The sequence below is a fragment of the Semicossyphus pulcher genome, unplaced genomic scaffold (genome assembly GCF_022749685.1).
Source record: "Semicossyphus pulcher isolate SPU_LCO1_2020_fin unplaced genomic scaffold, fSemPul1.0.p SCAF_8, whole genome shotgun sequence".
In the NCBI taxonomy this organism is placed as follows: domain Eukaryota; kingdom Metazoa; phylum Chordata; class Actinopteri; order Labriformes; family Labridae; genus Semicossyphus; species Semicossyphus pulcher.
Window position 1 is genome coordinate 2,565,593 of NW_027211759.1, and position 59,303 is coordinate 2,624,895.

At 42.8% G+C, this 59,303-nt stretch overlaps 4 protein-coding genes across 9 annotated transcripts; all 4 read right to left on the bottom strand.

Annotated features, from left to right (window-relative positions):
- Positions 1-5,551: 5,551 nt before the first annotated feature.
- Positions 5,552-15,770, bottom strand: syt8 (synaptotagmin VIII). Of its 5 annotated transcripts, XM_069686161.1 has the most exons (10): positions 13,253-13,289; positions 11,910-11,983; positions 11,434-11,621; positions 11,094-11,266; positions 9,784-9,879; positions 8,972-9,139; positions 8,683-8,850; positions 7,500-7,617; positions 6,508-6,641; positions 5,552-6,063 (listed from the first exon to the last, which is right to left on the bottom strand). In XM_069686161.1, exons 3-10 carry the CDS (start codon positions 11,594-11,596, stop codon positions 5,827-5,829), a joined length of 1,257 nt encoding a protein of 418 aa, XP_069542262.1. In that variant the 5' UTR covers positions 11,597-11,621; positions 11,910-11,983; positions 13,253-13,289; the 3' UTR covers positions 5,552-5,826. The 5 variants fall into 5 exon arrangements, with proteins under 5 accessions (XP_069542262.1, XP_069542264.1, XP_069542259.1 ...); XM_069686163.1 differs by lacking the exons at positions 11,910-11,983; positions 13,253-13,289 and adding an exon at positions 15,647-15,770 and having other exon boundaries at positions 11,094-11,186; XM_069686158.1 differs by lacking the exons at positions 11,910-11,983; positions 13,253-13,289 and adding an exon at positions 15,647-15,770.
- Positions 15,771-19,520: 3,750 nt separating this feature from the next.
- dldh (dihydrolipoamide dehydrogenase) lies at positions 19,521-34,673 on the bottom strand. 2 transcript variants are annotated; one of them, XM_069685761.1, is made up of 14 exons: positions 34,582-34,673; positions 31,547-31,622; positions 29,276-29,355; positions 28,784-28,852; positions 28,402-28,471; positions 27,447-27,547; positions 27,216-27,359; positions 25,367-25,468; positions 25,027-25,217; positions 24,766-24,936; positions 23,151-23,340; positions 22,165-22,302; positions 21,422-21,511; positions 19,521-21,203 (listed from the first exon to the last, which is right to left on the bottom strand). In XM_069685761.1, exons 1-14 carry the CDS (start codon positions 34,618-34,620, stop codon positions 21,138-21,140), a joined length of 1,527 nt encoding a protein of 508 aa, XP_069541862.1. In that variant the 5' UTR covers positions 34,621-34,673; the 3' UTR covers positions 19,521-21,137. The 2 variants fall into 2 exon arrangements, with proteins under 2 accessions (XP_069541862.1, XP_069541863.1); XM_069685762.1 differs by lacking the exons at positions 31,547-31,622; positions 34,582-34,673 and adding an exon at positions 30,956-30,973.
- Positions 34,674-35,427: 754 nt separating this feature from the next.
- LOC138612483 (E3 ubiquitin-protein ligase TRIM21-like) lies at positions 35,428-40,874 on the bottom strand. Its single transcript, XM_069685760.1, has 2 exons — positions 40,753-40,874; positions 35,428-37,878 (listed from the first exon to the last, which is right to left on the bottom strand). The coding sequence occupies exon 2, from the start codon at positions 37,867-37,869 to the stop codon at positions 36,226-36,228; it is 1,644 nt and encodes a 547-aa protein (XP_069541861.1). The 5' UTR covers positions 37,870-37,878; positions 40,753-40,874; the 3' UTR covers positions 35,428-36,225.
- A 3,821-nt stretch (positions 40,875-44,695) lies between these two features.
- LOC138613224 (E3 ubiquitin-protein ligase TRIM21-like) lies at positions 44,696-51,331 on the bottom strand. Its single transcript, XM_069686845.1, has 2 exons — positions 51,210-51,331; positions 44,696-46,719 (listed from the first exon to the last, which is right to left on the bottom strand). Exon 2 carries the CDS (start codon positions 46,708-46,710, stop codon positions 45,076-45,078), a length of 1,635 nt encoding a protein of 544 aa, XP_069542946.1. The 5' UTR covers positions 46,711-46,719; positions 51,210-51,331; the 3' UTR covers positions 44,696-45,075.
- Positions 51,332-59,303: the final 7,972 nt, after the last annotated feature.

Genomic DNA, 59,303 nt, shown 5'->3' on the forward strand with positions numbered 1-59,303 from the left:
CTTCCATTGTGCTTGCAGAGCACCTTTTTATCCAGCAGTCTGTGTGCACTCAGGTCTTTGTTCCACTCTTCCTCGGCCTCCATGATCCGCCTCCTGCTGACAGAGGCACACAAACCGGCTCAGGCGAAGCGTCATCTTTGGCAAGCCGAGAAACACTTTAGCTCCATCGGATAGACATCACTTCAGCAGCGCGCGGCGTGGGCTGACACTGCAGCTAGCAACTACGTTAGCTGCTAACGGCAGGCTAACTTAGCCAGCTCACTGTGTGTGACTCATGCTTAACCGTCGGTTATTTCTGCCTCGAGGGAGATATTTAGGCAGCAGGGCACTAAATCGTCCACCCTGTAAGTCGGAGCAAACATGACGACTGAAGTGGTTAACGTTATCGGTTAAAATGCTGGGACGTTAGCATGCTAATGGCTGGTAGTTAGCATATATACCCGCTGCCCACTGCTTCTCTGTGGGTCCGGCAGCTCAACACGGATAAACACCAACTACTGTCGCATCTCGTGCTCGTCAGCAAGCTAACGTTCGTGACAAACACAACACGATATCATAATTGCGGAGCTCCAGTGACTAGCTAGCTAGCTGGCTGGCTGGCTACCGAACAGCTTCACCAGCCCAGCAGCATCATCACAACCGCGAGCGCGAGCCCGCCCCCCTGCCGTGCAGACCCAAATGCAGTTTGAGTCAAGATGAGTTATTTTTCCCTGAAGTTAAGCTTCCAGGCTGTTTTAAACACTCATTACAGTCTATATCAATCAAAATGTTAGAGATATACGTTTTTGAAATCAGTTGTGACTTGGACAGAGGATAGGGTGTGTGGTTTAGGTTAAGGAGAGTCGGATTTTTACACATCGTGAGAGAAAAACGCGCATGTGCCAAAAACTGCAGGTCCTCGAATGGCCACTTGTGGCTGGTTACAAAAGCAAGTCCATCCCATAGACTGTATAAAAAGATATACTGTATATATCTATATATATCTATATATACAGTCATTGGTCCATCCCTACAGAGCCCCGTATGAAAATGTCCAACTTTACAGCAGAATTAAACATGTTTCTAGCATTTATGGTGATGTGCTAGCATCCTCGTTGCTTGAAGAGGTTTAACCATGCACTCTCATTAAGTGAGCTTGCCGTTGTACTTTAGCGCTTTTCTACAGAGCATACGAATGGACAGACTTGAACTTTTAGATGTGACGCATTGGAAATTGCTTTGGCTGTTTTTTGACATGTTTTCTCCTTGCCACTTAAAGCTAACGTAACTCGCCTGAAAGGTAAAAGGTCAGTGTCAGTTATTAAGTTAAGCTCATAATCATGCTGGACTTGTACCTAAGTGTGATGATTATTTTTGAGACCAACCGATTAGTCGTTTAGTCTATAAAATATCAGAACATTGAGGGAAAAAAATGCACCTTAAAATTTCCCAGAGCCTAATGTGATACCTTAATATTGCTTCTATTGTGAAAACAACAGTTCAAAACACTTAATTAACAAAATGACTTAAAGCAGCAAATCCTGACATTTAGGAAGCTGGAACCAACAATTGTTGGACATTTTTGCTTAAAAAATCACCAAAACGACTTAGCGACTATCAAAAATATTTGTCGATTCATTTTCTTTCCATTGTTTTATAGCTTAATCACTGCAACTGTCAAAATACTCAAAACGGTGACATGAAATCCTCTCATGTGTCTGACTTTTACTTAAAGTTTTAACGTTATTTAATTAATTGACAAATCTGGACAGGTCATAAGTTAAAATAAGCAACCTTCAGAGAGAGGTAGTGTCATAATAAATAGAGTGTTTACAAACATATGTGCTTAAATCTGAAAAAATACCAACTAGAGAGTTAGATAAAGAAAAGCTCTATAAGCGTTTCTGGAAGTGTATTCACACCTTCATGTTAAGACAGCTCAAAACTAAAATCATAATATGCAAAATAAATATAAGCTGATGAAATCCTCACATCCTCAGATACTCACGCTGTGTGTTTAAGTGTGTGAAGCTGGTCGTTGTCGTTGCTCTGTTTCTCAGTGTGTCCGCAGACTGAAGCAGCAGCAGCAGCTCCCTCTGAACACAATCGTGGTCTGCAGCCTGTGTTTTTCTTCTTCTTGTGTTTAATTGGATGGCTGCGCCTCTCTCCAGGTTCCCTGGTAACCCACCGACCTGCTGATGTCATTGCTCTCCATAATGAAGTGTGAGTGTATCTGGCTGCCTTTGTCAATAACCAGGCAGGGAAATTCACAGGAGATAAGACCGACACTGAAGAGCGGCCACGTCTGCCATAGTGTGATTTAAGGTGATCACAACACACAAAGAGCTTCTCTGGTTCTTTAACGGTTATTATCACAGAATATATGATTATTACATCTTTTATCTGCATTATACTTAAAAAAATGCAAATGAAAGGTTATGAAACAGACTCAGTTTAATTCTATTGCCCACGTATGACCTATAAAAGCAAACCAGTCAGAAAGATTATTTAAGTAATTTTTAATGTCTCACTGCTGCCACCAGGTCTGCTTCTGAACCCATCGGCTCAGTCTAACAATGATATATCCTCTGGGAGCAACGGCGACTTCCAGACTGACTTCTCCGTGCGCTGCATTGTTTACAGTTCAGTAACAGGTTGAGAAGCGACCGTGTGTTCAGGTCAAAGTGAAGTGAAATTCTCCCCTCCAGATATTACAGCAAAGCAAACGGCCTCATTTCTTGGTTCATAACATCCCCCAAAGGAGCTTCCACCTGCTCATATTACATTTAAATCAACCCAGCACTCCATGGCTTATGGGATGTAACATTATAAAACAAAAACAACAACCTTAATTCGATGTAAAAGCTTAAAGCTAATATACAAACCTATAAATTCCTAAACGAGGATCCCTTAGAACAGTGGTTCCCAACCTGGGGTCCGGGGCCCCCTTAGGAGCGCACCAAAGATCACTGGGGGCGGGCGAGGCTTTGTCTGCACTGAGATTGTCAAGATTAGATTTGCACATGTTAAATAAAATCATTAAAAAAAGCTCTTACTTGATAAATAAAAGTTCTTTCAACTATTAAAAAATATATTCTTTGGGTCCTCATTCAAATGTAGTAGCTACTTTGTAGGCCACACTTCTGCGAACTATTGGCTAATTGGTGTTTTTGCTAATAAAGATTTGGAATTAATCACTTTATTGTTTTGGTGGGTGGGCTCGGCCTTTATTAAGCCCTTTTTACACTGCGGTTTCGCCTCAGTGCCAGCGTAAAGCTGCCCCAGTGTGTGTTTTTAAACAGCGTTCAGGCGTTGCGGAAGCACAACGTGCGCGAGGTGTAAACAAACAGCGCGTGCTTCAAATACACACACGGCGCTGTTCTGCCTTGCCGCCTCTGCAGTTTACACAGACGCCATTTTGCCTCCGTTACGCCTCTGTTACTACCTCCAATGCCAGCTCAGAGGCGTAGGACTTCGCCCCACCATTCCACCTCTGTGCGTTCTACTCAAAAGATGTAACGTAACAGAGACGTAATAATCCCGCCTTGAACTGGCAGTGAAAAAATCCCTTTAGATACAAGCAGGGGGGCTCCAAGTAGAAAAGGCTGGGAACCACTGCATTAGAATATCCTTTGTGCACTTGAAACCGTTGACTTGAAGTCAAGTTAACTTGAAGTTAACTGAAATATAAACCTCATTACATAGTACATTATGTGTAAATTAAGGGATGAATTAAAGGGATTGAAGACAAAACTCCAGTGAGTCAGATGAGATCCCTAAACTGCAGCAGTCAGCGCTGTGTGATGTACAGGAGAGAGAGGGGAAGCCTTAAGAAACAGCAGAGCTGAGTGTGTGCAGAGCTGTATGGGTGGGTGTGATATTTGCATTTCAAAGAGCCTCCTCTCTATCTAAGCTCGTCGACTCATCACTGATGGATCTGTTGGACCCAATGACTGTGTATAAACATGGACGACGCGTCTCCACCTCCTCTCGTTGTACAAAAGTGAAGCCTAACCCCCCGGAGCGGGCGCTGCCATCTTGCTCATCTGTATCCAGAGTGTGTGCAGTAGAGGTCGGCTGGTGGAGCCGCAGTATTGACGTCCTGCCCCTTCCTCCACCCAAAACACACCTTTACCTTGTGTCCTTGCCGTGTTGGAGCCCTCAGGTGTCCTTGGAGTGTCGGAGCCCTCAGGTGGGCTCAGTCTGCAGCAGAGCAGCTTCTTGTGTCGGTCTGAAGCAGATATTCACGCTTATGGAAAGTTCACTGACTGTAGTGTTAGTGTTAGTTATGTCTCCTCTTGCCGTTCCTCCTCTACTCTGCTACTCAGGAACAGAACGCTGCAGGGTTTGGCTTCACTTTTAGGGAGCTGTCATGTCGGCCATCTTTTTATACAGTCCATAATTGGACCTGGGGTGATCTTGGAATAGCAGTCCAATAGTTCCCGGTGAATATCAAATAGTATTTTCGCTTGAAATGCCCGTCCCTAATATAAATAAAGTTAAGTTGAAGTTTCTTGCAGTAGGAGTACCTGCTGTTCACGTTCCTATTTATTATTCTATTTATGTTTACTGTAATGCACAAAAACATCAAGACAAATCCCTCACAACTTACATGACAACAAACCCTGACTCTGATCTGATTCTGCTGCAACAAAAACATCGACAGCAACAACTGAACCGCTGACAGCTTTCTGGATTTGATTACATTTCTGGGCGTGTTTCCTGTTAACATAATTATTTCCTCCTCCAGGTAAAAGGAAATCACAGTTCAGCATCATCACAGCCCTCAGTTCCCTCCTGCTTTGTTTGAGTGCAGCGCTCAGGGACGGTTTAATGAAGCCTGATCTCAGGAGGCCTGAAGCAGCAGGTAGACACACCTGCTGCTGATCTCAGCTTGATTGATCTGGAGTCATATTTTAAACCATCATCTATCAGGGACAGGATGAATGTTCTCTCAGCTTCTAACTCAGAAACTCAGTTAACCGGAAACCGCCGTTACATCGCTTTCATCGACGGCACCAGACTCCATTGACAAAAACAGTGATTTTACCTCACAGAACACAGGAGCTGCTGCTCTACCTACTGCTGCCTCAGTCCATGGGAAGATGCAGGACGTGTTCAGGAAGACGAGTGTTTCACATTTACCTTTTACACCCCCATACTTCGGACTGCATTTTATTTGTTCGTCCTGCAGCAGTGAAACAGGCTGTAATGGCTGTAACATAATCCTTGATGGGTCAAAGGTCGTCCACTAAGAGTTCTTGTTGTTTCCACTGACAGGCTCAGATTGTTATTCTAAGTGTGTGACAACATGACAGAAAGGATCCCTACAGAGATAGACCTTTTTGTTACAGAGGAAGATGATTGTTTTAACCACACACAGACGTTACATCGCTCTCTGCACACACACCAGACTCCATTCATAAAAACAGTGATTTAACCTTGCGTAAAACATGAGATGCTGGTCGACTGCTGCCTCCATCGGTAAGATAAAATATGATAAAATATATATTTTAAAGAAGGCCAATGGATGCATAAGGAGCCTAAAGTGTTGATTAAAAAACAACTGTGATTACGTGAGATAAAATATGTTTAATGTACTTAATATAACAGGTAACCAAGAGTTCTATTACGCATTTTATACAGGAAGACGGTCGTGCTCAAGTTTAAAATAAATGTGATTTATAATTGAATCTTAAATGTGAAATACAAAATAATCGGATATAATTTCCTTACCAGAGAAGCATCTGAGAAATGATATTTAAAAGTACTTAAATCTCGTCGTTCAGATGTTTTTGAAATGTTTCTGTGTGTGTGTGTGTGTGTGTGTGTGTGTGTGCGTTTCCATCAGAAGGGCAGTTTACTGGAGAGGGGAATCTTCTTTTTCAGGACCAGGGTGGAGTTAACCTGCTGGGCCGACAGCAGGTTGTGCCACTGAGCGACCGGCCGCCGCGGGTTGGACAGCATGTCGGCCCAGTGTCTCAGCTGGTTCCCCGAGGCGTCGCAGCCCAGGAAGATCTTCCCCATGGCGTCGTTTCGGGTCATGGCGTCGTGGTCCCACACCGAGATCACCAGGTTCACCCTCTGTGGACCGAAGCATAAGTCTTATTTCAATTAACTATTTCTAAAACACAAATATGGTCAAATTTGTTGTTTTAATTTGAAATATGGCCAGGTGTTGAATCAAGATTGGTCTGCTTCCCTGCATTTTGCAAACCTGGAACAGAGCAGTAGGCCATTAAAAAAACCTTTGAGCTTCCCAACCTGAGCGTGACATCAGAGGAAAATGGCCGCCATGTAAATATGGTGAATTAATAAGTAGAGTAAAATGTCACTTTCAGTGTAGTTTGGAGCCTCTAGTCTGTACGACTAAGCAATTTAAAGAGAGATTTCATCATATTTACAGTTATAGCAGCTGATATTCTTTGAAATATTAATGATCTGTGGTTAAAACACATTCATATATCTGAATCAGTTAAAAACATCCTGTGTCAGTCATGCTCTGTTTTTGTACCTGGTGACACTCACCTGGATTTGTTCAAACGTCACGTCAAAGGTGAAGGACTCGTTGTAATAGGGGCTCAGCGTCTTCCTCTTAACAGACGTCTTCCTTTTCTTCCACTTCCTCTTGTCCAGGGCCAACTGCACCTTCACGTAAGGATCTGCAAACACCATATAAAATAAAAGAAGTGTGAATGATCAGAAGTTTAAGAAATGTTTCCTAAAGTTTTTTTCAATAGACACCAACAACTAACAACTCATTGTTCAGCCGACTACCTTTTGAAGCCTCTAGTTTGGCATGGCAGTGGGTGACGACCAAAGGAAGAGCAAATGCTAAGCCATTGGCTAAAGCTAGCGCTAGCTTGTGTGCAACATTAATTCTGGTACCTGTCATTTTATATGGATGCTAATATTGGCTAGTGAAAACCGGGCATCAATCTCAGGTAGCCTCGCTCTAATTTCCTGGCCTGCTTTCTGGTCTCTGTGACTCTAAATGGAGCATCAGTGACTAAATGAACATCATGCTGTGTTGAAGAAGACTTGAAACGAGATTGAGACCATAAACTCATTAGGAACATGTTTACTGAGGGAATACATCAAGAGAGGAGGACCATTTTCTCATAGACTTCTATAAAATTGGCCTTGTGTTTTTTCACCATTTAGTCCACAGTGACTGCCTGTAAGAAGCGGATGTAGGCTTTTGGTTTCAAACGGGAAGCCAATACAGAAGTGCCCTCAACCTGCATTCTTTCTAAGGCCAACAGGGGGCGACTCCACTCGCTGCAAAGGTTCGCCCTGGCATTGATAACAGAAATATTACCTCATTTAGAAATATTCTAAGTGGTATTAGGTCAGTGGTTAAAATGATCTGCCCAGCCAATCATCTGCTGAATCGAGCTTCATAGCTTGTGTAGCGCCCTCTCCTAACGAGCATCTACTGATGGTAACTTTAAAATAAACCTTTGGCAAATCTTTTGAGATCTGAACAATTTATTTAATGGCTCTCGTCTCTGTTGGACCTGAACTTCCTCCGATGTCCATGCTCATCAGGTTTTTGGCCTCCAGGATCACAACGGTCAGTTTCCCGGCAGTGGGAACGTATCGCAGAGAGAAGCAGATCTCGCCCAGGTTTACATCCTGCGGAAAAGATGTGACATTCAAAACTGAGATCTTTACAAAATATAAAATAAGGAAGTCTTTATAAATGGTTCTATTTTGGTGTTAGACTAGAAAATTGATATACTTATCACTTACTAATATGTTCATATTTCCACAGCACACAGAAAGTGTTTGGTTAGATGTATTTACTGTTAAATTTGTTTTAAATATTTGTATCTAAAAGATTTACAGTTTGGGTCATAACTTTGTCATCTACCTTGAAGAAGTGCAGGCTGTTTGAACTTGTTGGTGCAACTCTTAGGCTGACTTCATCCTTCACTCAGTCCACCACTTTAATCCAGACTAAAAGATCTCAACAGCTATTTGATGTTTTTGCATGAGATTTGGTGAAGCCATTTGTGTTCCCCTCTGGATGATTCCTACGGACTTTGCTGAACCTTTGATTTTAACTGTAGCGCCACCACAGGTCAAAGTTTGTACTCTTTCTGTGTAATTTTCAATATGTAATTGGTAGTTTGGGAACAAATTCTTTCATGAGGCTCTGGTAAGAATTCTGGTTCAGACGTAGTGGGCCTTTCTGTGTGGCGTCTGCATGTTCTCCCCGTGCATGCGGTTCCATCGGGGTACTCCGGCTTCCTCCCACAATCCAAAGACATGCTCGTAAGGTTCATTAGGGACTCTAAATTGCCCGTAGGTGTGAATGGTATTGGTGCCTTCGACTTTTAACCTCTACATTTAAACACAAACATCTGTACTTCCTACTCATTGCATGTTTCTTTAGCTTTAATTAATTTGAAGGGCTTTTTTTCACCTTTATTTTGACGAGTAATCTCATGGAGACACAAAGTCTCATCCTTAAGAGAGACCTGGTCAAGACAACATCAGCAAACCACCACACAGATGTAGATATAACAGGACACACGTGGTACATGGTTGTAATTGCGCAGGATCTTCCCAACATCGACCCAATTTCATCTTAAATCAATTTCTGAGTATTTGATAGGCAGGATGGTTCCTTCTAGCTGCTGTTTTTTCCGATCGTAAAATGAATGAACTCAGTGTAAAGAAGACAACAAAGAAAACCTCAAACTTGGCGGGCTCTCCGAGGTCCTCCCACTCCTCGATGACGTGGTTCCAGTCGACGTTGCAGAGCTGCACCCGGAGCTCACCGATGATGTTGTGTTTGGAGAATCTGTTGAAGTCAAACACCTGCATCACCACCGTCGACTTCAGGAGGGAAGACTTGGTTATCTGGGAAAAGATCAATCGGCTGAGAAGAAAGTCTGATTCCCAAAGAACTATTTTTTGTTTTGAATCCAATGCTGATTCGGCCCTCTCGAGACATGCCCTCCTTAACTCAACCCCCTCGTACCTGGAAGTTGAATTGTTCGTTGAAGACGGGGTTCAGCGTGTTTCTGAACACTTTGGTCTCGCAGGTTTTGGATTTGTCAGGGAGGACGTAGACTTTGACGTACGGGTCCGAGCTTCCCCCCAGGTCCATGGCCTTCAGGCTGTTGGCTTGTTTGATGCCCACAGTGAGCTGCAGAGAACGACAAGAAAAACGACTTTTAGTAACTCTGTGAGATAAACGGGAACTTAAACACATTTTCTACTTCAGAGTACGTTTCCAGTAAATGTCCTCAAGTGATGTCACTTAAGTCAGCGTCTGACGGGGCTGAAGACTACAAGTTTGAAAAAAAAATCTGTTGTGGAGTTAGAAAGCCTGCAGTTCATCTCTGCTGCAGGCTAGCAGCATCAGGCTACACTAGCCGATATTAGCATAACACACCAAAATATCCAACCTAACTGTTGGTAGTTGAGTTGCATTGTGGGTACAGTAGGCCCGTGGTTTTGGCCCCAAAATGTGTGGGATAAAAAAGGCTATATTTTTGGAATCTGATGCATTGATGTCAGATTTTTGTTTTCTTTTTTTTGTACAAAGTAGACGATAATTTAAAAGTCGGAGGAAGGATATTACACGGTATTGACAGTAATTTATAATAAAACCAAAAATCTATGTTTGCTGTGAAAACCTCCGCTGTGGGGTTAAGATCAGGTGAAACTTTAGGCTAACTTGTAGGGCCAACAGATGTCTACTTTTTGGACTGCTTTTGTTGGTTAATTAAACAGTTAATTGTTGAATAAAGTTAATGTGAACTCATGTTGTGATGTGGCTTGAATCACCTCAGACTGAGCGGCGTTGTAGTCCAGAGAGTAGAGCAGCTTTCCCCTCGCCTGTCTGCTGGAGCCGTAGTCCACATCATTCACGTCAGGCTGAACCTAAACACACATCAGGTCATTGGTAACGATCAACTGCAGCTCAATTCAATCAACTCAATTTAGTGAGAGTGTTTTGTTTAGGGTTGTGTTTGTGGCCACCTGATGACTCTAACGCTCTCTTTGGGCTCTGTTTTTGGTCTCCACCACCTCCTGAAGGTAATATTTGTCTCTTTAGCTGCTCAATGCTCCACTATGTTCAACAGCTGCTTTAAAAAATGTGCCATGCACAGTTACTGTACTCATCCGACTCACGTCGTGACCATATTTGGACAAGAGGGTGGAGCCTGAGAGGCGCCGGGGTTAGCAAACAATGAGTTATCTGCTTAGACTAGCGTTAGCCTGGTCAGCAAGGTTGTTGACCACTTACTTTCTTTAGGGAAACTTATTCAGGTTCTCTGTCATTGTTTTATGAACTTTGACCTGTTTTGAGTTTAGTTATTGTTTCTGTTTAATTCTACAGACGTTAGAAGTTCTTATTTTCCACTTTGTGTGCGTTTTTGTTCATTATTCTTTTGTTTTTGGAGACCATGGCGTGTTTTGTGCTTCTAGTTCTTCCAGTAATGTTTGTTTATTTCAGTTAGCCCCTTTTCTGTGAATAAACATTCATTACAGTAATACTTTGAGTGTTTCAGCAGCCATTTCTAGTTTTTTAGGGATTATTTTACTTCTTGTGTTCACTTGAAACAAACAAACAAAATCTTTTATAACTATTTTGTAAATTGCGATGCGAATTTTGGCGAGCCAAAACTTTTAATGTCTTGAAACAAAAGTAATTCCAAGAAAATTACTAGCCGACTTCTCAGTCAGTTGTTTAATACAACGTTCTTCAGGTCTGCGTGGTAGCGACTTGTCAATCAAAGGTAGCCACGCCCTAAAGTATTCCCTGCTTTGTGGTCTGTGTAACTCTAAATGGGAGCATCAGTGACTAAATGAACATCATGCTGTGTTGAAGAAGACTTGAATCTAGAGACTGAGACCATAAACTCATTAGGAACATGTTTACTGAGGGAATACATCAAGAGAGAAGGAAGAGCATTTCTCATAGACTTCTTGCAACCAGTGGATTCGCCCCCTGCTGGCTGTTAGAAACACTGCAGGTTTAACGAGCTTCAACATGGGCGTCATTTGTCAAACCAGAGGCTACTACAGTATTTGTAGCAGACGAGTATTATAAGAGAGAATCAAATTGACCTCCAGAGGGCGCTGTCACTCACCAGGGCCGTGGTGGTTTTCCCGTTCACTCCATTCAGATTGACCTTCTCATCCTTCTTCTTCTGCTGCTTCTTCTTCTTCCCTTTGCAGCAGCACTTGATGCAGATACACAGACAGCAGAGCAGAATCAGCAGAGAACCGACCACAAAGATGGCGTAAGTCACCCATCGAGGCACTGCGGGAAACATACATGTTATTTAAATGACATTCACAACATGTGTCCAGCTTACAATGGTTGTAATGGTTCTTTTATGTTTGTACTTTTACTTTATTTTGAATGCCGGTATCGGTGTATCAGAGCACTTGAGGAGGAGGAGGTTTCTGTGGATTAAGGTGACTTACGGGGGATGTCGTCCAGCAGGCCGTGGATGAAACCGGCGGCTGGGTTGAGGGTGGTGTTGGTGTGAGAGGAGGTGGTGGAGATGATGTTGATGGGCGGAGCAAGCGAAGGCGGTGCATGAGGGATTGGATGAGAGGGTTTTGGTGTTTGACGGAGGGGAGGCATGATGAGGAGGATGAAGAGAGGAGCTCTGGATGCAAGAGGAGAGAGAAGAAAGTCAATGTGACGCTCTGAACGTCGAGTCACGTTGAGTGAGTTTAAGCTCAGTTTTAATCTCTCTGTTCGCTTTTAAATACGTTAATTCTGACTCGGTGAGCTACGAAGCAAGTTCAACACAGCTGGGCCTTTTGGCGTTAGCTTCGCAAGAAATTTTAGCTAACGTGAACGGTTCGTCCAACTTCCTCGCTGTCAGAGGAATGTTCTGCTGTTTCCGTATTTATCCTGAAAAGTAAGTAAGTAAAAGTAAAACGCACGTTACCTTAAATGTGACTTATAGATTCCTCTGGGTTTGAAGACAGAAACATTTTAATGTGTAATTTTCAAATATTTCACCTGGAAGAAGAAAAAAAAAAACATTCCCTGTCATGTTTGTGCAGTGACACTCCTGCGCTCGGAGTTGCCTGGGTGCTTCCTAACAACAACAGTGAGGTATGAAATCAAACAAACAGCAGAGCAGTCAAACTCTGCTGGAAACTCCACCATGAACAAACAGTCTGATTCACACTCTGATAACATCTCTGCTCACAATGCTTCGACACTGTTTCTGTGTGCACCGCCTGGAGTATCTGTGTAAGTCAACAGAGGTGGAAGAAATACACACACACATAATTGTTGCTCTTCCTCGTCACTGACAGATATGCAAACAAAATGTTTTTCTTTCTGAATGTTTGAATTAAATCCTGACTAAGAGATAAAAACTGTAACTATCTCCAGACGCTGCCGCAGGCCAGAATAACTTATTCTAAACGCTTCGCTAAAGTCAGAAACCACTGTGCTGATAAATGGAGCCAAGGCAGAAGTGCCTGTTTACATTATATTAAGGGGGCGGGGCCACCTGAATGACAGGTGGATACTGAAAGGTGTCTGCGACCTCACTGAACTTAACCTCTCCATGTTTGTGCTTTTGGAGAGTAAGCAGCAGGTAAAGTGCTATTATGTATTCGTCCGCTGGTACATAGGGGTCAGGATAGTTGTTGGCTTTTCCCTGCAGAGATTGCAGCGGACCGTAGTGATGAGGAGACGGGTTACCTTAAGTTACCCGGTACGTGCGAGCGCTACTTCTGTAGTCTGATAGATAAACACCTGCAGTCAGTCACCAGCACAAAAAGAATCTCCTCTGCGGGAAATCTCGGGATCCAAATCTGGTCACTTCTCCAAAAAAACACCAACATGGCGTCGAACTCGGTTTGTTTACGCAGTCGAGAAACCAGTGGGTGACGTCACGGTGGCTACGTCCATTATTTTAGCCAACAGCTGATTTTTTTTATCTCTTTTTGCTTTATGAGTCTCAAACTGTTTCTAAAGTTGTAAGTCACCAACGGGCGGCCATCTTTGTTTCACTGTGTAAACTGAAGCATGTCTTAACGTCCGTCTTTGTTTACAAAAATGTTACAAACATTTGATCAACCTGATCATTCCCTTTGCGAGTGCACGAGAGGCACAAACTGCTGCTAAAAGGACAAATCATGTGATAACCCATCAAAACAAAACAATCACACCTGCAGCAACATCAATGCTTCCCCCCAAAGCCCAAAGTCTTTAACACTTCATGCACTAACTAGTCCTGTCGTCTCCTCAAGAGAAGTGAAAGATTTTACTCACTAATGACGACTTTTACAGAAATATCGACATCCCTGCTCGCTCCGACCAGAGGAGACTGAAGCGCACTGAACAAAAGGGAGTCGGTCGTGTTGGAGAAGGAGCGAGAGGAAGGAGGTGACGTCGAGCAGAGAGGCCAGGTCCGGACTTTTCCTAAAAACAACCCTCAAACTGTTTGATCAGAAAGAGGAAACGTCTCCTCCCTCCATCTTTGTTCACATTAATGAGCAGGAAAAACACATCATCAGCAGTCCATCTGAGGCAGCAGGAGTCTGGGCGCTTTCTCTTAACGTCTCTATTCAAAGAAAATAAGTTCACTTCCTGTTCCAGAGCAGAAAGAGTCAAACTCGGAATTTACTGAAAAATGTGAACAAAGTGGAGCCCTGAACACCAGATACAAACCAGGACAGAAGCTGCCCGCATGTACACGTGCTTGTTCAATTAGCATAGTTACCACATGTCATGCATGCTAGTTCTGTTCTGTAAGTAGCTCATGGTGGATCAATCTGAGATCGGCTACCACCTGAGGACGATATATCCTCTGGGAGCAACAGCGTACACGTCAGACGTGTCCGGTGTAGCCAGCGTTCAGTGACAAACAACTTCCAGCCCAGACGTCCTCCTCCGTGCGTTGCATGTTTACAGTCCAGTCAGCAGCTCGAGAAGCGACCGTGTGTTCAGATCAAAGGTAAATTCTCCCTCCAGATGTGTCTGCTAAATAAACGCTGCCATCTCTTCGTCCCATCCCCCGGAGGAGCGCCCGTTCATCTGTCTGTGCTGAGTCTCAGTCTCACTGTAAACAGGAAGTTACACAGAGGCTGCACTCTGGCTGACTGCAGCGGGATGAAGCCCAAACAGAAACAGATTTTCTTGTGATCGACTTTAATTAACGGCTCTTCAGTTTGCTGAAAGAACAACATCATGATGCAGATTAGGAACAACATGAAGCTTTGTCAGGTCCGTCCTCAAGAGGAGAAGAACACTACTGTAACATGAGACGGAGGGCGGAGCCATCATTTGTGATGCATTTAAGGAAGTCGGGAAATCTAAACGTGGATCGGTTTTTGCTACACAGCATCAATAATATCAATAATGTTTTTTTATTTTATCATATCACATGTTCAGCATGAAATCACCGTTAAAAAAAAAAAGTTGCTCTACTGAAACAATTTGCTATGAATTGTGTAATGCTCTTTTTTCAGCCGTGTTAAAACCGGAGCTCACACCTCACGCATGAGCAGTGCGTGTCTGTAGTAACGTCTTTATTTTATAACGGGGCGGCTGTGGCTCAGTGGTAGAGTTGGTCGTCTTTCAATCAGAAGGTCGGAGGTTCGATCCCCAGCTCCCTCAGGCTACATGTTGAAGTGTCCTTGGGCAAGACACTGAACCCCAAATTGCTCCCAACGGGTATGAATGTGATGACTTCACGTAGCAGCCTTTGAGTGCTCGCAAAGACTAGAAAAGCGCTAAATAAGTACAGTGACTTTACAGTGAGCCTGCGCTGTGCTGCTCACTGCGCTGTTGGAACTGCTGACTGACGTTTGTGTTGCACGTACGAAAATAAACCTCCACCATGTACACACATGTAACTATTTTTACATGCTTTGCTGAGATTATGTCACCAAACACGTCGAACACACGACAGGAGTTTTCTGTTTCAAAACAAAAAGTTTCTAAAATGTAAATGTGGCTGAAAAACAAGTTTGCAAAACAGGAAGTCCACAAACAGCCCGAAGCTGTTGACACATTTAAACTAAAGACGCAGACAGAACTGGGTTTTTTTGACTGTTTCCTGAACATTAAAAACATCTTATTTGTAGTTTTATGGAAGTTTATACTTAAATAAGGGAAAGGTGCACATAATGTGTACAGTTTATTCTCCTTATACCACTTCTGCCTTTTTGAGCTGCTGTAACACGTGAATTTCACCCAGTGGGGGATCAAAGAAGTTTATTTGATTTTATCTTATATCAGTGGGGGCCAAATGTTGTGTATGTTCATTTAATCAAAGGTTTAATCAACATATCAAAGTTATGCAACACGGGGCGAGAAAGAGACGGTAAACTAGATCATTACGAGCTGAAAACTGGAGGAAAAAGTTTAATACATGAAAGAAATAAAGGGAAGTTAAAGAGGAGAAACAGTCAAATGGAGGACAAACAGGAGGAGGAGAAAGAAAAAGGGTGAGAGACGAAAGGAAGAGAAGAAAGATGGGAAGAAACAAGTTAGAGAAGAATGATGAAAAGAGGTGAAAAAGAGAAAGCAAAGACAAACAGACGAGTGAATGCAGCTTCTGACACAGTGAAAGTGTCCGTCACAAACAAAACAACCAGAGGCCGGTCTCACATCAGCAGACGCTCAAATCAACGAGGAAATGACTGAAAACAGAAACAGTACCTGTGAAACGAGGAGACTTTCTGCCCGCCGTCCTTCTTATTTAAGTCTCATGTCCTCTGCGGTTGTTCAGTCGGGTGTTGGATCTGTTGTTCCTGCCCTGCTGAACTTCAGTCGGCCATCTTAAACTCTTAAAGTCCGTCTGCTTCAGCCTGCAGGAGCCACCACACCTGCTGAACACACACACTAACACACGCGCTCACAGTTTCCTCTGTAGTCAGTGTTCAAACAGAGGTGGAGTCGTCGCTGCTTAAATACCAGTTATTCAAATATGTGTCATGTTAGAGAACAAGCCGCTGATACAAGAATCAGGCCTGTTAGTCTTTTACAGACATTAAACACAACAGAGGAGCATTTCAATCAGAATCAATGAACCTATCAAACATGTAACATCTCTTTACTTCTTTCTGTTTCTGTCTGATTTCTGTCTCCTGCCCGTTTATGGGCTGTAAGGGGCATTTACACGTGCTTATTAGAGACAACATCGGGTTCAATTAAGCAGCCACAACTGCTGTACATGGAGGACCAGACTTTGGTACAAGTCCTGGTTTAAATTTAGTACATTTGCTGTCCGAGTAATAACCAATCACGTATCAGCAGGCTGCGGCGTATGCAGGATAAACAGTCCGTGTGGAGAGCAACAGCAGGCGGAAAGTAATCCTCCGTGATGACGTCCCGGCTCCTGACAGCCGTCAATCTTCTTATTAATCTCTATAAACAAACAACAAGCAGCAAGTTCAGCAACAATCTGTTCTCGATCCAAACTTCAACTTGACACAAGTCTGCTTGTCACTGTTGCTGTGTTCGAAATGCCGAACTATACCACCAGTACGTCCTGATGTGGCCTAAATGTAGTCTGCAGTATGCAAACAAAAGCAAAGTGTGCAGGATGCCAAAAACACCCAGATGTCGTACTGATTCGGAGAAAATCTCCAGTACGCATCGGACCAGGCTGCCTCGCCTACTGTATCCCACAATGCAAAGCGCTGGAACGTCACAGCGGCAGTTGAAGTGACGGACAGCAGCAGCATTCCAGCAGAAGGGGGCACTATAGCTAAAGAAGCGGCGGTTATTGTTTTACTTCCGCCTGGCGTAGCAAACTGCAAAATGAAAAGCTCCTCCATACTACAACGCAGTGTGCAGTATATAGCATGAAGTCTGTAATCTGCATCATGATGTTGTTCTTTCAGCAAACTGAAGAGCCGTTAATTAAAGTCGATCACAAGAAAATCTGTTTCTGTTTGGGCTTCATCCCGCTGCAGTAAGCCAGAGTGCAGCCTCTGGGCCTTTCTCATTTCTCTATTTCGTGCCTCTCTTCGTCTCCTCGCTCCTCGTCTCCTCGCTCCTCGCTCCTCGCTCCTCGCTCCTCCTGCCTGTGACCCGGAAATCGATCTCAGCACGCCATCTTGAAGGATGTCCCAATTCATAAAATGCATCTCGAGGAGAGAGGAGAGAGGATCGAGGAGGCTTGCCGGAGGAGCTATGAGCGAGGATACACCGGTGTATCCTTTGCGGAAGTCTTTTCGGCACCGTGACGTAAAAAGAGGCGTGAAACACAGCTGGAGTATACAAACCGCGGCGGGAGCCTAAGGTTGCATATCTCTGCTCCTGGGACACCTGTTCCGTCTGAGCAGGTATTCTCCGCGACGTGTCTCACATTTACCAGAGTGCGCACCAGACTAACCCACAGCATGTCCACATGTTGCTCTTTCTTCATCAAAACCAGAAGACAAATGGTCTCCTCCAAAATGAGGACTGGTGTAGGCCTGGACTTTTTCTTGTAAGCTTCCACAGCCTGATGTTCAGGTATCGACTGTTTTTGAGCAGAAACAAAACATAACATTTTGGCGCTAGGCGCAGCAGGTAACTCATTCATTATTTACATCTGCAGACACGCTGTCAGGCCCGGACAGGATCTCATGTTTATTAAAGTTCTGTGTGCTGACTGTCAGAGAAAGGTCGGCTGTAAATGTTTATTTACTTATTGTTGCTGCTGGATCACACGGCTGTGTGCTCACGTGCGTGCATAAAACACTGGACAGTTAATATCTGTGATTGTTGGTGCCACGTAGTTATGCTTGAGGATTATAATAAATGTACCTCTTATTTGTGTGAGTGTGTTAAATTAAAAAATAAAACTTGTATGACATCCGTACATTCGAGTCACATTGCCACGTTGTGAAGTGAATTAAAGGTAACTTGTCATAAACACTGTTCTGCTGACAGAGATCATAAAAACAGCCGGCTGTAACAGACGATGCAGCTGTGCCAAACATCATACTTAATGGACGTCGCTTTTAAATGACGCCTCTGAAGCAGGGATGTCTCATGTTGTTAAATGTCTGTAGACTCGCCTCCTCTATCCTCGTATCTCTTCCTCGCCTCCTCCGCTCGCATCTCCGGTGGGAGGGACTAAGACGCGAGGAGAGGAGTCGAGGAAAGGACTCGAGGAGGTACAAACTAAGAAATGAGAAGAGCCTTCTGTGTAACTTATTGTTAAAACTGAGACTCAGCACAGACAGATGAACGGGCGCTCCTCCGGGGGATGGGACGAACCGAGAGATGACAGCGTTTATTTAGCAGACACATCTGGAGGGAGAATTTACCTTTGATCTGAACACACGGTCGCTTCTCGAGCTGCTGACTGGACTGTAAACAATGCAGCGCACGGAGAAGGAAGTTGTTTATCTCTAACCGCTGGCTACACTGGAAGTTGGCATCAGACAACAACTGATGGGGTTTGAGATTGAGATACAGATAGCTTCCTTTACTTTTTTGAACAATTTTAATCCATTAAGTGAAACGAAAGCCGGCCAGAAACAGCTGTATGAAAGAGGAATTGGGTATAACTCAGTGAGAATGCACACAGGTAACTCTATAGTGCAAAAAGATGCAGATCAATAGAATATTATATTCTGCTAATAAACTTCATATTAAGTGACAACCTCCTTTACCAGAGAGCTGCAGTTCCTCTGGTGTCCACTTGAGGCTGTCTCCAGCAGTGAGTCAGTCCCCATAGAGCCCCATGTTAAACTTTACAGCAGAAATAAACATGTTTACAGCCTGGTACAAAAAACAGTTTGGGTCTCTATAGCTCATTTCTCTCTTCATGACAACTGACTCCACTAGACCTCTGAAGGTGTGCTGAGGTATCTGGCACCGAGACGTGAGCAGCAGATCCTTTCAGTCCTGTAAGCCATTAGGGAATACTGTTTCCATGAAGGGGGTGTACTTGGTCTGCAACAACGTTTAGGTAGGTGGTACGTGTCAAAGTAACATCCACATGAACGGCAGGACCCAAGGTTTCCCAGCAGAACATTGCCCAAAGCATCACACTGCCTCCGCCGGCTCGCCTTCTTCCCATAATGCATCCAAGAGACGCACACGCAACCGGCCATCCACATGATGTGAAAGATGATTCATCAGACCAGGCCGCCTCCTTCCATCGCTCCGTGGTCCACTTCTGATGCTCACGTGCTCATTGTAGGCGCTCTCAGTGGACAGGTGTCAGCATGGGCTCCCTGAGCGGTCTGCAGCTCCATACACAACAAACTGTGATGCTCTGTGTGTTCTGACACCTTTCTATCAGAACCAGCATCAACTGTTTCAGCAGCTACAACAGCTCTTCTGTTGGATTGGAGCACACGGGCCAGCCTTCACTCCCCACGAGCATCATTGAGCCTTGGTCGCTCATGACCCTTTTCCTTCCTTGGACCACTTTTGGTAGTTACTGACCTCTGCACACCGGGAACACTCCACAAGAGCTGCAGGTTTGGAGATGCTCTGACAGTCTTAATGTTATGGCTGATCGGTGTGATCCCTTTAGCCACAATCATTTTGACGAGTAAATATAATTTAAATCTAGTTTTTTATTAATTACTGTATAATTACTTGTACCATGGTCGTCAGTAATGAGGTTACACACTGTGTTCTTAGTCAACTGATACGGCATTTATTGGTTGAAATGATGAGATAAAGAAGAGCAGAGCCAATCACAGTGAAGTAATCAGAGCAGGAAACTGTCTCCCAGCAGCGATCAACAGTCTCTATAGCTGGGTTGACATCAGCATTTAAAGGGTTAAAGCAACACAGGAGTTAGCTGAAAAGCTGCTGCTGCTCTGAGGGAACAAACACGGTTTGCACACGCACGTCACAGTGGGTGTTTACCTTAAAGGTGCCCTGTAGTGTTTTACTGCAGACAATGACATTCAGCCTTAGTCTACAGGACAGAATACACTTGTGTCCTTCCTTAGTAACATTTCCTGTCTACATAAAAATTATCATCTCAGCTGCATTTGTTTGCTAGTTGTTACATTGTTCGGCGTGAAAGCATCGGCAGGAGTGTATTTTATATGAACAACGTGTGTGCGTTTGAGGTGTAAAACTCCACAGGACAAGTTTACGGCACAAACAGTAAATATTTTGTTTGATAAATAAGTCAGAAGTCTTAATTCTAAAAATAAGTATAAACTTTGGAATCTCTGGTGCAAGAGGGGAGGTCAGGGACAGGACGACCGACACATATGTCTGTATTAATGTAAATGTTTCCAATATGCGCCGACATAAACGTTTTTTTGATAAGTAACTGTTTGGGTTGATTTAGAAAGGGTGTCACGATGCAGTTTGTCCAGCAGAGGGAGCTCCAACTCCATATCATCTCCACACTCTCTGCAGCACATGAAGCAGAGCTGTAAACCTTAAATCATCCTTTAATAAATTAGCCTTCTGGGCACGTAAGCAAAGCCGTGCCAGTGACACATCCGTGTACGACACACCAACGAAAGGTTTTGTTCACGCAAGTTAAAAAGTGCACAATATCAGCCGCCATGTTGGAGAAATTCTCCTTCTAAAATCTGCCGCGCTGTCGTCACTGACTCCACTACAGGATGATTTTTTTACTTTCATTTTCAAGACTTACAGTGTTTGAAGGCTGCAGAAACAGCTGGGAAGTAGACCTAGAGAAGTGTATAGTTTTGTCTCTACTTTTTAAGACTCACCGTGTGTTTTCTGAGCAGATTTAAGAGTCGTTTTTACCTTTGAAACTCTGAAACCGATTAATTTTGAGCCTTTACGGTTCCCTGCTCTGATTACACATCATACGCGTCGTGTTTAATCCTTTTACACTGTAAAAAACAGGAAAACAAAAACACCCCCTTTTCCTTTACAAGAGAAGCCGCAGCCATAATAATATTTATATCTCTATTTACTGTAAATATGTGGAATTATTTGCATTCTGGGATCTTTTAAACTACGTGTTTGTAAAGCAAAAAGACTGATCTGCAGTCGGGTCAGTGTTTGTTTATCGCCCAGACGCCCTTTAACCTTTTATTCAGAACAGTTAAATAACATAAGAACTAAATGTGGTACAGGATGTACACAGAGGATCCCGGTGAAGGTGAATGAATGTTTGGACGCAGACGCAGACACACACACACACACACACTCCTGTTTCTCCTCTGTTATGTACACTGAAGGTGCGACAGCGGCCGTTGGATCAGAAGTTGATGGCTTTGCCGAAAGAGGCGGCGAGGTTTGCTTCTCTGAAGGCCTCGGACACCGTCTGCAGGAGGATGAGGATGAAAGGAAGAAGCAGCAGGAGATTAGTTTGTTGTTTTTTTACAGTTAAAATAAACTGATTTTATGCTGCATGATGATTTTTATGATGGCACATTTGGTGTGCCACATGACAGCTCCCTGAAAGTGAAGCCAAAGGAGTACCAAAGAAGAAGTCTGACAGCAAGGTGAAGAGTTAAAACATCCTTTAGACTCAGGACTTACAGGATGGGCGTGGCAGACTCTGGCTACGTCCTCGCAGGAAGCACCGTACTCCATGGCCAAAGCAGCTTCATTGATCATCTCTCCCGCCCCCTGCAGGCCAACACACACACAGCAGCTTTTAGCGTACAGGTCTGAAATTCCACTTTGAATAAACACATGATATTTTGAGCCTGTTAGCTTTGTGTGACAGCCTAATATTTTTAATCATAGTCAAACATGTCAGAAAGTATTAAAAAGGAGTTAGCTTGTACTGCTAACATGCTGAATGGTCACATCGTGTAACAGTACTAATTTTGCACCTATGCTAACTATAGGCTTATTTATATAGTTGCTCTGCTAGCTGTGAGCATGCTAACTTGTTAACATTCCCACAGTAGCACATGAAAACAACTGAACATGCATGTTAAAGGAACTTAAAAGCACTGAAGACAAGTTGATATCTGTGAATTATAGTTATCGGAAACACATCGTCACATTATTGACTTCAAAGAGCTGTGAGAAGAACTTCCAAATGTGGGCGGGGATATTAAATCATATCATATCTTTAATGCAATAAAAACATGTTTTTCATAATCCAATATTTCCTTATTTTTTCAGTTTAATATCTTAAATTTAACACCACAGAACACGAAGTGCCCGAGCCCAGAACAGGCAATGTCTGTGATTAAAGTGTCTGTAGATGGAAGATTGAATTAGACTTTAGTGTTTGTAATGTTCTGCATAAATGATGTGTCCGCTCTTACTGATCCGACGATGTGAGCGCCCAGCATCCTGTCCGTCTCCTTGTGGCTGAGGATCTTCACCATGCCGTCAGTGTCGGCGTTGGTCTTGGCTCGGCTGTTGGCTGCGAACGGGAACTTGCCGATTTTGTACGGGACGCCCTGAGGAGGAGAGGAGCGGAGTGAGGACTGTGAAACACTGACGGACGATCAGCGTCAGTAAACACAGAGAAGAATAGATAATCTGTGAAAAGCATCATGTTCCTCTGGCTCCTCCTGCAGCTCCTAATGGCATTTGTAAGAATTAAACGCTTCCGAAACACAACAACCAATCAGAGCCGAGCAGTCTCTCAGGCAGCTGTCAATCACACGATCAAGCTCCATTTCTTCATGACAGCCTCCTCTGCAGGGAGGGCTTTGGAGGCATGACAGCGCCGCGGAGAGAGAGGGGGAGGGACCTGGAGGTTGTGATCTTTCAAATTTTGAAGCAATGTCTGCTCTCTTCTCCGTCTCACCTACTGCAGCTTTAATTTTGTTCCTTTTCATGAACAACCATAAATCAGTTTACACTCTAAATATGGCTGGTTATGTCTTTTAAACATTGAATTAGTTAACTTAAACAATCATTAAAGCTTTATGGAATGTATCGTGCATAAAGCAATATTCCTCTTGAAGTATCAAGAATAATTTGAATGTTTTTTGTGCCTTAACTTTTCCAGAAGTGGCAAAAAAATCTGCAAAACCACATTGACGACCTCCATTTCTGACGTCTCATCCAAAGGTACTCTGGGACTGATATTCTGCCCCCTGGTGGATTATCGGTGCACTGCAGGCTTTTCAGTTTCATCTTTTAAATCTCTTCTAAAAACAAGCTTTTATGTAAATGATCTTTCAGTTTCCTTTACTTTTGTCTTTTGTAATATTTAAGCGAACACCTGTTTTTATCTTTACCGTTTTATAAAAAGAACTTTGTGACTGTAATTTGTCTTTACAAATCCTCCTCCTCTCACCTCCTCTTTGAGCTGCTCCTCTGTCTTGCCCACCCAGGCCACCTCGGGGTGTGTGTAGATGACGGAGGGTACACAGTTGTAGTCGATGTGCACGGCGCCGCCGGCAATGCCCTCCACACAGATGATGCCCTCGTCCTCCGCCTTGTGGGCCAACATCGGCCCGGCGACCACGTCACCGATGGCATAAATGCTGCAGGGGGAGAGGCCGAAGGTTAAGGTGCTGGTGCTCAGAAGTTGTTGACGTTTCTGCAGCTTTTATGTTGTTAGTTATTAATAACTTTATAGTCTCAATAAAGAATGAATGGTAAAAGTATCACTAAATAAAGTTTCTGTATTTCCAGGTTCTTTCTGCATCTTGATGTTAAAATTCTCCATAACTTTGAATGACCTTTAATCGTTACCTGAGCGATCCATGTAGCAACAGATGATGTGTGTTGAATTATACCAGATATTTTATAAATGGCTACATTTGTGACTTTAACCCTTAAAACTCTGCAGTAGAACTGGTTCACCAGAGCCCACATTGGTACTTTCTGAGTTTTCTTCAAACTTTCTGTCTCCGAAGGATAAAATTTTCTATTAAATGAAAAAAAAAATGTTTTATGCCTTCATTGACAGCAAAGCTGGAGAGAGAGAAAACAAGCAAATAGCTGATTGTTGGAGTTGAACCCGGGCCCGGTGCTGCGATGCTCCAACCACTGAGCTAAGCCGATGCATCCTGACATTGTTTTTAGATTATTTTTATGGCGTATTGGACGAGACAGCTGACGACTGACAGGAAATAGGGAAAAGAGAGAGGGGGGGGTGACATGCACTAAAGGGCTGTGAGTCGGAGTCGAACCCACAGCCGATGCGTGGAGGACTTACACGTACACGGAGCACCTGTTGAAACGCCTGAGCTGAAGAGACGTATCCCGACATTAGTTTTAATAAAACGCATTAAATAAAACATGTTGATCCAAAACAAACACTTTCCTCATCTCCGTAACTTTCAAAGAGCTCTGTGCATTTTTTGGTTTTATAGATTAGCTAATATTTTTGAGCAGAGAGCAGATGTGTTTTAGTTTTTGTTTGACCTTTTCAAGCATCTTTAAACGCTTCATTTCCTTAAAATCTTAATCAAATGTCCTTAAAATCAAATGTATAAAAAGGTTATTTAGGTTACGTCTAACCGTTAGTGTGTGTATTTTAATAAATTCAAACTGAATTATGCAAACAAGGTTCTGTTTTCATCGAGTTTTCTTTTCTCAACATTTTGCTTTCTTTAGTTTTTGTGTTGTTATTAATAAAACGTAAATTTCTATTTAAAGGAACTGTCGTCTTTTTGGACTGTGGACAGAGTCGAACAAACCCGGGCACGCTGCTGCACATATCTGAATGTATTTCTGTCAGAACTATTTCATCTACACACTGAACGGACACTTAGAAAGATGTTGAAAATAAGGATTATTTTAACTTTGAAATCTGGTAAATACCTAAATAACAATTCTGTGTTTTTAATAAGATACTCACTACACTGTGAAAGTGTTTTAACATTTAGTTTCATGCTTAAAGGTCACGCTGTCTCTCTCAGACTTCTGCAAGGTCACATGACTCAGCCTGAGCTCGATGGTACCTGGGTACTTTGGTCTGGAAGCGGTTGTTGACCGGGACGCGGCCCCTGTTGTCCAGCTCGATGCCCACAGAGTCCAGACCCAGGTTCTGGGTGAAAGGCCGTCTGCCGATACAGACCAGCAGCACGTCGCACGTCAGAGTCTCGCTCTTCCCTCCGGCCGCCGCCTCCACCCTGACACACAAACACGTCAACACACAGCGTTACAAAGACCAATGCATACAACAGAAACAGGATGTGAACACTCAGGAGGAGTTCACTCACGCCACGTCGATCTTGCCGTCGGGCCTCTTGGTGGCTCCCATCACTTTGGTGCCAAGCTTGAACTTGAAGCCCTGCTTCTGCAGGATGCGCTGGAAGTTCTTGGACATCTCCATGTCGATGCCCATGCCGCCCACGTGGCCCAGGAACTCCACGGCTGTGACTTTAGAGCCCAGACGCTGCCACACTGACCCCTGGAGGACGGGAGGACAGACGCTTTATTGATTCTTTCATGCATTTACGGGAATATTGCCGCTCTCTGTTCACAAGTCTCTGCCAAAAGTGCCACCATTGCTCAGCGCGTAGAAAATGCTGCAGCATAATCAGACAGTTTGATGCCTACCAGCTCCACACCGATGACACCGGCTCCGATCACGATCATCTCCTCTGGAACTTTCTTCAGAGACAGAGCTCCTGTGGACGACACCACGGTGTCCTCATCAATCTGAACGAATAAAAAAAAACATTGGCGACTGTGAACACGTTGAAACACAAAGTTAGACATAAAACCTTCACAGATTTAACTCAAGTCCTCAGAGGAAATCATCCTTTACATATTTAAGACCTTTAAAAAAGCAGGAACCATCTGCTAATATTTTAGAAATGAACATCCTCTTAAAACTAAGCAGCCCAAACTTCACCTGAGTTTGCAGCATCACACCATTAAAGCTCATGTAGGGAACTTGTTTTAGAAGCAGTTTTTGAAATCAAGTGGAATCACACAGAAAAGTTGAAACTTCAAAGATGTTTTCTGCTCTCAAACTTGCCCACAGTTCGAGATATAAAAATCATCATCCCTAAGTGAGGTCACAGTGACCTCAGTCTCATCATCTGACGATGATATACCCTCTGAGAGTGACGGTGAATTTTGCGGGCATTCCGGTGTAGCCAGCGTTTAGTGATAAACGACTTCCAGCTAACACCATCCAGACATCCAGTCAGCAGCTCGAGAAGCGACCGTGTGTTCAGATCAAAGGTAAATTCTCCCTCCAGATGTGTCTGCTAAATAAACGCTGTCATCTCTCGGTTCGTCCCATCCCCCGGAGGAGCGCCCGTTCATCTGTCTGTGCTGAGTCTCAGTCTCACTGTAAACAGGAAGTTACACAGAGGCTGCACTCTGGCTTACTGCAGCGGGATGAAGCCCAAACAGAAACAGATTCTCTTGTGATCGACTTTAATTAACGGCTCTTCAGTTTGCTGAAAGAACAACATCATGATGCAGATTAGGAACAACGTGAAGCTTTGTCAGGTCTGTCCTCAAGAGGAGAAGAAAACTACTTTAACATGAGACGGAGGGCGGAGCCATCGTTTATGATGCATTTGAGGAAGTCAGAAAATCTAAACGCTGAACGGCTTTCACGACACAGCGTCTAGGGAATGTGTCTCAAGTTGAAGTTTTGATCTTGAACAGATTGTTAGCTGTTAGCTGTTAGCATGCAGATGTCTTATAGAGATTAATAAGAAGCTAAACTGTTGTCAGATCACTGATGGGAGCCGGGAGGACATTAGAGTGGATTACGCTCCGCCTGCTTTTGCTCTCCACACAGACTATTTTTCCTGCATACGCCGCAGCCTGCTGATACGTGATTGGTCAATACTACAAGCAGAAACTAGAACACTTCCCACACTAGCCACGCCCCTGCCTACAGATTCTGCATTTTTATGTTGAATATGTAAATAGAGGTGACAGTGACCTTTGAGCAGAAAAATCTATTTAGTTTATCCAAGTGGTAGTTAATGCCATACAAAAAAAGCGTCTAATCAAAAACAGTTGGGAGCCACGGTAAACACGGGTTGTTATAATATTTCACCGTTGGCTGCTGTCGCATTGCCTCAGCTCAGAAAGTACAGAAATAATCATCCACATTTTGAATCCCAAATATCAAACATGTCTGAAATAATCTCGGCAGCAAAGAGAGCAGGTCAGGAGGTTACAAGTGGATCTGCAAATCCCTCACATGAGCGGAAAATCCGGGCAGGAAATCGACCAAAATCCTCTGTGGTCTGAGCTCGGTTTTACTCTTGCTGTCTTTCCTGAAGTTCCTTTACGTTTGAAGTTTCCAATCAAACGATGCACACTCGACAAGTTAGAGTGAATACTGCTTCAGAACATCGGTTGAAATTTTGTGCTTTCCAAAAAACAGTGAACTGCATATTTCCTTTGAGCTGAACGGAGTAAGAAAGGGCCGTACCTGAATCCCGGGGAAGGGCGTGACCTCTGAGCCGGTGGCGATGAGGATGTTTTTGGTGTTGATGACCTGCTCGCTGCCGTCTGCTGAGACAGCCGTCACCTGGTTCTTACCGGTCACCCTCCCAAACCCGTTGACATGGGTCACCTGAGGGGAGAGATGTCACGCTGTGAACACCGTTATCTGTGGTTTAGTGAGTGAACAAAGATTTATTGAAAGAGACGGAGGCCTCACTTTGTTCTGTTTGAATAAATGTGCGATTCCTCCGGTCAGCGCTTTCACCGCCCCGCTCTTCTGAGCCATCATCTTCTCCAGGTTCAACGAGAGGCCTGAGACTGAGGGACAAACACGTCAATCATCAGTGTAATCCTCAGGAGGGCGCCGTTTTTTAAAATATTAATAATTACATTGTTACAGCTGCTCGGCTCAGTCTTACAGATATTCTTTAAACTAGAATAACGTTGGATTTAAAGTAAGACATGTGTGGTTTGATGTCCGGCTTGAAGTGGTGCTGTGATGTTGGATGTTACAAGGACTGTAATCAATGTAAATGCTTATCTCACTTTTGTGATCACATAACATAAAATACAGAAAACAGACACATACTGATGTAAAGATGTTAGAATGATCTGTCCCAAACTCATCTGAACTTTTACAGAAGGGCTTCCTGAAGCTAAAAGGTCAGCATCTGAACTGACACACTGAGCTGCATAAAGGGTGCGTTCAGACTGGAGGGCAGGCTCAAGTGTGGTAGAGGTAGCTTGCCGTGGCACGTCTGGTAGTTACTGGAAGCTGCCAGGTGAACTGCCAGTAGCTACGGTGACCTGCCGGGACCTGCCAGAGCTGTAGTGGCAGTCCTGGTGGCTATTAGACGATTAATAACTCTATCATTAGTTGTGGTAGCTACAAGAACTAATAATAATTAGTTATATTATCAGTAATAGTTATATTATTAGCCGTTTGCACTACGGCAGTTTTGTTGGGGGAAGCTCTGGGGTGCAGTTGCGCTGTAACAGGGATCTACTGTGACCACTGAAGTTGTCTGGTGAGATCTGAAATCATATTCCATCATATTTTAACCAGATTTAAAAAATAACGTGAACAGTCAAGCAAAAAAAATGATATAAGCTATAAATCAAAATATATCAGAAATGAGCACTAAGGCTGGAAGTCCAGTGACGTCTCTTACTTTCGATGCCTCTGCTTTCAAAGTCTTTGCCGTGAGCCATGTGGTACAAGTAGGAGTTGTTCAGCAGAGCCTGCAGACACAAAATATCAGTAAATTAACATGTTTGTATCATTCTTTTATTCTTCTATGTTTCCCGTTTTCACCTGTATGTGAACTGTATGTTTTGCCCTGTAACTTAGACGCTATTCTAGACTGGTTTGTTTCAGCTCAGCACACCTGAGGTAAAGACGGACTCCTCTTAGCGGTTGAGAAGTTGGACTCTGCAGCAGTGTGAAGACAGATTATAAAACATGTCTCTAAATCTAATCTGGATATTTTGCTTTTTGATTACAAAAGGCAGCAGATTAAAATTCGAGAAAGATTCGAGAAAACCAGTTATTACCTTTGAGGGGATGCAGCCGACATTCAGACAGGTCCCGCCCAGCGTGGCATTCTTCTCAACACACACCGTCTATCAAGAGACAAAAAACATAACTAAAAGATCGGAGATTCAATCAAAAAAAAGCTCTTATTCTGTGTGCAGCCTAACAATTAATGAACTCTTAATTCGCCTCAAATTGCAAATAAAAACGGAGCTTTTTACTGGACAGTATTGGGTTGATATTTATTGGTGCAGCAGTGTGATGGAGCCATTTATTTCTGAAGCATCCAGTTCTTACCAAAGCAAACACTCGTATGTTGTTTCTCCAGAACTTTAAGTTTAAATTAAATAAGATAAACGATATTATCAGTATAAATATTAAATTACATTAACAGCAAAAGAAGACTTGTTTCCTCGTTACTTAAAACCAAAGAAGACGTATGGTTCCATCTCCGTCAAACTCCCTCTATCATCATTTTCCCTGAACTGACCGGGGCCCTGAACGCATCTTACCTTGAAGCCAAGCTGTGCTGCTTTGATGGCAGCGACGTAGCCGCCCGGACCGGAGCCAACCACTGTGACGTCTGCATCGACTGCAGAGAGAGAAAACACCAACTTTTATACACTTTTTTAATAAGTAGAGAAGAGAGGGTTTGGCTTCACTTTTGGGGAGCTGGTATGTCCTGCCATGAGCGCCTACCTTACAGTGTAAGTGCTGATTGTGCAAACGTGTCATGTAAGCTACTAACGCTGAGTCGTGTTTTGAATGCTGCTTGTTGTTTTTACGCTAAAACAGAGAACGAGTCCCTCCTTAAACTGAAACACCGGTCCCCTGAAACGGCCCGTCATCATGGAGGTATTTCAGGTCAGGAGTGATGTTAAGAAACAATAATCAGCAAAGAGGTCATGAAACCTGCGTCTGCGTCTGCGTCTGCGTCTGCGTCTGCGTCTGCGTCTGCGTCTGCGTCTGCGTCTGCGCCGCGAAGCAACATAACTAACTTGCTGAAGCAGCTGAAAAAACAGCACAAAGTGCAGCATGATGAATGTATGAAGGCCGAGAGGAAGAACGAGCTGCTCCCCGTCCTCCTTTAGCGTCAAGTCAGACATCCGGAACGCTGTACAGAGACACCCTATCCACCCAACTCCCAAAGACACACTGAAATTACCCATGATGCACCACATTCAGGTAAAGAACCTGATTTTTTAAGTCTTAGTTTGATGCAAAAATTGTACCTGAGCCGTAATTCAGCACATAATGGAACTGAAGGTGTTGCTCTGTTTGTTTAAATGTGAAACTGCAGTAAAAAAAAGTCCCTAATATTTATAAATAATCGTGATTAATGATCGTGATCTCATTATTGATCAAATAACCATGATTATCATTTCAGCCATAATCATGCGGCCCTAACTTTTGATACCAAAATCCGGTCTGTGACTGCAGATGCTGTGAGGTTATGATCTCAGTCTCTTTCACGCCTCAGTTTGTCCCCTTTTTTCAGAGGGTGTTTTCAGCTCCAACAAGGTTGCAGCTGGAAACTTTGCAGCAAGTTTAAAACTGCAGACTGACTGACTTCGCTCTGTGCCTTTGGAGGACGCTATCTGCTTCTCCAACGGGCCCTGGAAAACCTCCGCCAGACTACGTTAAATGCGTCATCTGGCGGAAGCCAGGGGGCTCGCTAAGCTTCACTTCCTCAATCTAGGACGCCCACCTCCGATGTTATGTCTCGTTCAGAATCGTCAGGTTTGAAATGTCGACTGCAGATCTTAAGATTTTCTAGACGATCCACCAGAATATTCTCGTCGTATTTCGGATTCTGTACCGCTCTGAGCCATTGCCTGCAGAGATCAATGTCCTTGACTGGAACACGGTAGTATTTCATTCATATTCTGTTTATTTTTCTTTATATATTCTTTTAAATCGAAAAATATTTGAGCAACCTTTTAAATCATTATCCAGAGAATTCCACAACTTCACACATTTGCTTTAACGTAGTTCGAGGACTTTTGAAATTAAGTTTCCGTCTGTGCGCCTCCTTATTAGATATAAACACAAATAACCTCTGTAGGTTTTCAGGTAATAACGTATTTCTGGCTTTAAACATGATTAATAATTATTGTTTAAAATCAACTAAATCTTTACATTTCAACACTTGAGCTGATGAACAGACGGTTAGTGTGTTCTCTAAAATTCACCTTGTTCACTCCAGCATCTCTTTCCTCTTGTTCACTCCAGCGTCTCTTTCCTCTTGCTCACCTTACACTCCGGTACAACGCAGCTGCTTATGTTTTGTGTGTAGATATATTTGGTCGAACTGTTTTGGTCGAAGGAACGAATAAAACAAACAGGTAGACTTTTCGCGAATCCTATAACTTCCCGGTGTGACCGCGACCTCGCTGGGCCGTTCATATCAGAGGGAGGGGTGCAATGCATGCTGGGTGTTGTAGGAATGTAGAATGGGCGAAACCACAAGTTGTTTGTACAATTTTCTCCACAGCTATGGCGCTATTTTAAATGTTATTGCTTCTATCAATTACAGAGAACACCAGCTTTGACTGACAGTGGCTTCTTCCAGGAGTGAATTGCTCCATAAATTTCATCAAGATCCTGCATAATAACTGTGTTGTCCCCCAGCAAGTTTAGTGAAAATAATTCCACACGTCCCCATAAATCACTGCTGTGCGATCTGTTTGAACGTCGTCCTTGCGAGAGTTCACGCGTGAGGCTGAAGTTCATACGAGAAACACATTAACTAAGACGGATGATAAGATTCACATTTATCTTACTTGCTGCTTTGTCAGCGTAGGTTCTGACGGAGAGAGCAGCAGCTCCGTGCAGTTTGCAGGGAAGGTGGTGGCTCCGCTATGAGAGGCAAACAGACACACAGTAAGAAAAAAACGTAACCAGGCGATCAGACACGACACCATCAACAGTCACATTAAATTCAGAGGATTAAAGCTGTAAAATAAGTCAAATTATTCAAATCAAAAGATGTCTCTTTTTATGAACTACAAGTAAAGGTTTACACGCTGCTTGTTATGTTTGGTGTACGTCCTTCAATAAACAGCGTCATGGTTGTGATAGTGATTTCTGGTTTAAGTATTTCTGTATTCAGGATGGAGCTGAAGTAGAAGTGCTTTATGTTTTTGCTCCCTCATCTTGGTATGAGCTAGAGTCACCTTGTATAGATTATTCTATTATCATGGATGATTTCAGAGACGCGATTAAGGATTATTTGAACAATAAATCCACATTTCTTCTATCTGAAAACTGCTCATTTATAGTTAGTTTGTTGTTTGCTTGATGTAAACATTTTTAAAGCTGCCTTCTTGGCCAGGATGGGAACATTCTGATTAATCGTATTAAAATTGTGACCTCGATTCATACTTCTACGCAATTTAATTTCTAAATGACAACGACTCATTTCATTCGGGACATCAGCCACATCAAAACACACGCTCCCCCTTTCTCCCTCAACAAATGACAACGCTGCGTTTCACCACGTGATGCAGAGCGGCAGTAACTAACCAAAACAAACCCAAGTGAGAGTGAGTCGGAGCCGCGGCGAATGACAGTGTGAGAAACGTTGAGTGAAGAAACCTTACATTGCCTTTATAAAGAACAAATAAAGCGACAAAATGAATCCAGAAAAAAACCCTGCTGATGGTGGTGAGAACGAGATGAGGAATCTGCCCAACCAATAAGAAACGTTTTGTGGCCAGTAGACAGATGTGGCTCTTCACTTTACTTTACTTCTAGTTTTTGTCGTGTTTGGAGTACATTTAATCGGTCCTGATTCCCGTTCTGGCAGAGGCGAGTCAGGGCTCCATCGTTTACACCAGCTGATGGGACTCTGACACAGTGACGTGGCCGGCGAGAGACCTGAAATCCCCGAGGAGCTAAGGAGGAAGATGGCTACTGTATCTCCCCCTCTATCGTTATGGGAAACGTAAGATCACAGGTTAATAAGATGAACGAGTTAGCATCACTCACAAGGAGCGAGAGTGTGTTTCTGGAGGGATCTGTTCTGTGCTTCACAGAAACATGGCTAAACATCAGCATTGTCCTGTGCAATATAACTTTTTAAAAATTACCATGCCCTATTACATATTTGTCTCATTTAAATGTCTCAATTTATCTTGTGCAATATGCTTGTGCAAATATCTAATTGTACTATTGTTATTATATGAGGCACTGACTCTCGGCATTTAACCTCTATACACATTATATTGTATATTTCACTTATATTTGAGTTATTTTGTATTTCTTGTTTTTGTACTGTAGCTTTGGAGCAACCTGGCTCAAGAATTTCCTTCAGGATTAATAAAATTATCCATCCATCCATTATCTATACCCCTTATCCTGTTCTGGGTCGTGGGGGGCTGGAGCCTATCCCAGCTGTCATTGGGCGAAGGCAAAGTACACCCTGGACTGGTCGCCAGTCAATCACAGGGCTGACACACAGAGACAGACAACCTTTCGCTCACTCACACCCACACCTATGGGCAATTTAGAGTCGCCAATTAACCTTACAAGCATTTCTTTGGACTGCCGGAGACCCCGGAGGGAACCCACGCATGCACGAGGAGAACATGCAAACAGAAAGGTCACCTTGCCCAAACCGGGGTTTGAACCAGTGACCTTCTAGCTGTCGTGCAGTTATAAAGTTATATTCTATTCTATTGTTTTCATGTTCAGTTTCAGAGTCATGAAGCGTTCGCACTTAAAACAGGATCATTCTGTTGTCCAAAGTTGTGCCAGTCCTGTATCAGGCACCTTCATAGTTTTTGTTTGTACAGCATTTATATTGAGAAAACAAATCGTGAGAAAATCGTGATTCTCATTTCATCCAGAATCGTGCAGCTCTACTACCTTCTTGTTGCTTTTGATAATTTGTGCAGAATGCAGAATACATTTCTTTAAAGCCCCTACAGATGTTGAGCACTGTATATAAACCAAGTGCTAACTCAAAGCTAGGACACATTCATCTGTCAGTGCTGAGTAACGAACTAAACTCCTAATGAACCTTTCCAGCCCCGCAGGCTGCTCAGGCGCCGGATAGCTGGCAAGTAAACATGTTTATGTACTGGCAAAAGCCTAAACATGTAATATAGACAAGGTGATAATGAATATGGGTTGTTGAAATAGATACAGTATTGAGAATAACAAGTTATTAGAAATCTGAAAGCTGTGAGACGCCTCTGACATAAGCTATATTAAGTGTTAGGTAACCACTGCTAAGCTAACTGCCTTAGCCTGTCAACATGACATTTAGGGAGAGCTGTCAACTGAAGCTTCATTTAACTACCTAGCTATTGAATTTGGCGTTAATAGAGACCGTAAATATTTAACAAATCCCACGTAACAATGTTTTGAAACGTTTAAAATTCGCATACGAAATAGCAAACATTAAGTCACTTCTTCACATAATGTGATAACCTGGAAAACACAGGAAACATTCAACAACAAAAGTTATATTTCTATTAACATTAACAACCTTTTAGTTATTTCTGATCATGCCGAATTAAAAGAACACCTGAGAATAATTTCGACAACTTTTCATATGCATATTAAACCACATATTTATTATCAATAACTACAACAACTCTGACTTTAAAGGTTTTCATGTGGAGTCTGGTGTGGCGTTCTGTCCGTAAGATTTTATAGGAGAAAAGCTGTTAGCCTTAGCTGACCCGCTAGCCAGGCCCCAGCCGCAGTTAGGGAAATATTAGTATCCACAGGACCAACAGCTAGTGACTACAGTTTAAAACCGATCCGAACAACACATACTCCTGGGTAGGTTAATGAAATGTATCCTTACCGTGGCCAGAGAGCGGTATAACTGAGTCCAGCTCTGCATTTTGTCTATGTCCCTCACAGGTTCAGTAACCTACAGCAGGCCGACCAGCCAAGGACTCCTGTCATTGCGCACGCGCAGTACCAGTCCGTTAAAACACGCCTGTACGTCGCCTCTATATGACGTATGTGTTTGCGAAAGCTGAAAAACACTCAAATTTACCAATTATCTCAATTTCTTTGAGAAACACAGATAATGTCATTCAGAATATTATTTGAGAAACATAAATGGGTCATACTCTCTTATTTATAGTCAACAAAAAACATCTATCATGAGTAAACAGTTTGAATGCTGAATATTCTTTGATGTTATTCTATATTTCTTTGAGGTTAAACTTGAAAATAACATGCTGTAAATCAAACAGCTCATTGTTACACATAAGACATACATGTTCATGAACCAAGCAAACTTTACCACACTTTAGTAAACACTAAAAACGTATATCACATATAATTTAGATTATAGCACAATTTCTTGATGTACATATTCTTCTAGTGTTAGGGTAAATTTACTATATAGGTTAATTTATGTATCCATTTATCTATCTATCTAGTGTTTCAAGGCATTGTTCCTGTCCCCTGTGCAATATCATATTGGAATTGGTGTGTAAAAATATATTCTTCGAAAACAAATTAATACAGCAAATGTTATCATACACAATGCAATGGGGGAGGCAATGTTTTAAATAATAATTATATTCCCAAACATGTTTTCATCAAAAACAACATAAACGTGATGTGTTGTTTCTGTGAACTGATACTGAACTGTTTGTTAATAAAGTTAAATGCATCATTTGTCGCTGTGGTAAAAGTTTTTATCCTTTGTCATTCAGATTTGTATTTATTTTACACTGACTACATACAAGAAAAAAAATATGAAGGATACAAACGTGATATAGAAGGATTCACGAGGAAAGAAAAGAAGAGGGACAATCCCCCTTAAAAACAAACAAAAAACAAAACAGCAACACCCCCGCACCACAATAGGTCACACATCAATATAAACATCTAAGCATACATGCACTTATGGTTATCGTATGTACACGTACACATTTACTGCTCCTTGCACATGCTCTTTACCCTCTTTAAAGTGTGGCCTCTTCCAGTTGTGCAGCATTAGCGTAGCTGCAACAGCACAGCCCGTCATTTTCAGGCCAGACTAGTTATGGACAGCTACTAGACAGTTATGTAAAATAATTTATTCAATATTATATAAATAAAGAGTTTATTTCCTGTTGAAAGTAAAAACTGCAAAGAAAGCAGCAAATCCAGCTCTCACAATACTTTTTGATTTAAGTCTTCTTAAAACTACAAATCAACTTCATTAGACACAAAAAACTTTATTTCTCAAAACAAACAGCTGTTGTCTTATTCATAGACTAGTGCTGGTATGAAACTCCTCTCATATTTACAATAATCAGACAATAAACAGGTTTTAAATTTGGCAGAAGGACATTTAAGATCTGTGGAAATTCATGTTTCTGAGTAAATTGTTTTCAGATGATTCAACAGACTTTAAAACACAAAAAAGTGCATCAACATCATCAATAATGTTCATTTATTATGTTAAATGACAGTGAATCTTCCTGTATTAAATCAAATGGTTGTTCTACTCCGTGTGATTGACAGGAGAGATGATCAGAGGAGCAGAGTTTTTACCACCAAAGTTAAGAGAGGGACTAAAGAGTGGGTGTAGTCTCTCAGTGAAGGAGCAGCCAGTGAAGGAGTAGATCAGAGCTGCAGCATCGACGTCATAAAAAGAGACCAGACCCTCCTCATAATCCACAAACACCCCCACCTTCTCAGGCTGAGACTTCAGAGAGAGACGGACTGAAGGGTCAGCAAGAGCTGTGTACTCATTTTCATTTCTCAACCATATCGTCCAGTAACCATTCTGAGGCTTCAGCATGATCTGTCCCTTCCTGTTGATCGACTCTCTAACCACTCCTAAATCCCAGTCAGTCTTCCCTTTAACCTGAACCTCGTAATAAAATCTGCCTGAAGAGAAACTCTGCTTTGCTAAGACATTAACACACTTATCAAATCTCTGTGGAGTGTCTGGGAGATTCTTCTTTACATCACTAAGATGAACTTGTTTCCCATCATCAGACAGGATGAGTCTAGGATGTGCTGTATCAGGATCAAGTGTCACATCCACCTCATGCTGCTGGACTCTCTTCAGCTCGGCCTCAAACAGCTTCTTCATCTGTTTCCTGAGCGTCTCCTCCAGCTGGTTCACAGCTCTCACCACAGTCCCCTCATATGAAGGTGGACAGACGCTGACTTCTGTCCAGTCCTTGGTGGGTGGAGCAGCGTTAAGGGACGTGAAGCTTTGCAGGAGGTGGAGGTGGTCTTCAGAGCGTGAGAGCTGCTCCACCTCAGAGCTTCTCTTCTCCAGCTCAGAGATTTCCTGTTCCAGCTCTTTGATGAAGCCTTCAGCCTGTTTCTCTGTCTTTCTCAGCTTCTCTTTGATCGTGTCGACGAGCTCGGCCTGACTTCTCTCTACAGATTCCATCAGAGCGGTGAAGACCTGAACACCTTCTGCTATCTCTCTGTCTGCATTCTGATTACTGAGCTCCACTGAGCGTTTGATCTCTTGAATCTTCAGTCGTCTCTTCTGGATCATTTCTTGAGTTTCAGCCTCTGTCTTCCCCAGCTCGGCCTTCTTTCCTTCATATTCTTCTTTCAGAGGAACAACATCATGTGTCTTGTGGTCTGAATAGGCGCAGAGCATGCAGACACACATCTGGTCGGTCTTACAGAACAGCTCCAGCAGTTTATCGTGCTTCTCACACATCCTGCCTTCCAGGTTCTCCACAGGGTCGATCAGCTGATGTCTTTTCAGGCCTGACTTTTTCAGATGAGGCTCCAGGTGAGTCTCACAGTAGGAGGCCAGACACACCAGGCAGGACTTCAGGGCCTTCAGTTTGGTCCCTGTGCAGTCGTCACAGGGAACTTCTCCTGGTTTGGACACTTGTTGCTCTGAGCTGCTGCTGCTGGCTTTCTGTTGAGCTGACTGTCTGAACTGAGCAGCCACCTCAGAGATGAAAGTGTTGACCCGCAGCTCAGGTCTTGAATAGAAAACATCATTACAGTTGGGACATTTATACGGGACTTTAACATCCCAGTGTTGAGTGATGCAGGTTTTACAGAAGTTGTGTCCACATGGTGTGCTGACTGGATCAGTGAACACATCCAGACAGATGGAGCACAGGAACTGATCTTCAGTCAGCAGACAGCTGGCAGCAGACATGTCTACACTCTGAGGACGAGAAGAGAAAAACATTGTCATTAAATATATTCACATGTCTTGTTTTACATGTTGAGGATAAACGTGAAAGTAGGATGAAGCAAAACAGCAGTCATAAAAATCTTGAAATAATATCCAGACACGTAAATGCATTGGATAAAGTATTTAAGTATGTTTGCTAAATCAATGTGCTGAAGCACAAATTTATGTTCTTGTGTGTGAGGTTTTTTTTTGTACCATTTTCTCTGCGCTTCAACAGCATGTCATGAAAAAGGCAGTCGCTAGCTTAAAGAGAAGATTCTGTGTGTGGAGGAAACCATATTCCTGCGCCGAGTTTCTCAGTAAGTATAGACCTTGTTTGAAACTATAATGATAAAAACATTTAAGTGAAGATGAGCATACAGTTTATTGGTGGCTGTGAATTTTAAATAGTGTGCTTCGGACCTGCAGCCCAGCCAATGACGGTGCTGTAAAGGGCTCGGGACTCGCCTCTGCAGGGTAGAGGACGGCTGGCTGCACGCGTGCCGCAGGTGTGTTTCCCATCACACAAAAGTCAGCAGCGCTGGATGTGAGTGTTTGAACTGGCTACAACCTCCGAGTGTCAAACCGTGAGTACTGACCACCATTAAAAAAGGATTCAAATGAGCGACAACGTGCGCTCCAACATTAAGTACTTGGTGTTTTTTTATTTTGAATGTCTGCCTGAACTTGATAAGGCCTGAAGATGACTGAGGACAACTCGACTCCTTTTATTTCTTCAAATTAATTTTTCTTTGCATTTAGTGAAATTTCCAACATTCAAACATGCCGTACTTCGTCAGGAGTTAGTAGATTGATAACCTTTGAATACAATGAGATGGTAGCGCATCCCAAGACAGCGGCTTTATACTCCTCAAAGCAATGCAACTCGGGCTATATGCTCTTGATACTCCTTTGTATAGTAACACTAAATCAACCAGCCAGTGCTATACTTTTATTTAGCCGTTCTAAACTGCTTGATATTGGTCGAAATCTAGCAGCGTGCAACTTCAGAGATTTCAGCAGCATCCCGAGTGAGCTAGCAAGAACACCGGCAGCTACGTGGACCACCTTACCAACTGGAAGGAGACGGAGGCGGCGTTGCAAAAGGAGGCAGAAGAGGGGTCGGCGTGCCAGGTACAGGCCAGGCTGCGGAGAGCTCGGCACCGACTCTTTGCCAACCGTCTTCCTCGCAAAGGTCCGGGAACTTACCAACAAGATGGAGACAATAAAGCTGTGGATAAACACTCAAAGATCACTGAGGGACTGCTGCACGATCATCTTTGCGGAGACTTGGCTCAGCGAGCTGGTTCCAGACGAGGTTGTGGAGCCAGCGGGCCGCTCGCTATAATGTACAGACCGAACCAAAGACTACGGTAAGAACAAGGGCAGAGGGCTCTGCATTCACCTGTGCGTCTCACTGCTGTATTTACCTATTTAATAAATGCATTGATGGTGAGTTGCACATTATATTTCGTTGTACCTGATACAATGACAATACAGATATTTCACTCTATTCGAAAGAAAAAACATGTTAATTAATATGTTTTACAACAATAAATGTTGGATTGTGTGAAACTCAAGATTTACCACCAGCATCAGTTATTTAATTTGAAATTAATTACATTTTTCACATCATCACAAATTTAAATAAATCAGAAATGCATTTATAATCACTCAGATTTAAATGAAACGGATTCATTAATATTATTTTTCACATTTAAATAAATCATATGCATATTTAAATTGTGTTTACAATTATATAACTGTGTTTGAATTACTGGTAGATATCAGACCAGTCTTATACAAAAATGAATGTTAAAGCGTGTAACTCAATTTAAATCAAGCAAATCACAGCAAAATACTCCTAATGACGAGCTTAACCACCACGTTATCTAAACGCGCTGAACAAACAGATGTACCACAGAAGCACGCCGCACCATTAAACAAACCTCTCAATGCCTTCTAAGCCAAATCACTTCAATGCACAACTTTGTAAACACACTTTAACAAGGAAACCGAAATCAGTACATACTGATGCCGTCTCTTAGTCTTTACATTGACGAGACCCTGAGACAGTAGAGTCAACCTCATCATCGTGTCTCTCACACGTCAACTTCTACTTCCTTACACCATCAAAGTCGGCCTGCCTAAACACCTGGCTTACCTGGAAGCAAGTGACGTCATAATTTGCAGCTTAACGCTGCCCTCTAGTGTGTCTTGTGATAACCCACCACTATTAGATCACCTATTGAAAAAGCCTCAGGTCAGTAAGTAATAAATTCTATCTTTTCTTTTGTTTCTGTCTTTGCACATAGGGCACCAACACACTGAGTTTATAAATCCTGGTTATGAAGGTTTTATCTTCCTGTTCTTGGTTCATAAATAAATGAGTTTTGTTATCAGATTTGAACCTTATTGTACAGTATTTCTTTGTTGATGGTTATTGTGAATAAGATCGTTTGTTATATGCATATCCAAGATATTAGTAGAGCTCTAACTAACTCATCTTTCACCCTAAACTGTTTCATAGAGGTGTCAGGTGTATTTAGATTATTGTAAACAAAAATGAGGGTTGTCTGGGAGGTCCACTATACGTTAAGGGATTATAGATTCTTATACAAAGTTTTTAATAGAAGACTTTAACTTTAAACTGATTTATTTTACACTTTAAGTTAGTATTAAATAGTAAAGTGTTCCTTTTTGTGGGTTAGTGATTTTCATACCAAGTGAAAATCAGGTAGGTTTGTATTTAGTTATTTAAGTCCTGAGGCAAAAGATCTCACACACTTCTCACATCACGTCTGAGTAGGGCTGAAGTTTTGTGCCGTCTGTCCAGAAACAATAAATATTATGGGCTGTACTCACCGGCGATGGCAGAGACTCTGCTGTGTTGTTGAGAAAGGTCGGAGAGATCAGCTCAACTTTTCTTCCAAGAGAACGAGACTTGTTGCGACTGCAGGTTGGCCGTGGCTCACACAAAGTTTACTTTCATTTCATGATCATGGCATTAAAGTCGTCGTGCTTTTGTGTTACTGCACCCCTTTGTGCTATGCAGGTGTGCCTTAGTTACCCTTCAGGTTTGACCTGACTGGTGACCTTGTTTTTGCACTGGTTGAATTTAGTGTGCGAAAACACTGAAGGCCTGTAAGAGTACCTTTTAGAGCCATGGTGTAATTTTGGCACACATTTATAGAGCAAGCAGTGTGGATTCAACAGGAAATCACATCGACTTCATCGATTAAGCTTACCTGCTTCACTCACAGTGACCACGCCCCTAATTATGCATAACTTTCAGCCTTTATTTAATGTAAACAGGTGAGTTATATAAAGATTCACCCTGTATACTTGTCACAGACAAATGAATGAGCTTCAGAGACTTAGGTTTTTTTAATTCCAGCCTGTAAACATGTTTATTTCTGCTATAAAGTTGGGCAGTTGAACATGGTGCTAAATTAGGATTGCCTCACTTTTGGAGCCTGCCTCAAGTGGACGCTCGAGGAACTGCAGATTTTGGCATTGTGTTTATTTTTCCACCCCGGAGGTTGTCGCTTGGGTTCACTGTGTAAGATACTGCCAAAAGGTCCAACAGGATGAGAACAGATAGGGAAGGTTCTCTGGCAGTTCTTCTGACAGCAGGGAGGAGAGTGAGATGAATGACCTCCCTGGAGTCCAGAGTTATATCTGAGTACTTGTTTAAACACACAGCCCCTTTTTATATGTTCATTTCTTTTTTACAAGATATCTTTGTTTTAACCTGCTATTATACAAAACATTTTCACAGCGCTGTCCACCGTGCAGTTGTAAAGGTGATCCACACGAACGATACACAGACCAAGATGTGTTGTTGGGCATAAGTACTGTGAAGAGAGAGGGGGGACCGTCAGTATCTGTCTCTGGACTTATGTGTGTTGGTCACGCTCTATAAAGGTGAAGGTAGGAGGTAAACCTTCTTGTCAGACACATTTTTAAATCTTCATTCTTTTGAAAACTCATCTCTTGTCTGCAGGTGTTTACATGCCAGGCTCCTCAGGCTCTCTGTGACACAGTGTGACCGTTACAGGCAGTTGGATTTCCTCGTAAAACTGCATTACCAGAATACTTGAAGCTCCTGTGAGGAACTCTCAGTTAGTGTTGATTTTGGCGCCCCCTGTGGACAAAGCCGTACCTTATCCCTGTCCTGTTCATGCTTAAGTGGTGTTTTTTAACACAAAATCTCATCCTGCTTTCTTTAACAGTCACATGTATCACTCACTTAAAATGTTTGCCCTGGAAAATGTAAACAAAGGCAGCGTGCAGTAAATCGCTTCGTCTGACACCTACCCCCCCGCCAGCGGTTTCAGGCATTAATAATAACTCTATAGAAATAAAGAATGTTGTCGCTGATGGTCTGGTCATATAGAGTCATCAGAATTAATTTCAGTCTGTTTCATAACCATCAAAAAACTCCTCACAGGAGCTCTAAAGGTTATTCAACAAACCCTTACTGATATACCGGTACTCACACCAACAAGACGCACGCCCACAGCCATGATGGAAAACACAAAAGCATGTCCACATAATCATATTATATGCTTATCAAAAGTATCCTAAGATTGCCAATGGCTAAATTTCATCTTCAGGCTATGATGGACCTCTTCTGGTTTTAATAGCAATTGCAGCTTGTTGTTATGACAACATACCAATTAATCATGTTCTAATGAGAAGCTTGTTTTAACGAGATATCTTTGTGACCAGAAGCAAAAAGATATAGAAATAAATGAAATCAGATGGTTAAATCTTTATTTTGTTTTTGTGTATTTCAATATAAAGATTTGTTTTCATAAACTGCTCTTTAATATTTAATTGGTTTCAGTATGCAATACTTTGTGTATTTAATAATCAGACAATAAAAAGGTTTGAACAAATGCTTCCCATCCCTGAGTACATTGTTTCCTGATGTTTTAACAGCCGTGTAGTCAGGTACTGCAGTCAGTAGAAAAGAGGATTAGTATCTATAATGAAGCAAAATTGGTTTGATGTACAATTTTATTGCAACTCCCTTCTCTTTGGCCTCCCCCAGAAAGCCCTCCATAACCTTCAGCATGTCCAGAACTCTGCCGCCCGGATCATCACCAGAACACCTTCTTCCCACCACATCACTCCCATCCTACAGCAACTCTGTAGGCTGGCTCCCAATCAATCAAAGGATCACCTACAAAATCCTTCTGTATACTTTCAAATCTATTCACAACCTCGCCCCTCCCTACCTCTCCGACCTCCTGCACATTGCCACTCCATCCCGCACCCTCTGGTCTTCCTCCTCCATCCACCTCGCTGTACCCCCTGCCCGCCTCAGCACCATGGGGGCCAGAGCTTTCAGCCACTCTGCTCCCCAGCTCTGGAATTCTCTCCCACCTGACCTCCGAAACTGTACCACCCTCCCCATGTTTAAATCTAATCTCAAAACTTATCTGTTCCGCCTCACCTACTCTCCCTAACTCTAAGCACTGTCCCTCACCCACTCTTAATGTATTTTATCTGGTTTGTTTTACTCTTGTTTGTGTTTTTTTTTTTTTTGTACAGCGACCTTGAGTGTCCTGAAAGGCGCCTCTAAATAAAATGTAATATTATTATTATTAATGCTCAAAAAAATTAAGGGAACACTTAATTGTCACCTCAAAACACCAAGTCAGTTAAACTTCAGGAATATCAATCTGTCCATTTGGGAAGCACAAGTGATTGTGAATCAATTTCACCTGCTGTGGTGCAAATTAAAGAGACAACAGGTGCAATGGAGAGGCAAAAGCAAGACAACCCCCAAAAAGGGAATGGTTTAACATGTGGTGGCCACAGACAGCTGCTCTCTGATACTTCCTGACTGATTCTTCTTTAGTTTTGTGTCTTGCTAGTGTCCTTGTAACTACTGGTAGCATGAGCCGGTACCTGCAGCCCAATCAAGTTGCACAGGTATTCCAGCTCCTCCAGGATAGCACATCCATACGTGTGGTCGCAAGAAGGTTTGCTGCGTCTAACAGCACAGTCTCAAGAGCATGGAGGAGGTACCAGGAGACTGGTTGTTACACGAGGAGAGCTGGACAGGGCCGTAGCAGGGCATCAACCCATTAACCCAGGACCGATATTTGCTACTTTGTGTGAGGAGGAACAGGAGGAGCACTGCCAGAGATGAGCTCCAGCAGGCTACTGGCTGGCATGTTTCTGACCAAACTGTCAGAAACGGACTCCATGAGGGTGGCATGAGGGCCCGACGTCCTCTAATGGGACCTGTGCTAACAGCCCAGCACTGTGCAGCTCCATTAGCATTTGCCAGAGAACACCAGAATTGGCAGGTCCACCATTGGCGCCCCGTTCTATTCACAGATGAGAGCTGGTTCAAACTGAACACATGTGACAGAGGTGGGTCAGTGATGGTCTGGGGAGGCATTTCCTTGGAGGGCCGCACAGACCTCCATGTCATAGCCAATGGTACCCTGACTGCTGTTAGGTACCGGGATGAAATCCTCCAAGCACTTGTTAGACCTCATGGTGGTGCAGTGGGCCCTGGGTTCCTCCTGGTGCAGGACAATGCCCGGCCTCATGTGGCCAGAGTGTGTAGTCAGTTCCTGGATGACGAAGGCATTGATGCCATTGACTGGCCCTCTCGTTCCCCTGACCTAAATCCAACTGAGCACCTATGGGACATCATGTATCGGTGCATCAGACGCCGCCAAGTACCGCCACAGACTGTCCAGGAGCTCACTGATGCCCTGATCCAGGTCTGGGAGGAGATCCCCCAGAACACCATCCGCCGACTCATCAGGAGCATGCCCAGACGGTGTCGGGAGAGCATACGGGCACGCGGGGGCCATACACACACTACCCAGTAACATCATGAGTTGCTATGGTGACATTCAAGCAAGTTGGATCAGCCTGATTTTGGTTACTCTGATTTTGGGTGTGATTTTGAATCCAACCCTCAATGGGCTGATGATTTTGGTTTCCATTGACCGTTGTTACATCATTTTGTTGTCAAAAAATTATATAATGTACATCAGTTAAGATTTTCAACTTGAATTATACGTTCATCAAGATCTGATGATTGATTTACGTGTTCCCTTAATTTTTTTGAGCAGTGTAGTTGAAGTAGCATTGTGACACATCAGTAAAAAACTATGTACAGTGAATCTTCTTGTATAAAATCAAATGGTTGTTCTACTCAGTGTGATTGACAGGAGAGATGATCAGAGGAGCAGAGTTTTTACCACCATTGTTAAGAGATCGACTGAAGTATGGGTGTAGTTTCTCAGTGAAGGAGCAGCCAGTGAAGGAGTAGATCAGAGCTGCAGCATCAACGTCATAAAAGGAGACCAGACCCTCCTCATAATCCACAAACACCCCCACCTTCTCAGGCTGAGACTTCAGAGAGAGACGGACTGAAGGGGAAGCATTAGCTGTGTAATCACTTTTGTTCCTCAGACATATCCTCCAGTAACCATTCTGAAGGTTTGCTGTGATCTTTCCCTTCCTGTTGATTGACTCTCTGGCCACTCCTAAATCCCAGTCAGTCTTCCCTTTAACCTGAACCTCGTAATAAAATCTGCCTGAAGAGAAACTCTGCTTTGCTAAGACAATAGAACAAGTATCAAATCTCTCTGGAGTGTCTGGGAGATTCTTCCTTACAATACTAAGATGAACTTGTTTTCCATCATCAGACAGGATGAGATTTGGGTGTGCTGTATCAGGATCAAGTGTCACATCCACCTCATGCTGCTGGACTCTCTTCAGCTCGGCCTCAAACGGCTTCTTCATCTGTTGACTGAGCGTCTCCTCCAGCTGGTTCACAGCTCTCCCCTCATATGAAGGTGGACAGACGCTGACTTCTGTCCAGTCCTTGGTGGGTGGAGCAGCGTTAAGGGACGTGAAGCTTTGCAGGAGGTGGAGGTGGTCTTCAGAGCGTGAGAGCTGCTCCACCTCAGAGCTTCTCTTCTCCAGCTCAGAGATTTCCTGTTCCAGCTCTTTGATGAAGCCTTCAGCCTGTTTCTCTGTCTTTCTCAGCTTCTCTTTGATCGTGTGGACGAGCTCGGCCTGACTTCTCTCTACAGATTCCATCAGAGCGGTGAAGACCTGAACACCTTCTGCTATCTCTCTGTCTGCATTCTGATTACTGAGCTCCACTGAGCGTTTGATCTCTTGAATCTTCAGTCGTCTCTTCTGGATCATTTCTTGAGTTTCAGCCTCTGTCTTCCCCAGCTCGGCCTTTTTTCCTTCATATTCTTCTTTCAGAGGAACAACATCATGTGTCTTGTGGTCTAAAACTGTGCAGAGCATGCAGACACACATCTGGTCGGTCTTACAGAACAGCTCCAGCAGTTTATCGTGCTTCTCACACATCCTGCCTTCCAGGTTCTCCACAGGGTCGATCAGCTGATGTCTTTTCAGGCCTGACATTGTCAGATGAGGCTCCAGGTGAGTCTCACAGTAGGAGGCCAGACACACCAGGCAGGACTTCAGGGCCTTCAGTTTGGTTCCTGTGCAGACGTCACAGGGAACTTCTCCTGGTTTGGACACTTGTTGCTCTGAGCTGCTGCTGCTGGCTTTCTGTTGAGCTGACTGTCTGAACTGAGCAGCCATCTCAGAGATGAAAGTGTTGACCCGCAGCTCAGGTCTGGTGTTGAAAACATCATTACAGTTGGGACATTTATACGGGACTTTAACATCCCAGTGTTGAGTGATGCAGGTTTTACAGAAGTTGTGTCCACATGGTGTGCTGACTGGATCAGTGAACACATCCAGACAGATGGAGCACAGGAACTGATCTTCAGTCAGACGACAGCTGGCAGCAGACATGTCTACACTCTGAGGACGAGGAGAGAAAAACATTGTCATTAAATATATTCACATGTCTTGTTTTACATGTTGAGGATAAACGTGAAAGTAGGATGAAGCAAAACAGCAGTCATAAAAATCTTGAAATAATATCCAGACACGTAAATGCATTGGATAAAGTATTTAAGTATGTTTGCTAAATCAATGTGCTGAAGCACAAATTTATGTTCTTGTGTGTGAGGTTTTTTTTTGTACCATTTTCTCTGCGCTTCAACAGCATGTCATGAAAAAGGTGTTTTCCCTCCTGTTACGTGCCGTAGTGTTGTGTATTTTGTGTTGTGTTTTCGGTGTGTGTCTCTCTCCTGTGTGCTCCTCAGGTGCTGCTTTCCCCTTTGCTGCAGCAGGTGATCAGGCTCACCTGTTACCACTTCAGCAATCAGGCAGGAGTATAAAGAGCAGGAGAGAGGAGACAGCCAGTGCCAGTGGGACATTCGGCTGTGTGTGTGACAGATGTCTTCGTGCTCGGGTGTATTCCTTCAGTGGAAGGAAGGTGTTCCTTCGAGGCCTTCGTGTTTGTTTATTGTTATTTGCAGTTTTTGGTTTATAGTGTTTTGTCTCAGAGAACAGCTTCTCTCTTGTTTAGAAGAAGCTCGCTTTGTGTTTCCTTTTTGCTTTGGTTTGATAAATTCCTTTAACTTTGCCTATACTTTGTTCATCCCTTCTTTTTCCTGGGTTTTAATTTGTTGTTACTCCCCTCATCCCCTAGCCCATTCAGGGGAACGGAACACACCTCCTTTGTGATCGTGTGTCTTCACCTGTGTCTTTTCAGTCTCATCTGTGTCTGATTACCCCATGTGTGTTTAGTCTCTGTGTTCCTTCCCGTCTGTGCAAGTTTGTTCTTCAAGGCTCCTCCTGCTTTTTTTCACCTGTTGAAATTCTTCCTTTGGACTTTTGTTGCCTGGATTCTGTAAAGTAAGCATGTTGTTTCTGACTTTTATTTTATTAAATCCTTGTAGTCTGCACCTGGTTCCTCTCTTTATGTTTTACCAGAATGTGACAGACTTGCATTTTATAGTTGACTGGACGATTGTCCTCGGCATAGATCTGATTTTGATCATCATTCAATTCATTTTGTCATTCAAATACGTGAAATGGGTTAAAGCTTTTGTAACTTTTCCATTAAATAATGTTCATATATTTATATTAGTTTGGAGATTTGGACTGTTAGTTGGACAAAGTTGTGTTGTGAAGGTGTCTCTTTGTGCTTTGGTCCATTCTGTCAGCCTTTGATAAGGTAAGGTAAAATACAGTACAAATAGAGAAATACAAAAAACAACTCAAATATATGTGAAAATATGAAGTCTTCATTTTTTGCATTATTAATAGGTTTATAAATAACTTTCACTTTTCTTTATTGAGTTGTTTTAGTTTGTTTTATGTATTTTCTACTCTTTAAATGTCAATATACAGTTTGTTTACATTTTTCTTAATTACAATTAATGTATTCTGTTTGAAAAACCAGTTCCAATCTGTGTGGTTAGTAGGTCTGATGTGAAGTAACTGTAAAAGCCAACACTATTGGGCAGTTCTTGAACCTGTCATGCACTGCTAAGAGTAGTTTTACTGGTTTAAACAGGTGTCACTCATGGAGGGAGAGCCAGTCATGTAACCTATCAGGTGGAGAGGGGCGGGACGGAAGAGGAGCGGAGACAGAAAAGAGAACGGGAGAGAGGGAAACTCTGCTAATTACGTTAGTTTAAGTTCGGCTGCTGAAGACAAAATGTTATTTGGTTTGTACGACACTGAAGAGTGAGCTGTTTGAATCCATGTCGGTCAGTAAAATCACGTTGTTAGTGCTAAAGCTGTGTGACCACGCTATGAGCTATCGCTAATTAGCCGAGGCAGTCGCTAGCATAAAGAGAAGATTCTGTGTGTGGAGGAAACCATATTCCTGCGCCGAGTTTCTCAGTAAGTATAGACCTTGTTTGAAACTATAAAGGTAAGAACATTTAAGTGAAGATGAGCATACAGTTTATTGGTGGCTGTGAATTTTAAATAGTGTGCTTCGGACCTGCAGCCCAGCCAATGACGGTGCTGTAAAGGGCTCGGGACTCGCCTCTGCAGGGTAGAGGACGGCTGGCTGCACGCGTGCCGCAGGAGTGTTTCCCATCACACAAAAGTCAGCAGCGCTGGATGTGAGTGTTTGAACTGGCTACAACCTCCGAGTGTCAAACCGTGAGTACTGACCACCATTAAAAAAGGATTCAAATGAGCGACAACGTGCGCTCCAACATTAAGTACTTGGTGTTTTTTTATTTTGAATGTCTGCCTGAACTTGATAAGGCCTGAAGATGACTGAGGACAACTCGACTCCTTTTATTTCTTCAAATTATTTTTTCTTTGCATTTAGTGAAATTTCCAACATTCAAACATGCCGTACTTCGTCAGGAGTTAGTAGATTGATAACCTTTGAATACAATGAGATGGTAGCGCATCCCAACACAGCGGCTTTTCACTCCTCAAAGCAATGCAACTCGGGCTATATGCTCTTGATACTCCTTTGTATAGTAACACTAAATCAACCAGCCAGTGCTATACTTTTATTTAGCCGTTCTAAACTGCTTGATATTGGTCGAAATCTAGCAGCGTGCAACTTCAGAGATTTCAGCAGCATCCCGAGTGAGCTAGCAAGAACACCGGCAGCTACATGGACCACCTTACCAACTGGAAGGAGACGGAGGCGGCGTTGCAAAAGGAGGCAGAAGAGGGGTCGGCGTGCCAGGTACAGGCCAGGCTGCAGAGAGCTCGGCACAGACTGTCTTTGCCAACCGTCTTCCTCGCAAAGGTCCGGGAACTTACCAACAAGATGGAGACAATAAAGCTGTGGATAAACACTCAAAGATCACTGAGGGACTGCTGCACGATCATCTTTGCGGAGACTTGGCTCAGCGAGCTGGTTCCAGATGAGGTTGTGGAGCCAGCGGGCCGCTCGCTATAACGTACAGACCGAACCAAAGCCTACGGTAAGAACAAGGGCAGAGGGCTCTGCATTCACCTGTGCGTCTCACTGCTGTATTTACCTATTTAATAAATGCATTGATGGTGAGTTGCACATTATATTTCGTTGTACCTGATATAATGACAATACAGATATTTCACTCTATTCGAAAGAAAAAACATGTTAATTAATATGTTTTACAACAATAAATGTTGGATTGTGTGAAACTCAAGATTTACCACCAGCATCAGTTATTTAATTTGAAATTAATTACATTTTTCACATCATCACAAATTTAAATAAATCAGAAATGCATTTATAATCACTCAGATTTAAATGAAACGGATTCATTAATATTATTTTTCACATTTAAATAAATCATATGCATATTTAAATTGTGTTTACAATTATATAACTGTGTGTTTGAATTACTGGTAGATATCAGACCAGTCTTATCATACAAAAATGAATGTTAAAGCGTCTAACTCAATTTAAATCAAGCAAATCACAGCAAAATACTCCTAATGACGAGCTTAACCACCACGTTATCTAAACGCGCTGAACAAACAGATGTACCACAGAAGCACGCCGCACCATTAAACAAACCTCTCAATGCCTTCTAAGCCAAATCACTTCAATGCACAACTTTGTAAACACACTTTAACAAGGAAACCGAAATCAGTACATACTGATGCCGTCTCTTAGTCTTTACATTGACGAGACCCTGAGACAGTAGAGTCAACCTCATCATCGTGTCTCTCACACGTCAACTTCTACTTCCTTACACCATCAAAGTCGGCCTGCCTAAACACCTGGCTTACCTGGAAGCAAGTGACGTCATAATTTGCAGCTTAACGCTGCCCTCTAGTGTGTCTTGTGATAACCCACCACTATTAGATCACCTATTGAAAAAGCCTCAGGTCAGTAAGTAATAAATTCTATCTTTTCTTTTGTTTCTGTCTTTGCACATAGGGCACCAACACACTGAGTTTATAAATCCTGGTTATGAAGGTTTTATCTTCCTGTTCTTGGTTCATAAATAAATGAGTTTTGTTATCAGATTTGAACCTTATTGTACAGTATTTCTTTGTTGATGGTTATTGTGAATAAGATCGTTTGTTATATGCATATCCAAGATATTAGTAGAGCTCTAACTAACTCATCTTTCACCCTAAACTGTTTCATAGAGGTGTCAGGTGTATTTAGATTATTGTAAACAAAAATGAGGGTTGTCTGGGAGGTCCACTATACGTTAAGGGATTATAGATTCTTATACAAAGTTTTTAATAGAGGACTTTAACTTTAAACTGATTTATTTTACACTTTAAGTTAGTATTAAATAGTAAAGTGTTCCTTTTTGTGGGTTAGTGATTTTCATACCAAGTGAAAATCAGGTAGGTTTGTATTTAGTTATTTAAGTCCTGAGGCAAAAGATCTCACACACTTTTCACATCACGTCTGAGTAGGGCTGAAGTTTTGTGCCGTCTGTCCAGAAACAATAAATATTATGGGCTGTACTCACCGGCGATGGCAGAGACTCTGCTGTGTTGTTGAGAAAGGTCGGAGAGATCAGCTCAACTTTTCTTCCAAGAGAACGAGACTTGTTGCGACTGCAGGTTGGCCGTGGCTCACACAAAGTTTACTTTCATTTCATGATCATGGCATTAAAGTCGTCGTGCTTTTGTGTTACTGCACCCCTTTGTGCTATGCAGGTGTGCCTTAGTTACCCTTCAGGTTTGACCTGACTGGTGACCTTGTTTTTGCACTGGTTGAATTTAGTGTGTGGAAACACTGAAGGCCTGTAAGAGTACCTTTTAGAGCCATGGTGTAATTTTAGCACACATTTATAGAGCAAGCAGTGTGGATTCAACAGGAAATCACATCGACTTCATCGATTAAGCTTACCTGCTTCACTCACAGTGACCACGCCCCTAATTATGCATAACTTTCAGCCTTATTTAATGTAAACAGGTGAGTTATATAAAGATTAACCCTGTATACTTGTCACAGACAAACGAATGAGCTTCGGAGACTTAGGTTTTTTTAATTCCAGCCTGTAAACATGTTTATTTCTGCTATAAAGTTGGGCAGTTGAACATGGTGCTAAATTAGGATTGCCTCACTTTTGGAGCCAGCCTCAAGTGGACGCTCGAGGAACTGCAGATTTTGGCATTGTGTTCATTTTTCCGCCCCGGAGGTTGTCGCTTGGGTTCACTGTGTAAGATACTGCCAAAAGGTCCAACAGGATGAGAACAGATAGGGAAGGTTCTCTGGCAGTTCTTCTGACAGCAGGGAGGAGAGTGAGATGAATGACCTCCCTGGAGTCCAGAGTTATATCTGAGTACTTGTTTAAACACACAGCCCCTTTTTATATGTTCATTTCTTTTTTACAAGATATCTTTGTTTTAACCTGCTATTATACAAAACATTTTCACAGCGCTGTCCACCGTGCAGTTGTAAAGGTGATCCACACGAACGATACACAGACCAAGATGTGTTGTTGGGCATAAGTACTGTGAAGAGAGAGGGGGGACCGTCAGTATCTGTCTCTGGACTTATGTGTGTTGGTCACGCTCTATAAAGGTGAAGGTAGGAGGTAAACCTTCTTGTCAGACACATTTTTAAATCTTCATTCTTTTGAAAACTCATCTCTTATCTGCAGGTGTTTACATGCCAGGCTCCTCAGGCTCTCTGTGACACAGTGTGACCGTTACAGGCAGTTGGATTTCCTCGTAAAACTGCATTACCAGAATACTTGAAGCTCCTGTGAGGAACTTTCAGTTAGTGTTGATTTTGGCGCCCCCTGTGGACAAAGCCATACCTTATCTCTGTCCTGTTCACGCTTAAGTGGTATTTTTCTTTTTCTTCTTCCAAATGTGTTTATTGGATTTTCTCTTTTTTTTCCACTTTCAAGGAACAACAAGTTACAAATACAGTAAACATATGAAACAAGCTACCAGACAAAAACGTAAATAAAATAAAATAAAATAATAATAAAAACGCTCAAAACTAGATGGCACACTCATTGGTACAGAGGCAAAGGGTAATGTGGCAATGGGTTGCCCAACGGTTGTACAGGGGTAAAGATGAAATGGTCACTTTAGAGCCTTAAGAAATTGAGGGCCCTTTACAAAGTCCAAGAAGGAAGTCCACATTTCTTCAAACAGTGCATATTTTCCTCTGTGAATATGTTATTTTTTCCATTGCTATTACTTGTACAATGTCCTCTAGCCAGCCTTTTGTAGTCGGCCTGTGTATAGATTTCCAACTTTTTGCAATAGTCCGTCTGGCTTGAAGTAGGCTTAGGGTAACCATCTTCCTGTTAGCTCTGCTGAGATTAAGGTCCTTTGGTATGAGTCCCAAAACGCACATCCTTGGGCACATAGGAAGAATCACCTCAGAAGTATTTGAGTGTCTCAACAACCTCTCTCCAAAATTCTTGTAACTTTGAACAGGACCATAAACAATGGAAAAGTGTCCCTTTGTGTGTTTCACATTTTATACATGCATCTGGAATATTACCATTGAAATGATTCAAAACCTCGGGGGTGATATAAAGCGTCATGGACCATTTATATTGTAACAGTCTGAAACCTGAATTTATTGTTTGTGTTTGTGACTGGGCACAAATGGTTTGCCATTCAGACCCAGTTAACTCCTCCCCCAAGTCCACACACCAAGCAAGTCTCTTGTCCTCGGATGACTCTGGTGACCCTGATAACGGAGTCCTATAAAAGATGGAAATAAGTCTTCTCTGGGGTAGGCTTACCACAACATTTTCTATTGCTGACAAGTCAGGCATTGAGAGCTTTTTTTGGGTCTTATAAGTGAAGTCTCTGACTTGTAGGTATTTGAAGAAATGTTTAGCAGGTAAGTCAATTTTTTTCCTGAGAACTTCAAATGACATAAAAACATCCTCCTGAAAGAGATCTGCTATTTTCCCAATACCTTTGTCTGCCTAGATTTTGAATTCCTTGTCTTTTGCCCCAGGCTGAAAATTGTTGTTTCCCCAAATGGGCGTGAACTGTGATAGCTTACGGGAAACATTTAGGTAGCTATGAACTTCATGCCAAACACGTGTGGAGTTGGAAACAAATGGGTTACCTGAGGATTTCTTTAGTTTATCAGGTTTGTCTGAGTACAGATACAAACAGGTATATTAACAGGTAAGTTAACTGAAGTTTCTCTTTCCATGGTCACCCACGAGAGGGATGAACTGGGCCTAAACCAGAAGGAGGTTGTCCAAAGCTGGCATGCCCAGTAATACCATTTGAGGTTGGGGAGCTTCAACCCTCCCCTGTCATATGGCAGATAGAGTAGGGAGAGGCGTAATCTCGCTCGCCTGTTATTCCATATGAAATTTCTGAAGACTTTAGTCATATTTGGGAAGAAGTTTGTTGGTGGTGGAAGTGGTATGCATTGGAACAAGTATAGGAATTTGGGTAGGACATTCATTTTAAGGATATTAATCCTGCCAATCAATGAAATTGGCATTGTTGTCCATCTGTTAATAAGGTTAGTCACTCCTGATATCACTGGGCTATAGTTGGTGGAAACAAGGTCCTCTGTCGAATGAGTAATTTCGATCCCCAAGTAAGTAAAACATGTTGTATTTTTAAATGTGGTTTGTATTGGGGGACAGCTTCTCTCAGATTGTTTAAGAAAAAGAATATTTGACTTGGATTCATTCACTTTATATCCTGATATTGACCCATAAGTCTTTATTAGCTTAAGGAGATTTGGAATAGAGCACTTTAACTCAGTCAGGAACAGAACAATGTCGTCTGCAAAAAGTCCTATTTTATTCTCCACATTCCCAATTCTGATCCCTGTTATACTGCTGTTTTGTCTAATTGCAATAGCAAGTGGCTCGATCGCCAATGCAAACAGAAGGGGTGAGAGGGGGCACCCCTGTCTGGTCCCTCGTTGGAGTTTGAAGGGCTGGGAGGTTACAAAGTTTGTCGTGACTGACGCGCTTGGGGAGTGGTATAACATTTTCACGCACTTACAGATGTATTCACCAAACCCAAATCGCTGAAGCACTATGTTCATATGGGACAGCGCTTCAAACAGTTCCTCCTTTGTAATGGGAGAGTCGAGCTTCTTTTTAACCATCTTCTCTAAAACTGGAATGGAGAGCTGATCCAAAAAAAGGGTGTAAGTCATTAGTATCCGAAGACTCTGACGTATAAAGGTTCATGTAATATTTTTGAAAAGCTTTGTTAATTTCTATTGGATTCGTTGTTGTCCCCCTTTCAGTTTCAATCTCAGTGATAGCCCTTTCATTCTGCAGTGTTTTGAGCCGCCGTGCTAATAATTTACCCGCTGATTCTCCCTGGTCATAGTATGTCTGCTTTAACCGAGTGATACTGTTTAAGGCCTTACTTGCTGTGATATTGTTATATTTAGCCCTTAATTCTGAGAGCCTCTGTACATTCTCCGGTGTATCATTCACTGAGAGCTCCCTTTCTAGGTCTTTAATATCGCGCTCAAGTTCAGTCATAAGGAGATGTGTCTTATTTGAATTGCTACTAGTATAAGAAATCATTTTATCTCTAATATAGGCATTAAAGGCTTCCCATCTAATAGAAGCCGATGTTTCATTTGTATTTGTAGCAAAGAATACCTCAATATTTGTTTCAACAACTTTGAGAAAATTCTGATCCTGGAGCCATCTCGGGCTAAGTCTCCACACTGTTTGCCCCCTCGCATATGCAGTAAGGCGATAATGCAAAAATAATAGGGCATGATCTGAAATAACTATGCCTTTGTGTCCACAGTCCTGTACATTAGCCGCAAGACTTCTAGAAATTAAAAAATATTCTATGCGGGATTGTGTTTGGTGTGTGTTTGAGTGGCAGGAATACTCTAGTGCGCTGGGATTTCTAAATCTCCAGATATCACAAAGATGCAGCTCTGACATGAAGTGGTCTATCACCCTTCGGGTATTAGTATGGGAGGAGTCATTTCTGGATGAGCGGTCTAGAAGAGGGTTAGGAGCGCAATTAAAATCCCCCCCATAATTATTTCACCTCGAAAGGAGGAAACGGTCATAAAGAGGTTACTAAAGAATGTGGCATCGTCATTGTTGGGCCCATACACATTTACAAGAGTAATTTCTTGATTCAGAAGATTTCCCCTGACCACCACAAATCTACCCGCAGGATCCTGGAGAAGTTTGTGAACCCTAAAGGGGACTGATTTATGGATAAGGATTGCTACTCCTCTTGTCTGTGACGAGTAGCAGGAAGCTAAGATTTGCCCAGGCCATCTCCTCCTTATGCGCACAATCTCATCTGACAGTAAATGTGTTTCTTGGAGAAATATGACTTTTGCTTGGAGGTGTTTAAGTCTAGACAGTACTTGCTTAATTTTAACTAATTTTCTCATACCCCTGACATTCCATGAAGTAATATTGAGAAAAGGAGCATTACTCATAACCCAGCCTAAGTAATATTACAGTTATTACATCAACTCCTCTTTGACCAAGGAAAACCAGTGTGCCATCAAAACATGAAAAATGGAGAAAACAAAACAGTAACAAACGCCCTCTCTCTGGAACGGAGAGGGAACTCTCCTAAGTCCCTGTGCCCCCTAATTGCACAGACCCCTCTCACACTCTTGCAATACACTGAAAATCCTGACAACTTGCATTGATCCTTAACGAAGGAGCAGATACAAAACATTGAACAAATTAGGCTGGAACCCACGTCCGGCCGAAATTATTAATTATAAAAAACAAAAGGCAAACCCCCGTATGTGTAATTACTGACCCATGACATTATGTAAAATGAAACAAAACGTATTCATACCATCAAACCGTGGGCCAGCGATATTACCAATATGTGATACCTGTCTCTGGAATATTATAATCTTATCCAATAAAGCATAGTCTAAGTCATTGACTTATTTTGGATCCAAGTGGGCTAGCGACATCTAGCCAGACTCACTCACGTCACCGCTCCGCTCCGTCTCAATCTCCCGGATGAAAGTCTCTACATCTGCTGGAGTCAGAAAAGTAAGCGGTTTACCCTTGTGGTAGATTCTCGTCTCCAAACTCGATATCCATATTGCGAAGTCGGGCTTTCACTCCATCGAACTTTCTCCTCTGCTGCTGGATCTCCGCTGAAAGGTCGGGGAAAAACATCACACGATTCCCATCGAACTGTAGTGATTTCTTCTCGCGAGCAGCCTTCATCACTTGGTCTCTGTCGATCAGCCAGCGGAATTTCACGAGGATCGCCCGAGGGAAAGGTTTTAAGTTCGGCTTGTTGGCATTAGAAGTGGCTGCCTTTGGAAGTCTGAAGGCTTGGTCGACGGATGATGGATTCGGGAAATTTTCTGGACCGAGGAATTCTGGTAACCACTCGTTAAGGAAGGATACCAAGTCACCTTTCTCTGTGTTTTCTGGCAAGCCCACCAGTCTCACGTTCAGCCGGCGCTGGCGGTTTTCCATGATCTCCACTGACCTGGTGAGTGCTAGCACCTTTCTTTGAGTGGTTGCAGTGACGTTCTCTAGGTTGTTCAGTTGGTCCTCAGCGGAACTTATACAAGATTCTGCCCCACTTAGTCTTTCGGAGAAGGAGTCTATGGCTTCTTTGATCCCGTGATTTGAGGTGATAACTTCTTGGAGCTGGGCGGAGAATCTTTTCGAAGAGCGTGAATAGCTGCTAAAATTCCTTCATCCCTAGCTTGGGTTTCGGAGGCTTCGGCTAGCCCATGAGCTAACGCCAAATCGTTGTCTCCCTTCTTCTCTTTACCTCTTGTACTGGGTTTACTCGACTTCATTTCGGATCCTACTTATATCTTGCACTTATATCACTGGACTTAGACTTTTTACAAAATTAAACGGACGGGTTTACTTATATAAAATGATATATTTTACCGGAGCACACAGGTTCTGCGACTTCTCACGACCACGTCATAACCGGAACTCTTTAAGTGGTATTTTTAAAAAAAAAAAATCTCCGCCTGCTTTCTTTAACAGTCACATGTATCACTCACTTAAAATGTTTGCCCAGGAAAATGTAAACAAAGGCAGCGTGCAGTTAATCGCTTCGTCTGACACCTACCCCCCCGCCAGCGGTTTCAGGCATTAAAAATAACTATATAGAAATAAAGGATCTTGTCGCTGATGGTCTGGTCATATAGAGTCATCAGAATTAATTTCAGTCTGTTTCATAACCATCAAAAAACTCCTCACAGGAGCTCTAAAGGTTATTCAACAAACCCTTACTGATACCAAATACCGGTACTCACACAAACAAGACGCATGCCCACAGCCATGATAGAAAACACAAAAGCATGTCCACATAATCATATTATATGCTCATTGTTACAATAGAAAAATATCTACATCCCATCAGGTAATTAATTTATCCTAAATGAATGAAAGAAATACTTACTACAGCTAACAGAAATAAATGAAATATGCTTCCCACCCCTGAACCGACTCTGTCTAACACTAAAGCCGTCGTCGTTTCCCCGGGGACTTTTATTCGAGCGCCCTGGGAGTGAAGACAGCGGAGACCAGGGGCCTCATGTACAAAGACTTGCGTGGATTTCCTACTGAAACATGGCGTACGCTCAAATCCAGAAAACGTTGTTCGCACAAAAATATCCAGATGTATGAATCTGTGCGCACGCATTAATCCAAGCACATTTCCTCTCTACATCCCAATCAACGTGGAATTGAGCGCACATGTTGGAGTACCCGACCCCTCCCTGTCCACGCCCCCATTTAAATATGCAAATCATATTTAAATGAGCCCTGCACCTGAGATTCCCCTCTCTGCACGATTCAGAAAATAAAAAAAGAATGAGTAAGACGGGGGAAAAAAAGAATTTCACAGAAAGCAAATTGGAGGCACTACTCGCTGAAGTGGAGGCGCGCAAAAATGTGCTCTTTGGCACGCTGTCCTCTGGCATGAGCAGCAACCGCACGAGGAGTGAGTGGGGGAGTGTGTGTGAGGCTGTCAATGCTGTTGGGTCAGAAGCGCACCCAAGCAGAATTGAAGAAGTGGTCTGACATCAAGGTGGATGTGATGCGGAGGATGGCTGCCCACCGCCAAAGTGTGGCCAAAACAGGCAGGGGGACAGGAGAAGAGGGGCCCACCCCGTTTGAACAGAGAGTCGCCGCATTTGTGGGTGACACTGCTCTCTCAGTGGTGGTGGGAGCACATGTGGGTGACTCTGATTACCCCCAAGGTAAATACCTATGTATTTCATACAATAGCCTGCTCACAGCCCTAAAAGATAGAGGTTAATGCGTAAATGCTGTATGTATGGTATTATTTCATTTGGAATCTTTTGAATTTAAATTTAAACATGCCAGCATATCAAAGAGGATATCAAAGACTTTGACTCATGTTTGATTACTCAATTTATTATTTTAAAATACAGGAGAGGACACGCAGTCGCAGCCACGTGCCACAGACTCGGGGGATTCCTCCACCGTCCCCACCGTCCCTGGCGTCCCCGGCGTCTCCAGCGTCACAGACTCTGGGGATTCCTCCACCGTCCCCAGCGTCTCCGGCGCCAGTACACCGCAACCACCGGCTGCTGCTGCTGCTGTCTGCCCGACAGGCCGTGTCCTAACCCGTGCTGTGCTGGAGTC

Coding starts and splice junctions, on each gene's coding strand:
- LOC138612483 (XM_069685760.1), bottom strand. CDS start 37,869: ATGTCTGCTGCCAGCTGTCTGCTGACTGAAGATCAGTTCCTGTGCTCC.
- LOC138613224 (XM_069686845.1), bottom strand. CDS start 46,710: ATGTCTGCTGCCAGCTGTCGTCTGACTGAAGATCAGTTCCTGTGCTCC.
- dldh (XM_069685761.1), bottom strand. CDS start 34,620: ATGCAGAGCTGGACTCAGTTATACCGCTCTCTGGCCACG. Junction 29,356..31,546: donor CTACGCTGACAAAGCAGCAA/GTAAGATAAATG, acceptor CTCTCTCTGCAG/TCGATGCAGACGTCACAGTG. Junction 25,218..25,366: donor GTGTCATCGGTGTGGAGCTG/GTAGGCATCAAA, acceptor CCCGTCCTCCAG/GGGTCAGTGTGGCAGCGTCT.
- syt8 (XM_069686158.1), bottom strand. CDS start 11,596: ATGCCTCCCCTCCGTCAAACACCAAAACCCTCTCATCCAATCCCTCAT. Junction 9,880..11,093: donor GGAAAACCACCACGGCCCTG/GTGAGTGACAGC, acceptor ATGTGTGTTTAG/GTTCAGCCTGACGTGAATGA. Junction 9,140..9,783: donor ACAACGCCGCTCAGTCTGAG/GTGATTCAAGCC, acceptor CGTTCTCTGCAG/CTCACTGTGGGCATCAAACA.